Source organism: Carassius auratus, chromosome 22, assembly GCF_003368295.1.
Source record: "Carassius auratus strain Wakin chromosome 22, ASM336829v1, whole genome shotgun sequence".
In the NCBI taxonomy this organism is placed as follows: domain Eukaryota; kingdom Metazoa; phylum Chordata; class Actinopteri; order Cypriniformes; family Cyprinidae; genus Carassius; species Carassius auratus.
The window spans coordinates 3,458,335-3,530,423 of record NC_039264.1 but is presented as its reverse complement, the minus strand read 5'-3'; the positions used below and the strand labels follow the sequence as shown (position 1 = coordinate 3,530,423).

Genomic DNA, 72,089 nt, shown 5'->3' with positions numbered 1-72,089 from the left:
GCCAGTGGTTGATGAAATGTGCAAAAACATCCCAGGAGGAACCGTGCAGAACCAAAATAGAGCCCTTTTCACATTTACCAATGAACAATCATCATAGCAATCACATAGCAATGTGTTAAATCCACTAAAAACACAGCAACAACCTGGCAATCACAAAAACCATTATATTGGATTGTATTAGTGAGTTTTACCTTAACAAACGGCACTCACATGTTCTTCCGAAAATGTAAAAATATTTTTTTTAACAGACTGCTTGCTACAGGATATTGAGATTCAGTTTTTGTTTATGTAACCTTAAAGCGAGTGCAACTGCTTGGTGTGTTTTTCAGACTCAATAATACAAACAGTGACTCATCGCTTTGGAAATATCATGTTTCCTCAGGAATGACAGATAATGGCTTACTGGAATATCGGCGAAGGCAAAAGGGCATCTGGCAAGTTTCAAAAAGGATGCAAACCTCATTTGACACCCACAGCGCTTAGGCCCGATATCAGACGGTATGTTAAATATGACTGAAAAATCCTGAGCAAAAAAACTTTCACAGTCCCGAAGCCTTCCCTAGTGACCTAGCACTATGGTCTTGATACTGTGTTTATATTTAAAAATAAATATGTTTTATACTGTATATGTTTTATGTAATAATATTAGTGCTAATTTAATTTATTATTATATATATTATACCAAATATTTATATAGGACTTGCGTTCACAGATTTAACGTAATTTCACAACGGCTTCAAGTGTGGCTAAATCAGAAAATATTCTTGTATTTTTTTCATTCAAAGCCCATTGTTAAAAGCATAGTTCACCCAAATATTTTGTCATTAATTACTCACCTTCATGACTTTCTGAAGCCGTAAGACCTTCGTTCACCTTCAGAACACAAATGAATATATTTCTGATGAAACCGGAGAGCTTTCTGACCCTCCACTGAGAGCAATGCAACTGAAATGTTCCCAGGCCCAGAAAAGTAGTAAGGACATCGTTCAAATAGTCCATGTGACATCAATTGTTCAACCCTAATTTTACGAAGCTATGACAATTCTTTTTAGGTGCAAAGAAAACTGAAATAACAACTTTGTTCAACAATTTTATTGAGAGTACACAATCTTAAGTTGTGTTCCAAATATTTTTGGGTGAACTATGCCTTTAAGAATTATTAGTGTTAAAATTGCAGTGATATATAACACTCAATATAGTGTAGGTATAATAGGTATAAACACACAATCCATCTTGTTCCTAGCTAATACCCTTGTCGCACCCTTTCCATCTCGAGTTCGTCCAGCAGGTCATCACTTGCTAAAGGCGCAGAGCTTAGCTAATTGGTGAGCATTGATCCCTTAAGAATACTGTTCACAGTGGCTAAGTTCAGTGCCTGAAGTGAACTGAATGACGATATGTGTACCGTGAAGTCCACCCGTCCCATTGTGGACAGGTGATGTCCACCCACTTTTTCTGACATCAAAGTGAGGAAGGGCAGAAACTTGGTGTAATTAAGGGTGGGGTGCCAGATAATGTGAACCTACTTAGGATATGTACACAAGAGAGGGAAAATTAAGCTCTTAGACTTCGTTAGCATCAGCTACCGTAGCATCACATCTGAGAACCATTAGCAGGAGCAGATGATGTAAATGGGTCGGCTTTCATTTTATAGCTCAGGTATGAATCACTTTGTCGTACACAATGGAAGTGCTGACACACAAGTTTCAAGTCCATTTAGACCAGTTATTTTGTGTTAGTAAGTTGTTTACACAATCGTTTGAAAGCCGCAAGGTGTGGATATTCCAAGAATCATTATCTACCATGAATCATTATCCGTCACTTTGATGGACTGAGTTGAACATGTTCTGTCATGCTCTATTTTTAGCATTGACGATAATTTAGACCTATGTCAGCATGATTGTTTTAAAAGTCTTTAAAGGCATGGAGTTGACAAAAATAGTGAAAGTCGTTACAGATTTGCATTAAACCACACAATTAGAAAGTAGAATGCAAATTCTACCAAGTGGGAAATCCCACCAAAGAATGTGTTTGTTTAGTTTGTTTAAGAGTTCATTTGTTCATTAGTTTTATGTTTTATGAATTTGTTCCTAAAAATTTTGTTTAAAAAAAAGTCAAAGTGGTTAGTTATTACATCTATAATAATAATAATACTAAAACTTAGCATTAATGCGACTGGGAATGTTGTAAAGACAATAGGCAATAAGGAAGTGCGTAGAATGATCCTTATTTGCATGTTTTATAATGTGTGAATTATAAAATGCACAAAATGTTCCTTAAATAAATATATTATTTCAAATGTATTAAGCACAATTAATTTTCAATACAGACACAATGTGAACAAGAGCATCAACGAAAACAAATATCCTTTTCAGTTTTTTCTTTTAGGAAATGATTAATATAATTAATAACTGTTATGTATTATCACAAAGCAGTTAAAATGTTACTCATTTATTCATATTATAGTAGTACTACATATTGTTCCTATTTATCTTAACGTTGTTATTATTATTATTTTTTTATATAAAAAGTTTGTAAACATACTCTTCCGTTGGCATCATAGACTGTTTAAAAACATAGACGTTGTGTCAGTGCTGTCCCCTAGATTTCTGAAGAGCATTTTTGAAGCTCAAAGTGGGCGGAGCGGGCCATCGCCATCTTGGCAGCACACCACTGTGCATCAATCCCGGATAATCAAAAAAGAGGTGGGAGCTGGTTGCTGAAACCACACCCACCTAGCTCGACGGCAGTTACAGCAGCGGCAATCCACCTGTCACTCAAGTGGCCACGCCCTTAATTATGCAGAATTTTAAGGCTTACTATAATTTAAATGGATGCCTTATAAATAAATAAAAAAACACCCCCTCATAGGTTAGCTATATAGTTGGTATTTTTAACATGGGGACTCCCTTTTGGAGCCAACCTCTAGTGGCAAGTCGATGAATTGCAGTTTTAGTCACTTCTGTGTTGGTTTCGTGAGAGAGACTGGAAGGTTGCCATTTGGTTGGCATATGTTTTAAAATTTTCAGATTATTTTGTAACTTTATGAAATTAAGGGTTAAATCCAAGTGTGTTTTATACAGTATTTTTGTCTAAATGACGGAAAATTGTAAGAAATAAAGTTTTCAACTTAGCGAAACTTTACAGGCAGAGACATCCAATGTCTATTGTATAAAGAGCTGCCATGTGTTTAAGAACAGCTTTGGCAAATTCACATGACCAACTTGAACCCATTGCGAAATCTGCATGGGCAAATATTTCTAAATACTAAAGTGACTGAATTTCGCCATTGAAAATTTGTTGAACAACCGCACCTAAACTTAAAACATGTTTGAGAACATGATGGATTGTCATTGTAGATGTTTGCTCTTGCCAGCTGCGGTAACTTATGGCTTCCCTGAAATGTGATGTCGTAACCAACCTTTATTTTTCCAGACAAATCCTCTCAGATTATTTGAAGAATTGCGATGGTGTGGTGTTGACAAAACAATAAAGGGCTGTGCCCTCTTGTGCCTGCTAAACTGGTATCAGTTTCTTGAATAAATGCTGGCTCAGTTCAGCAGGAACAGGAGTGAAGCCCACTGCTTCACTCTCCTCCAATCAGAATGCAGCGTGCGTCAGTATCCTCCAATCAGCACGCAGTGTCCTCTACTCTCATCCAGTTAGCATGAAGTGTGTTTCACTTTTTCCCGGTTACATAAACATCTGTCATCACTGAATATAAAACATGTTTTCAAGCGAACCAACCTCGATGAAATATGAATGGTTAACCAATTTTTTGCATACTTATTAAAGCCATATCCATATTTTTAGCACTGCATGTTGTTCTTAGCAAACGCATGACATGTGAATGCACGATATTGGAATCTGAAGATGTATGTTCAGCTGGTTTTACCTCATGTTCGGCGTGCATGAGAAACACTAGCAGTGTCTCTGCGTGTTAAAGATAGTTCGAATGAATCATGGTGGGAGACTTATTTTAGGTGGCGGTGTCATATTCATTTACACATAAAAAATGGAAGACTTCAGGTAGATCATAAATCTAATTCAGACTGTTAACTTTCTGAAGCTAACTTTGGCTTTTCCTTTTCTGTATCTTACCAGAACCATTAGAGGAAAGATTACAACTGGACAAATTTTAAGTTAATTAATCGGATATCATTTAGATATACATATATAAATATAAAATAGCATTTTCATAGTTCTCTTTGTCTAATATGTACCAAAATTCAAAAGGTTCAACTGTAAAGTAGATTGGAAATGTGTGTGGTTTTGGTAAAATACTAATGGCATTAGTATGTCATTGCTAAGGTTTATTGCACATTTTTTAATGTATTATGTGTTAAAAAAAATGATCAAAAACTACTTAGTCCAATATATATATATATATATATATATATATAAACTACTACTCAAAATGCTGCATAATTGGACAGTGTCTCGTTCATTGATCTGTTATCTCTGAAGGACAGTTTCTGAGAGACATACTGCAGATCTCTTGGCCTTACTTGAACCGTTCTCCTCGGTCTGCAGCATTGACAGCTACTTGGAAAGATTTGTGCTGCTCAGAAACAATTATAGGTCATAAATGCATCAGCGGGAAGGAGCTGCAGGGATAAAAGCGAAAAGCCTCTTATTTTAGTTTCACAGCGATTTCAGAGTCCTTTTATCATGCGCTCAGAGACTGACCAGATTTCGTGACGTGGCCTCCTTAAGTTGTTTGATATTGTTTTTTTGGTTCCCTGCGCCACCGTGTAGTCAGTGTGTTCGCGGTCCAGACCAGAGCTGTGCACTTTATAATTGATTTAACTTGAACAAGACCAGCTGTGCAATAAAGGAGCAAAGCTGCGTTGAGAAACCCGTGGCACTGTGTCCGTAGATCCTCCTGGATCACGATTCGGCGCGAAAAGAAAAGGATTTCACATGTGTGCTGAAAGTATAATTTTTCCACATATTTATAAAAATACATTTAAGGACATGTTGACACCACATGAATGCCTGTGAGGTCCATTTGCGACGGACGAACAGTCGTCCAATCAGCATGCAGCATGTTTTCCTCTCCTCCAATCAGCATGCAGACATTACTTAGGCTCGTTTTCTCAGGCAACGACTGGGTTAATTTTATCTTCGACGATCTGGCAAGCATTTCTCAAGTTAAATCATGTAGCAACTGAATAACGATAAACACATGCTTAATTTCTTGTCCTAAATGGAAGAATCCTGTTTATGGTGCCTAGAGCCAAATTTATATCACACAGTGAAATGATATGCAAATCAGCATAATAAGCAGGGAACACGTTTATCTAATCTGTTCTTTGTATCTGATTGATGGAGATGTTTTTTTTCCCAAAGATGCCAAAACAACACTATTATCTTAATTAAATAAGACACTAGACAATGAGAACGTTGTGGCTGTCTTGATTTCTCCTCTGAATTGTCGATTAATGAAATGTTGAATTCATTTGCATGGACTGCATAATGGTTTGTACTGCTGTCAAGTTAACCAGCTACAAATGTGCAGAAACCGCCGAACTACCTTCATCCGAGGACCCACCGAGAACTTCCTCATTATCTGTCTGGAGAACACCTGGAGGCTACGCGGTGTAATCACGCAGGGCGGGACGCTCTGTCTGCACGCAACCGCGGTTAACCCTTTCCTGCCCTCTGTATTGAGAAGAACATATATCCACGGTTCCTTAATGACAACACGCTTTCGTAAACTAAGCTGAATCATCTCAGGAAGGTGTTTTCCGGTGCGTGGTGGCTCTCTGTCTTAAGGCAAGTTCACACCACGAATGATTAATGACACCGCATCAACGGACAATAACGTTCTGTTTATATAAGCGTGCGCTGTTGTTATAACAACTGCAGATTTAAATTTCCGCGCTCTTTAATGTTGAGTGGATTCTGATTGGCTGTTAATATTTTATTGTTCTGCTGGGGTTACATTAAAAATGTAACTACTCTAAATAAGGTGTGAGCCTATAGTTTTGCATTTGGCAGACAGAGAAAGCAAGAACCGTTAAGGGTGAACCCTGAATGCATTGCAATTGCTTTGGATAAAAATAAATGTAAATGTAATGTAAACTGAGACCCTGGATCACAAAACCAGTCATAATGGTACATTTTTTGAAATTGAGATTTATAGATCATCTGAAAGCTGAATAAACACGCTGTAGGGTTTTTTATGATAGGATGACATTTGGCCGAGATTGAAATAGAAAATCTGGAATCTGAGGGTGCAAAAAATAACATAACAATATAATAAAAATGTAAAGTTGTCCAAATTAAGTTCCTAGCAATGCATTACACTTATCATCAATCAAGTTTCGATGTATTTACTGTAGGAAATTTACAAAATATCTTCATGGAATATGATCTTAATGATTTTTGGAATAAAAGAAATTTAGATCATATTGACTCATACAGTATATTGTTGGCCATTGCTACAAATACACCCATGCTGCTTACGACTGGTTTTGTGATTCAGGGTCACAATAGTGTTATTATAATATTAGAATGCTTATTAAATACGGTATCGTTACAGTTATTGCTATTGTTGTAATAATAGCCTACATGTCTTTGCCTAAAGGAAACATTTCGTTGCTTGCATCAGTTAGGATCACTAACGGACACAAGGTGTGTGCTAATCAGGGGCATGCTGAGTCAGTGTTTGTGTATATTTTCCACGTCTAAGTAAATATTACAGCTAATATGCAAATGATAACAGTTCTTCAGGCAACCTTACTTGCATGTGGACATGTAGGCTACATCTTTTAAAATCATCTGTGGTGTGGCTCATAATGCATCCTTCCAATTGCTGTCTGGATCATCCAGGTGGTTTTGAGAAGGGTTGTCATGTTATTTTCGGAGGGCTGTGGTTTCCCATGCACACTTTAGTGAACGCTGAGTGGATTTCAAAATGTGAATTTTTACACTAATCTAAAAGTATTACTTCTTAGTTGTGTCATGTAAAGCTTAACCTGAAACTTGGAATCTTTTGACGAGAGAATATTATTATTTTGTGTATTATTGCATAATATCGTATGCATTATTCATCAGAATTTGATGTGTTTGAAATGAAAAGACCTAATGCCCTTTGAAGTACTGAAGCATTGAAGAAGTCTGTATGTTGTTGTCTCCCTCTTCTGTTCAATGAATGTTGCTGACTCAGAATCCTCAAGAAACCTCACACATTATCATTATGAATCAATGCTTTCTTTATTTCCTTTACAAACTTTTGACAAAGTATACACATAAAATATTTCCCTGAAAACCGTTTCAAAAGTGCATGTTTAAAATATAAAAAATCCCTTTATGTAGAATAAGAAAATATATATTTTTTTAAATTATAATGTTAATATTGTACATTCTCGTTGAAAACAACAGAAGGCAGTTGGCATTTGAGAATTTTACAGTTCTGATTGCTTTCCTTTGCATTCGGCTCACGTTTACAGAAATGCATTCAACTTATCTTTTTTTTTATTTGTTTTTAATTTTTTTTGTTGCACAGCTGCTCACTTTTACAGTCCTTTCTGCATTTGTCCATCAGCATTGAAACTCGCATCTGCTGACTTCTGATCCACAAAGAGTGAAACGTCACTGAACCCACAAAGATGGTGTGATTGAGGAGGTGCAGTTCCTGTGGCGAAGGTGAAACTCACCTGCCCATTCCAGCTCAACCGCTGGATGCAGATAAACAAGAAGTGGTTGAGCTGAGGCGTGGTTTCTTGTAATTCTTGTGTTCGGGCTGAGGGCTGGTGCTCAGGTTTCGCACCTTGCTGAAGCTGTTGCGCAAACTGCTACGTCGACTCCCGGAGGTGCTGGAAGTCTCCTTGGACATGAAAGTCTTGGGATCGCACAGTCCCGCCTTCAGACAGCAGCAGCAGAGGAGCTTCGCAATGGCTTTGCGCAGCTCCAGGCTGCCAAATGAGTAAATTAGCGGGTTCATGGCCGAGTTGATCACAGCCATGGCGATAACCCATTCGGGATTGAAGAGCGTGCTGCAATTACGAGAGTAGCAGAAGAAGTCAACCAACAGGAGGATGAACAAAGGACCCCAGCACACCATGAAGACTCCAACGATAGAGATGACAGCCTTCAGGAGGCGCAGCGAACGCTTGCTGTTGCGTACAGATATGGTATCAGTGCTACTGCGGACGTGACAGTAGATGGAAAAATAGAGAGCGCCGATTGTGAGCAGGATTATGAAAAAGATGACCAGGGCGAACAAGATGTAGCTCTTGGAGTAGAGTGGCAGCAGCGTGGAGCAACTTCTTAGATCGCAAACGCAGTTCCAACCCATCAACGGAAGGAATCCGATTATGAGCGCTGTTACCCAGCAGAGCAACACCATTATGTAGATACGGTAAGTCTTTGTGGCAGTTTTCCGCTGGACGGGCTTCATCATAGTGGCGTAACGCTCCACTGCGATCAACAGCAGGCTGAATATGGATGCCGCCAGGGCAACAAACAAAAGCCCTTCGCGGAATAACCACAGAACTGGGCTTAGCTTGAAGGTGTGGTCACCAGACATGCAGATGTTGACCACATAAGCGGATCCAGTCAGCAAGTCACTCAGCGCGATGTTGGCGATGCAGATGAATATCCAGCGGTGGCGCAGACGGATGCCGAACAGCACGGCCAGCAACACCATGAGGTTCTCCAGGATGATGAAGATGCTGATGCACAGGAACAGGAAGGTGATGGCGCTCATGCCCTTCTTTGAGGGCTTGCGGTGTTGAAGGCGTCCGGTGTAGTTGTAATGCTCCAGGATGAGACTGCTGCTGGTGCTGTTGTTGATGTCGAGACAGGAAGAGGTGGAGCTGAAAGAATGCAGGACCTCCATGGTTTGAGAAGCTGGAACGTGGAGTTGAATCTCACTGGGGTCGTTTCAGTCTTCAATGCAATCCGACTCCAGGCAATCAGACTCCGGCTTCTCAGGAATATCCGTGCCCTCTTTCTGAGTGACCTGATTGGAAAACAGATGATTTGACAAAGTCAGTTAATTATTGTTGGGTTCTGAACTGCATCAAATTCGAAGATTCAAATTTGCCAAACACTCTTAAAATAAAGGTTCCAAAAAGGAGTTTTCACAACAAAGTCGTATAGAAGAACCATTTTGGTTTAGTGACAATTCTTAAAAAAACATATTCTAAAGAACCCATTTTCCTCTTTAAAGACAATGGAAAGATTCAATGAATGTTGAAGGCTCTTTGATGAAACCATCAATGCCAATAAAGAAGCGATGCAATAAACCAATAAAGAACCTATTTTTAGCAGTGTATGCCAAATGAGGGTCGCATTGTTTGTTAAAGTCATCGTCCGAAAGGTGATGGAAGTTAAACGTTCATTTTTACTAAGCTACCCTGCTATCATGTGGTTGTAAAAAACAGTCTTGGTTTAAAATTGATTTCACATCACAGGGAACGTCCCGCTGGCACTAAGTGTCTTGCTTAAGTGCACAATGGTGTCATTTCAGTAGTTTGTGGAGCCCATTTCGGTTACCAGATTTACCACTAGATTACACATCGCTGCCTACAATACACAGAATATAGACAAGAATAGTAAAGAATTATTCAAATATCCTATATATAAAAAAAACATAATATAATATATAAAAACAATATTTTAAAAGTGAACGCATCATATTCGTGATTTAATTTAATCTCTACATGTGTAAAGTACATTTAAATATCTCTAGTTTCACTACTGCACTTGTGGTTAAGAGAGTGCATGTGGCATATTTAAAGAGCCAACACGTGACCACCCAAAACATAGTAAATGCAATAAATCAATCAATTAATGAATAAATAAATAACAAAAAATCTTTTAAATTGAAATACACACATATAGGTTAATTTTTTAAGTTTTTATTAAAGCTCAATAATAAAAATTTATTTTTTTGTTTTTCAAATTACTGTTAAATAGTTCATAATAAACTGAATAAATATATATATTTAAAAAAAATTCAAGCATTTCATTACATTTTTTTTTTTAATAAAAACCAATAACATTTTGCTGGTGGGTCTGAACTCACCTCTTATTTGTGATGCTGGTGTAACTGGTATTGAGCCATGCTCTGATGCAGAAAGCTCGAGCGCTGGCTCACTGAACGATTATATATGCTGCAGTAACAAGGAAGGAAGCCTTCTTGCAGATATTCGACACACCCAATGGAGAAAGCAAAAACTCTCAGTTTCTACACTTTCTAAAATGCACAATTGTGACATCTTCCCAGAAATCATGGATTGCCATGAGAAACATCTTGTTGCATTGCATGCATTTAGATTTGGTAATGGATTGAGTACATTTAGGGAAAGTTCTGGCACCTGTATGCTGTTTGCAAAAACATACAGTGAATTATAATGAAAGTAAAATAAAACTAAACTTAATTGACATACAACACTTCATAAAAAATCATAAAATACAAACTATATTGAACTATTTAAGCTTCAATTTATTAAACAATTTACAGTTTTATATGTGCAACTAATATATTTTACACTGCAGTAAATGGACGATAAAGATTTAATACTACTACAGGAAGTCAACGTGCCAGTTTCTAGCCAGCATGTGTCGCAGTAGTGAAATCATTTCTCAAGACCCTTTAAATATAAGTGATGCTACAAAAAAAAAATTCTTACAACAGTTTTAAAGTTGCTATAACTGATATTTCTGAGAAGCCAGTCAGCAAACAGGAAGACCTGATGACCTAGTAAAGTGGCCTCCTCCCTTACTGTTTTCAGTTCACCTCACCCAGCTGGGTGGAAACACACACACATGTGTGTGTTTCACTATTTAAGTGAAGACATCACACAGACTTTCTATCACCTAACCCAACACCCAAACCTTCTTGTCACATAAACATGTGCAAAACACAAAATTGAAAGAAAAACGATTTATAAGCCTTTTTTTGATTAACAAGGACCAGTAAAGTGTCCTATAGTGCGTTGTCACATTATTTCTGTATATAAGTAGTTAAACAACTAGTTAAACAAGCACACACACACACACACACACACACACACACACTCATCTGCATGTCTGTTTAATATGCATTACATTTTCAATCAATGGATTTTCCCAGCATTGACAAAGAAATGCTTGGAGATCATAAATATATTGCATGTGCAATGATTCACTCAGTTGTTAGTTTCACCTGTAAATCTTATTAAGGTAGAAAGCATTCAGGTTTTTTTTTGCATTTACTTGTGGGCGATCAAGGGTGAAAGCAATCCAGTTTAGTCCCTTTTTGTCTATGCATCAATTCTTCCCTCTCATCCAAAAATGGTTTAAAATAAACCCGAGTGGAATTACCAGGTTTCCTTTCCTAATTTTTGTATTGTTTTATACCATTTAAATGTTGGGGTAAGATAAAGGAGGGGGCCCTTCTGAAACTACCACATCCTGTAAGAAACAACACCCTTCACAGTTACCAACGCCCTGCTGACGCTTGTGCGCGACGAAAAAAAAAAATTAATAAAAAAAAAAGTGTTATCAGAGAAAGTCACAATAAACCAAAACTGTCTCACTATTAAACTCGATCATGCAAGCACCAACTGAACCTGCGTGACAAATGAGTTGTTTACAGACTGCCTTGCTAGAAAAATGCCTTTTATGGCTGTTTCAATCTTTGTGCATGAATCCATTCTTCAGATTTGACTTTAAAAGCAAAGTTTCCGTAAAAAACAAAAAAAAACATAACCATTTGGATGTACTTGAGTGAATTTACACATCTCGTGATCATAAAAATCGTTTTATTTTTAACAACACGCCTAAATGCATGAGTTCCTCCTTCGGCTGTGTTTAAAATCATCCAGGGATGCACCTCATGACACTGGTTGAAGAAACATTAAATGTGCAGAATACACTAATAAAGAGCGAGTAGATGTGGAAAAGTTTCTTAAAAATGTGGGCCATTCTTTTTCACACATCTTTGAATATTTATGTTGCATGCTGCATGCACTGTGCAATTTCCTCAAGGTACCAACTCACACCGTACGAGCAGATCACATGCGATGTAAAGTCAAAGCTTGTGATTTACATGCTCTAGAATCTACAAGGAAACACATGCAGTTATCATTGCTTTGCACAAAAAAAGGGATTCCCATGCAAGGATATTAATGCTGCTAGTAAGATTGCACCTAAATCAATCATTTATTGGATCATCAAGAGCTTCAAGAGGAGAGGTTCAGTTGCTGTGAAGAAGGCTCCAGGGCACACAAGTGCAAGGACCGTCTCCTAAAGTTGATTCAGCTGCGGGATCGTGTCTCCAGCAGTGCAGAGCTTGCTCAGGTCGGTGTGAGAGCATCTGCACTCACAATGAGGACAAGACTTTTGGACAACGGCCTGGTGTCAAGAAGGGCAGCAAAGAAGCCACGTCTCTCCAGGATAAAGGACAGACTGAAATTCTGCAGGAAGTAGAAGATTTGGACAGCAGAAGACTGGTGAAGCTCCCTTCCGACTGTTTGGAAACTCAATTGTTTGGAGAAGAAAAGGTGAAGGCTGCCATGAGTCCTGTGTTGTGCCAACAGTGAAGCATGCTGAGACCATCCATGTGTGTGGTTGCTTGTCAACCAAGGGAGTGGGCTCTCTCATAATTCTGCCCCAAAACACTGCCATGAATAAAGGATGGTATCAAAACGTCCTGCAAGAGTGGCTTCTTCCAAAGATCCATGAGCAATTTGGTGATGATCCGTGCATTTTCCAGCATGATGGAGCACCATGTCACAAAAAGCAAGAGTGATACAGAAGTGGCTCAAAGATCATTACATTGAAATTCCCCGGATCTCAATCCCATAGAGAACCTGTGGTCAGTCCTCAAAAGGCGAGTGGACAAGCAGAAATCCACAGATTGCGATCAACTCTGAGAACTAGACGTGGAAAAGCTGCACTGAGTAGCTGGTTATTTGCGCGCTGTGTTCGGTGCGCGCGCAGAGAGAGAGAGAGCCGCGTCTCACAGACAGCAACACTGAATCCAGCTCTCCTTTAAGAAGTTCTCCTCGAAGTTCCTCCTGAACGAACAAATACAAATCACAGTTTAAACAAACAGAAAAGGATGTGAAAGAGCCCACTTTAGCACCTGCAGTGTTCTGGTGTTCAGGGCTCACGCAGAGAGACGCGTCTCAAAACGCTTGAACATGTCTAATGTCTTAAGTGAAAATAAACATTTGAGAAAATATCAGATGTGTATTATATTGGATGCATTCAGGGGCGGATCTAAAATATATTGATGGGGTGGCGAGAAGGGGGCAGGAATTTTTGAATTTAGTCACAGTTATCACAGTTTGATGATAAATATATGTGCACACTACAAAAGGGCACAGGCTATTTACAAACTTAATCTCATGCAATCAATGTCTTGCATTTGAAACAGTTCATATAAGGAATAAGTGACCATACCCCATAAGCACCTCCAAACTCACTAATACATTATGCATCGACATGTAATTAAGAGCATTGTAAAATATTCAGTGTTATCAATATGTCAATTTATTATAAGAAACACAAGACTTTAACAGCCATTTCCAGCTGGGGAGACTCAACTGATTTTCTACTGTTTAGTGTTAATTACCATCTAACTCAACCAGTCTAGAGCTACATTTAGCCTCAGATGTAATATGAATATGGTCCCTGAAGCATAGGTTTTATTAGCTGACAATAATAATAAATAAATAAGCATTATAGGCCCAAATACAAATGTACTTTTAGAAATTGTTTTTGAAAAAATGGTGTTATTGTTTTGGCAAGCTTGAATTAAAACTTCTATGAAAAAAAAATAATTAATTAAAATAATATTTTAGTATATCTTTTTTTAAGTATATTTTACTAAGCAATTTCTTACATAATTTCTTTGAGTTAGACCAAACTTTTATTTTGGTTGGTTGTAGACAAAGTTTCTGTGTTTTTTATTAACTATTATTATTAGCTATTAGGCCTACTTGACGTATAGCATATTGTACTGTGCATATTCTGACGTATAGCATATTCTAGTCCTCAAATGCTATTGAGCTTCAAATTTGCGTTTGAGCCCATGTGAAAGGGTAGCATATGATTTTCACATTATTTTAATAAATATCAAACATTTAATTCGATTGTGCATTATAGCTGACACATACATGAACAATTACAGTTGTTTTTATGACTATAAGTCATTCTCCTCAAATGCTACTGATGTTAGAAAAGTGTATAACAATATCGCATGTAACTTTAGAGACGGTCCCTAAATTTGAAACTTTCGAACGTTAAACATCAAGCCATGTCTGTTTTTTTCTCTCTCTCTCCGCTGGATTGGATTCATCCATCAATTATGAACATTCAGCAGCAGGGGTTCAGATAAAAAATCGGCAGCTGGCAGCAGGAAGTGGCTGCCATTGACAGCCGGAAGGCAGTTACTGGCAGCCGGATGGTAGGCGGGACCTGCCATTCGGTGGGAGCCAATCAGTATCGACCAACGTGGGCGCAACCAATCAGATATAACTGCACCCAAACGCTTCAGTAATGGTTGCGATTGATCAAACGGTAAGTTCAGAAATTGGTCATCGGAGTAATTAATGTTTTTTTTGCGTTGTAAGTTTGATTTTAATTGTTATCTTTGTGAACGACTTGGTAGACTTGGTGCCTACTTTGGTTTAATTGTTCAATGAAATCTAATTAGTGGTAGCAACGTTGTTTGTGTACCTTGTTAGGGGCCTACCATTAACTTCAAATTACGTTTGACGTACCATTAAATATTAACGTTTGTTAGCGTGTTAACAGTCTATTGAGTAATATAAAAGAATGTTGTTTGACTGGAATGATAGAAGATAAATGTGCAACACCAACCATATATTTTTGCATGTTAAGTCTTTCAGGAGATTGTGTGATATACATTAACTATTGAGGTGTGTTTTCTCTAATAATATGCATGTGCAGAACTGTTCTGTGTACCAGTTGAAGTTGTAAGCATGTGAATGCAAAACAATTTTTAAAAAAATTTTTTTTATTATCTATACAAAATATAATGGACCGGTTCATAATTCCTTATAACTTTTAGGTCTAGTTTCACAGACAGGGCTTGGATTAAGCCAGGATTAGGCTGTAGTTACATTTAGAACATTGAAGTAGCTTTTGTAAACATGCATTTTAGAAAAAAAAAAAAAAAAAACATTACTGATGTGCATCTTGAGACAAAACCATGGCACTGACACCTTTTTTTGTAATACCCAATAGTTGCCAGATGCTGTCCTGTTGGAAATTCTTCTTTACGTGATCCTGGAGGAGGGTGATGCTACATTACTAAGTCCGTCTTTGGTTTGTTCCAAATTCAGAAGTCTGCTGTACTGTATACAGACTCCTTTCGAAAGAGGGCACAATCCAGCTGGCTTGACTGAGTATCTTTTACATATTTGATTAGAGGTTTAAAAAGGTGCCATAACATTACATTTCTCAGTTGCCATGTCTGAATGTTTATCTTTGTAATAATGCTGTTTTCATGCTCCTCATCTCAATATACAGGTGGAACAAAATGGAGAACAAGTCTAAGCCATGTCAGGAATTCAACTAAATGTACACCCTGCAGACACTGCGACAAGGTTTACAACAACTGCTTACCAGGTGTGCAAATTATGCATGAAAATGTAATCACTGCTCTGTACATGATGACAAGATGCAATGGGAATAATCATTAATATGGCTGTGCATGCATGTCTACTGTTAATAAAGCAATTTAGGTATTAAAGTCACCATTTTCTTATGAATAATAAAATGCAGCAGCTAGAGTTCTTCCTAGAATCAGGAAGTATGACCGGATTAGCCCAGTTCTGTAAACCCTGTACTGTCTCCCTATCAAACATTGTATAGATATTAACATCTTCAATTATATTAATCTGTTTCTTTCTTATTCTAAGGTCTCTTTCTTATTCTAAGGTCACTGCAGTCACCCGGATCCAGTACGTATCCAGACCAGATGGTGGATCAGCACCTAGAAAGGACCTCTACAGCCCTGAAAGACAGCGGAGACCAGGACAACTAGAGCCCCAGATACAGATCCCCTGTAAAGATCTTGTTTTTTCTCCATTTTGTCACTGGTGGAGTTTTGGTTCCTTGTCGCCTCTGGCTTGCTTCGTTGTGGTCACTTCATTTACAGTGATATCATTGACATGATTGCAAATGATTCCACAGATACTATTTAAATTGAACCGAGCTGAAGGATGACACCACTTAATTCAATGATAAACTGCCTTTTAAACTGACTACAAACTGAGTTTACTAATGTCCTTCTGCATTTTTGACTGACACACTATTTTCCTATTTAATACTGTAAAGTTGCTTTGATCTGTATTATTAAAAGCACTATATAAATAAACAATGCTTGACTTGTCCATGTTGGAAGAGGAAAATGAGGAGAGATGCACATCCACCCTGGGTTTTACAGTGATTGGTGCAAGATGCTGGAGAAGTAACTCTGTATACCTCATCAGTTCTGATCTAAGAGTCTTGAAAATACCTCCGGATTGTTGTTAGTGATTCTGATTGATATTTTAGTCCGCTTGCTTACTGGATATATTTTATACGGTTTACATTGTAAAGCACTGACTTTGACAACTTACTAACCCAGTTACAAATTTAACAGCTACTTTATACTATATATATATATATATATATATATATATAGTTGTTTCTTGAAATACTACAAATATAACCGCAAATTATGATTTCAAATAAAGGTCTCTGAGACTTCTCTCTTTTCAGTCATTTGTGTATATAGCCTATAATAAATATACAACATACACCCAGTAAGTGCCACTCTCGTATATAAATATAAATTGTTTTATTTCACACAAACAATGATACATGCATGCATAAACATTCAGCTGGAAATTAACGTTTAGCGAAATGATCTTATTTCTTTGTTTATATTTGATCAATATTTTAAATCAAATAATATACAATACTGACCTTTATACTTGTTTAAAAAAGTATTAAACATAATCATAAGTGTATATAATTATTTATTTGTCTTGTTGCCGCCAGCAGCCTCCTCCAATTTCCGGGTATTAGCGACAGCTGCCATCCGGTTTTATTGGCAGCCACTTCCTGCTGCCAGTGACAGCCACTTCCTGCTGACAGCTGCCGATTTTTCGCTGAACCCCCTCTCACATTTAGCCGCGAGCGCGGATGGGAGAATGGAGGAAGTTTTTTTTTTTTTTGGAGCAACTGGGATGGTGCCCCCTCTGGGAGTTGGTGCCCTAGGCAGATTGAGTCAGTTCGGGAGTTCGGAGCGGGATCGCCAATCATTTGAGTCAGATCGCGAGTTCAAAGCCGGTTCGCGAATCATTTGAATCTCTTCGGGAGTACGTTGCGGGATCGCGAATCATTTGAGTCAGTTATGGGGATCGCGAATAATTTGAGTCAGTTTGGGAGTTCGTTGCGGGATCGCGAATCATTTGAGTCAGTTATGGGGATCGCGAATAATTTGAGTCAGTTTGGGAGTTCGGAGCGGGTTCGCAAATCATTTGAATCAGTTCGGGAGTTCGGAGCGGCTTTGCGAATCATTTGAGTCAGTTCGGAAGTTCGGAGCGGGTTCGCGAATCATTTGAGTCAGTTTGGGGATCGCAAATCATTTGAATCGGTTCGGGAGTTCTGAGCGGGTTTGCGAATCATTTGAATCAGTTCGGGAGTTCGGAGCAGGATCACGAATCACGAAAGATTCGCCCTCGTAAATTTTCAAATTGGCCATAACCTTTAAATCGTTGCTTCCAACTGGGGTGGCACCCCCGTAGATCCGCCCCTGGATGCATTCATTGTCTCTTAAAGTGACCTAGCCGAATTTAGCTGCCAGCTGCTGTAAAGGAATTGTAGCTAGATTATTAATTGTATTGCAACGTTATATTGTCCTAAAGTCTATTTCTTACTGTGTACCACTTGCATAAACACTGCATCCATAGGCAATATTAGCTATCCGTAGGGGCTGCCATCGTTGCATTAATGATGGCATTGATCCAAGAAAATGAAAGAAAGAAAATCACTCACTGCTCTTGACCGAATTACTTTGAGGTTTTAACAAAAATTAATGCACAGTCAAACCAACATTTATTTAGACACCATATATATATATATATATATATATATATATATATATATATATATATATATATATATATATATATATATATATATATATATATATATATATATATATATATATTATATAGTGAAGTGAAGAAGTGAAGAATTTAGCTCCCAGCTTAGCTGGCCACGACGGGGAAGTCGTGGCCTAATGGTTAGAGGGTTGGACTCCCAATCGAAGGGTTGTGGGTTCTAGTCTTGGGCCAGACGAAATTGTGGGTGGGGGGAGTGCATATACAGTTCTCTCTCCACCTTCAATACCACGACTTAGGTGCCCTTGAGCAAGGCATCGAACCCCCAACTGCTCCCCGGGCGCCGCAGCATAAATGGCTGCCCACTGCTCCGGGTGTGTGCATTTCGGATTTGTGCTGAGCACAAATTCTGAGTATGGGTCACCATACTTGGCTGAATGTCACTTCACTATATATATATATATATATATATGTATTATTATTATATATATATATATATATATATATATATATATATATATATGTATTATGTATAATAATTTTTTGTTTTGTTTTTTCTATTAGGTGCAGGAGAGTATAATTCATTTATGTAAGTTAGGACAGCAAAATAAAGCGAACTGTGACATATTAGAATGGAAAAAAATCTTCATACAGTGGACTACTATAGTGAAATTGATAGAAACAAAACCAAACAAAAACACCTTGGGGCCAAACCGTATTCAAACACTTTGACCTCACCATGTTTTGTTTACTTTTTTTTTTTCCCCGAATTGCTAATGCAACCTTTTCACACCACAGACTGAACTTAATTAAGCATTGCTTGGAAATTAGTCAACAAAGTATTAATAGTTGTGTGAATATAGTCATACTAAAAGTTGTCTGAAGTTTGGGTTGATAGTAATCCTTTACATACCTTTCCATAAAACTAATCTGACATTATCAAGATGAATTTGTTCTGACACAGTTTAACTCTTGAGTTCTTGTCACATTTTATTACCATTTTCATATAGTATATAAATTGTAATAATGTGAGAAATGTTGATCGTGTCTGAATACATTTTGGTTTGACTGTTTACAGTGAAGACAGTGCAAGTGCTATTTTACATTTAATTATTCGGTTTCTATACCTGGACACCTACAAAAATAAAAAAAATAAAAAAGTCCAAGTCTGACGTGCTTGTCTTTTTCACTTATTGCAAAATGATGGACAGCGGTTCACATTTCCCGTGTTAATAACATTATTTTGTCAAAATATCTTCCTCTTTTTGTTTTCTTGCTTGCTGTATTAAAGATGAAATAGCCTAGGTAAAATTCTATTTCCGCGCATGCGCAGTGAGGGGAAAAGCGCAATCGGTTCGTAGCTCTGCTTCCAGTGTGTTAATACCCTCACCAGGGGCGACCAAAATTTCTGAAATGTCAGAAATACATCCGACTGTCCGATTGCATGTTGGGAGAGACTTATATCGGTTCTCGTTTTGTTCACTGCACCTATGGAAAGCGATTCTAACATTTAACCTATAAGCCTTGCTAGTAGCTATCTATTCCATGGTACTAGATACTAGTATCTTTTACATTAAGTACTGGTGTTTATTCTTTAGGTACTAGTACTTATTCCAAAAGAGACTAGTAGCGTACCCTATTTATAATTATACTTAATAGATACTAGTACTTTTTAAATATTCATTTCAACCCAGTATGGTAATTGTGTGCTGAATATTAATGAGCCAGCGACAAATAGGAGAGAAATTAGACAGGCAACATAGACAAGTGGATGGATGTACTTTTTTGAGGAAACCTCACGGAAAAGGAACAATTGTACACAAGCAAATAGAAAACGTATTTTTGTCAGTTTTGTAAACACTGTAATTTGTAAACATAGTAGCCTAGTGTGTTTGTTGGTCATCGAGTGACCTCTGCTGGCAGTATTGAGATAAGACACCAATTTTATTATCTGTTATTTTCCTATTTTCCCTCCAGTATAAACAATAAATTTCATTCCAGGTTGTATATTAACTTATTATTATTATTTCTTTTGCATATAACACTGGTGCTACATTGAATGTTTTTGAATTAATATTATTTACAGGGTACACTGGTGTTAAAGACACTGGATGTTTTTTTATATTAATGTTCTGTACAGGGCACACAAAATCCAAAACGTATGGTTTACAGACAAATATTTTAACTAAGAATGATTATGTTATTATTTTAAAATACGTTCTTAATTATTTTAGCTATTTTACCCAAATTAGGGTTTTGTGAGCATTACTCAATGATTACTCAATTAATGCAATTATTTTTTCATACTCGTAGCCAGAGGGCGCCCTGTCCCTTATATGGACAAAGACAGTCAACTTTCCTTTAAATGTAGTAGCTGAATAACATGCATTTTACTGAGGAAAAAATGATTGCGACAATATATGGTTTAATCTGTGCTCTTCAAGCCATCTCGGGTATTATTATGAGAATAAAGTATATTTAAAAAGCAATGCTAATCGACATAACCTTTGTCACTGTATATAATAATATAAGGTGGCATGATTTCTGCCTCATTCGGTTTAATAAAACCATGTCAGATCACAAAAATATTTTATTTCAAACACTTGACTGATGTTGTGAAGTGAATTTGGACTAAATCATATCATTAAACCTTTGTTGGATAACAGGTTTGTAATCTTTCCTTGTGTTTTCATGGTAACTAATTAGCAAGATAAGCTAACATACAAAGCCTTTTTTTAATAATATACACTAGTAGTAAATCATTAGGTGCTAGTAATTTTTTATTAGATACTAGTATCTTTTGTTATTATTGCTAGTAACAGACATTTGTCTGGTCTGACAGACTTGTTCAGGATATCTTATTTCGTACCGATATCTAGCTGTAGTTTCATGTCATTGCATTTGAGTTATTTTTTTTAACAAGCTGTATTACTCACATTCATCCACAAGGGTTTGCACTTTGCACACCTTTACCAGACCGACAGCTCTTAAAACTAAGGTCTGCAGACAAGCCATGATACAAACCTCTGCTTAACTCAGAAATAAGAAGTGTGCTTTATTGCATTTAAATGTTTGCAGTTCAATGTCAATAATGCAAAATAAATATGCAAGGGTGAAGATGAGTTTGTTTCTTCATCAGATGTGGAGAAATGTAACATTAAATTACTTGGTCACTAGTGGATCCTCTGCAGTAAATGGGTGCCGTCAGAATAAGAGTCCAAACAGCTGATAAATACATCAAAATAATCCAAACCACTGCAGTTCATCAGTTAACATCTTGTGAAGCCGAAACCTGCCTGTTTGTGAGAAACAAATCTGTCATTGAGGTGTTTTTAACTTTAAACCATCCCTTCTGGTCAAAATATGAGTACATAATTCATAATAACACTTCCTGCAGTGATACAATCCATTTGATGTAGTTTTCTAACATCAGAAAACCAACCAACAGAGCTTTTTTGGACTTCTTTTCACATCACTGCACTCATGTTTGAACTTGAAAGAAAAACACACCTTAATGATAGGCCTATTTTTTTATTACAAACACAAACTTTACACATTTTTCACTTCACAACATGAGCTGAAGTAATGCGAATCACATGTGGATTACTGTGATGTTTTTTATCAGCTGTTGGACTCTCATTCTGATGGCACCCATTCACTGCAAAGGATCCATTAGTGAGCAAGTCATGCAATGCTACATTATTCCAGATCTGTTCTCATAAACGAACTGACTTATCTACATCTTGGAGGATCTGGGGACGAGTATACATTTTCAGCAAATTTCCAATTTTGAGTTAACTAGTCCTTTAAGGAACAGGAAGCCTGCAGCTGCAGTTATCTTTCTGTCCGAGGGGCGTCGCTGTTCGGCATGTGTCCGCACGAGACGAGTTTTCCTCACTGTGTGATTAAACAGACCACCAGCACAAAGCCCCCAGATCGCATTCACCATGTCCGTGTGTCCTCTCCGGACTCACATCACTGTGTTATGTTTTTAAAGTGACCTCAGGGGTGGAAATAAACCTGTCTGGATGAGTTTGATGAAGAGTCGATCTATTGGATGAGAGGCGGAGCTGCATACACGTATGCACAAACACACAGAGACAATCGACCAGCTGCCACATTTATTCACTTATTAACATGAGACGCTTTATTCGGCACAACATTCACACACCACGGTAAGTTTGACGGCTGTTTTTAACATCTCGTTGTTTTTATCTTCGCGGCGGCGAACAGTAACTTTCCGGGTGGCTGGAAGTCAAACGGCTTTTGTTTCAACCACCCAAAAAAATTTCTAATCTAAAAAAAAAATTATGTTATCTAGGAAAAATAGCGGTTTAGCTGAAAGCTAACTCAAAGTCGCGTTAACAAAAGATAAAAGAGAATTTCGCGGCGAAAGCTCTGAAAATAAACAGAACTTCCCGGATCGAGCTTTTGTTAGAATCTTAGAATGTATCCGGCTACAATGTAACTTTTCATCTTTCATTTCCCGCCATGTTCTAATTTGTTCATTCTACATCCGCGCTTCTGGTTTCATAGTTGTGTATGATTTAAGATCTGTAGACAATCTGTGCTCGGTAAATTAATTTATCTGATATAAACGCCGTCGGAATCTATGGTTGAAACTCCTACTTGTTGCATTGTGTTGTCATGTGTCATAATACAATGGGATATCATAATGCCGTTTATGATCGCATTGAAGTTTATGGGCACACAAGGCTTTAAGTGTTCACGTATTAGCATCATAAAGTAAAAACACAATGCACTGCCCTGTGACTCTTTGAAAACCCAATGGGATGGTGGTCACCGCTCTCCTGGACTTCAGGATTGGTCGTTTTCTCCAAATCTGACTGACTTCTGTCCTCCTACTGTCTGTGCTCGACAACCATGGGAAAAACCCCATCATCATCAAGAACAGAAACTTGACAGGAAGCGAGAGAAGTAATTTTGACGTGTCATGAGTTCGTGTTGAATGTTTTTCACAGTTAATATTGTTTGTGAATGCGGCAAGAGAAACCCGAATTGAAGCACCTTTTAACATCAACGTGAAACAAACATTTGCTCTTTCAATCCAAGTTCATGGTTTTACGGTGAACAATTCATCAGTGTATGTCACTCCAAAGAAAGATATATTACAATATCTTCATGGTAATTTCTGATCACATTTGGTCATTTCAACAGGATCTCCTAACTACACATGAAGAGAAAAGCATCTCCTGGGAGTTTAATGTTGGCTTTAATCTTTGTGTGACATGACGGTGAACAGTGAAGAGGGGATGGGTTCACATTGAGAAACTCTTCAGTGACTAGAAGACGTGAACAGGAAGTTGATAGTCACTGATGAATGCAGACAGAGTCATAGGAAATTCAGGAGTGTTAGACAGTTGGGTTTCCCTGCCCTATTTACTCTCTCTCACTCGTTGGTTTTTGTGCCGTCTCTTTTTTAAAGCTTTATTGTGAAGTTGAGAGGGAGGCCCACAAAGCTTTTTTTGTTGCACCATATGTGCACTGACATGCGACTGAAAGGGAACCACTGAGAGAGAGACCTGGAAGTAGAGCCGGGTGATACAGCTCTACAGATATCAGTGTTTTACAGCCTTTCATGAGAGATGAGATGCATCTCAAAAGTAATGTTTGCGCTCTGATTTGGCTTAAATGTGTTGTTTTTGGTCCTCAGCCGGAGGAATGATCAATTCAACAATTCAAACATACAGTCTAAAATAAATCTAAAGTCTTTTCTTTTTTTTTTCTTTTTTTACAAAATTAAGAATTCTTTATAAATTTAATTTACAACTAGTATTTTTATTTATTTTATTTTATTCTTGTTGACATATTTTTAATAAAACTTTACAATGTAGCTTTAAAACAATTATATTGTCTTTCAACTTTCAATTACATTTCATAATTTTTTTCTCATAATTTTAAATAGTTAATTGCAAAATAAAGGCATCTTTCATTTTTATTTATCTATTTATTTTATACTAAATAAAAACTATTTTTAATTTATAAGCACTAATATAACAAATGTAGTATTTTTTTTTCAACATCTTATTTTGTTCAGACTTTCATGATGTTGTCTAATAACTCACAATCTTTTCTAAAATGCCTTCAGTAATATTTGAAATATATAAATGTTTATTTTTTTCCACTGTTTTACTCCACGACCAGAAAAATCGGCCTTGCAAAAATAAATCTAAAGGCATGAAAAAAAAAAATAATAATATTTTTATGTATTGCAAATTAATGAACCATTTTTTTTAATCAAACCTATTTGGGGGTGCATTTACTTAAATAACAAAACATTAAATCTAATGCATTTTTTTGTTATTAAGTTTAAAGAGATGATATTAAAACCATTTTTGATTTCTGTAGGGTTGTGAGACTACGTCTACAACATACTTATCAAATGTGCATTAAATAACCACAATATTAATGCTGTTGCTTTTTTATTACAACCAAATGTTGTGAATATTCAGTGGCTCCTTCCTGTCTTATATTTCGGCCTAGTTCTAGATTTTGATCTGCAGTGGGTGAACATGAAGCCATTGGTTTCATATTCGTCCACTAATGAGTATTGACGAGCAGATGGCAAGAATTAGATCCGTTTTCCCCTGCACGAGCTTCACAGAAGCCGCCTTCCTCTCTCGAAACCTTCCAGATTTGCAGATGGCAATGCTTCCCTGATTTCCTGAACCATCTGCCGTGATCCGGTCACTCATCTGTTTCTCTGCGGTGAAGACAGTCCTTTAATCTAGAAGGTGCCCCGGAGTGGCCTGACAGCAGTGCATTATGGGTGTGTGTTTGCGGTGCGGACCCGGTGTGACGCACGCGCGGTGGGAACGGACAGAAACGGTTAAAGTGGAGCGAGACCTTCTTGGACGCGAGTGCGAGCAGTTTCTCCGTTTCTATGCGCGCGCTCTGTCCAAGTTTATAAATAACTGTAATTACAGAGCGCACAAAGAAACGAGTCTGCTCTGAGTCTGACATGCATTCGGTTGCTGTCTTAGTATTAACCCCTTCTAGACTAGACCGTGTTAGTCTGGTTTGGGGGTGTTTGAGTCATGAATAACGGTGCATTTATTATTTAACGTGTGTGCTGGAGATGGATGGGAGTCTACTGGTTGGTAATGGTGTGGTTTTGATGTCAGTCCACCCACTTGCCCATTGATCTCATGCCGGATGTGGCCTGTCTGGACTGGAGTGGAAAGTGGATGGAGCAGATCGAGTGCCAGGGACTCCATAAACCGCCCCCTCCGTCCTCCAGAGCTGAGCTCATGACGAGCCGCGCAGCTGCATGCGCTCCGAGCGCGCTCTGTTGACTTCTGCTTGATTCGCGACGCCGTTTGTTTAGTGAACGCGCAAACATTGCGTCGTCATCCTCTTCATCTGATGGAAACACGCCGCAGGAGGTTTAAAACTTGACAAATGGGCCTTCGATGCACACGACGATCGGCCGTGTTTCACCTAAATAAAAAGGGGATTTTGATTTTATTTTATCGTGACACTATTTTCATGACAGTTATGCGCATTTCTTCCTCACAAAATACAAATTTCTATAGCATATATATGTGTGTGTGTGTGTGTGTGTGTGTGTATATATAGCCTATATGTATATACAGTGCTTTAAGTGGCCCAAAAGAGGTGCCGGTACTCTATTATAGCCCCCCCCTCCCCCCAAAAAAATTCTGTTTTGTTTTTTTTGATGACTCATCGCCTGAGGTAATAACAACTATATTGAAGGCGTTTTATATACAGCAGTCAACAGGCGACCTTAATAATAAATCATTTTATTAGTTTGTGGATTTGCTTGAGCTAGAAAGAACTGCTGAACATAAATAAAATGTGCAAAAGGATTTTGGAAAAATACCCTTAGAAAGAGCTACTGCATTCAAACTTCCAAACTGACTCAAATGATTCGCGAACCCGCTACGAACTCCCTAACTGATTCAAATGATTTGCGAACCCGCTACGAACTCTCGAATTGATTCAAATGATTCGCGATCCCGCTCCGAACTCCCAAACTGACTCAAATGATTCGCGAACCCGCTGCGAACTCCCGAACTGACTCAAATGATTCGCGAACCCGCAACGAACTCCCGAACTGACTCAAATGATTCGCGAACCCACTACGAACTCTCGAATTGAATCAAATGATTCGCGATCCCGCTCCGAACTCCCAAACTGACTCAAATGATTCGCGAACCCGCTGCGAACTCCCGAACTGACTCAAATGATTCGCGAACCCGCAACGAACTCCCGAACTGACTCAAATGATTCGCGAACCCGCTCCGAACTCCCGATATGACTCAAATGATTCGCGAACACGTTTCGAAATCCCGAACTGGTTCAAATGATTCACGCTCCATACTCCGAGTAGGAAGCGTGCATTGTGAAAGGCGCTCTGAAAAGCGACAGTGCAGGCAAATGATTAAAACCTCAGATGTCCAAATGAACGTACCGGTACGCTAAAAGCACGTTCTGGGCGCATGGAGAGGTGGTGGTATGCTCAAGAGCTATATTTGGAAGTTGCGGTACTGAGTGCGTACCGGCCCACTTAAAGCACTGTGTATATGTGTGTATATATATGTATACGTGTGTATATACATGTATGTATGTGTATATTTGGCAACCCAACTGTTTTCATCAGTGATGAACATCAGAAATGTTTCTTGATCTGCAAATCAACATGATTTCTGAAGGATCGCGTGACACTGAAGACTTATGCTGAAAATTCAGCTTTAAATCATGCTAATAAATAATTTTTTTACATATGATGGTACAGAAAACAGCCATTTAAAAAAGCTAAACTATCTTTACTTTTGACCAAGTAAATGCAGCATTGGTGAGCAGAAGATGCTTCTTTTAAAAGCATTTAAAATGTTACCAACCCTAAAAATTGGGACTGCAGTGCATGCAAAATCTGTTTTCGTTTTCCCAGTATAATCAATCATTAATCAGTCAAGAGAAACATCAACCCTCAACAACAGCTGAGAAAGAGGTCTTGTTTTTGGTCTTCTCCTGTAGCGTTCTCATGCCCAACAGCACACATGCAGAAGTAAGTCACGGAGGTGACATTCCTGCTGGATATGCCAGCTAATCCCAGAGCTCGTGTAATGACCAACCGAAACATTCAGTGATCGGAAAGCGTCTGGAGCCGCAATATCGGGAGATTTAGGAGGAGCAGTTAATGTCTTCAAGATGTCTTCAGAGCGGAGCGGATGACATGATGCAGCTCTGGCTTCTGTTTGATCACTTTTAGAAGTAGAACAGCGTTGGCCTGTTTGATTGTGCATTTAGCTGCGAAATGCATGATTGTGCTCATGTTTTTCTGCAGATTTAAGACTCTAATGCACCAAATCCCAATGCTCCTCCATGGTTTTGCATTTAAGACGCACTTTCTGCTTTCTTTAGATCATAATGAGCAATTCCCCTCGGACAGCGGTGACCTTTGGGGTTGAAATGTAAGGTTATCCTGGTCTGACGTCTCTGTGTATCTGGCTGCTGGTCGCTGTATGTTTTTTGTCAGGATTGTATACCAAGATTCTGCCCCGGAGCGTATATGAGGCCTGTGTTTTCTCTGGCACGTCCAGGATAACCGTTTGCATGCAAATGGCACAGAGCGCATCGATAAAATTGAAAACAGGCACTAGATCAGAGCAGCTAACACTAGGACTCAACACAAAGAGTGGTTTTCGTGATTTACAGCTCGGCAGTGAGATCTCTTTTCTTTTTCAGAGCTGTTTGTTGTATAAAGTTAATGTGTGTTGAACAATGGAAGACTGTTTAAGTGTGTGAGGAATTAGTTTAAAAACAAGCAAGCAAACAAAAAATGCTGTTTTATTTGTTTCTGCAATTTGTTCAAAATAAGCATTCATTGTATTTTTTCTATTATTGTGTTTTGCAATCTATAAAGTTATAGTAGTATTTGTTGTGTTGAATCGTTTAGTGACACATTTGTGAATACAAAAATCAATGCATAGTGTTATTAGAAAAAATAATAAAATTAAACCTGTCAAATGATTAATTGCTTCCAAAATAAAAGGATGCATGTATATATGTATATATATATATATATATATATATATATATATATATATATATATATATATATATATATATATATATATATATATAAAAATGTATATCAAATATTTTATATATAATACATGTACATGTAATTATTTTACGTACACTATATTTTTAAACATACACATTATGCAAAAAAATAATTATTATTTTGGATGATTAATTGCGATTAATCGTTTGACCACACTGAATAAAATACAATGCAATAATGACAAAAAATTTAATATTTCTATGTAATTTCACCATGCAAAGGAGGTATTTAAAAAGCTTTATTATTCTTTTAATTTATGGTTGAAATGAGACCTGTACTTTTGTTGTTATTGAGATTCAAATGCACGATTAAAAATGAAATAAAAGGAAAGAAAAGAACGAATTATTATTATAATTTTTTAGGACATCTCAGCATTGGTAATTTTTATTTGAAAAGTAACAAATCTTTAGTCTGTAGTGTGGACTGCGTCTTTGTCTCCACTCTCTGGATCTGTGTTTGTGCTCTAGTTAGTAGGGTTTCTGGGTCTACAGTGGGAGCTTGTTCCAGTGATGAACTGCTGTAGGATGGTAAAACTAAAGCTGGAGCACATGTGCAGCGCTGCAGGAGGTCTGGGCTGTTGAGAAACTACTGCCAATGTTTTATTGAGCTCCACTCAGGCTGGTGTTGAATTCTCACAGGAGACGGAGGGCTTTCTTCACTCACTTCTGATGCTTTACTTTACACAAGCGTGCTTTGTGAAACCGAAGCATTAGCTGAGCTAAAATGGGCTTTAAGATCTTTATTTCTTAAAGGAATAGTTCACCCAAAAAATGACAATTTGCCTCAAAATGTGCTAATTGTCTGGCCATCGGAGATGTACAGTAGTCAACATTTGAAGTGGATCAAAAAAGTTAATCAGAGTTGTTTTTTTGGTTTTATGACAACTTTTTGCAAGGTTAAGATGAGTTTTTCTTCCTCAGATTTGGAGAAATGTAGCATTGCATCACTTGCTCACCAGTGGATGCACTGAAGTGAATGGGTACCATCAGAACGAGAGTCCCAATAGCTGATAAAAACACCACAATAATTCACACCTCTCCAGTCCATCAGTTAACGTTTTGAGAAGAGAAAAGGTGTGTGTTAGTAAGAAACAAATCCATCATCAAGATGTTTTTAACCATTGAACAAGATGTTGTTGCTTCTCGCCAAAATGCCAGTCCATAAAGTCCGGACAATGCATGTAAACAGTTATCACTGCATTGTTCGTGCTACAGATAAAACAGGTGTAAAATCCCACTGACTTGTGTTGAAGAGTCACATCTAGACACCTGTGGGAGGTTTCGTGACTCTTGCATTGAGCGTAGGCCTAAAACTGCAGGAAAAGTCGTCCGTAGGGAATCCCGTGGAGGTTTGTCTGTCCTCTGCCCACACGTCTGCTAAGGGACTTGGTTCCTAAATGGAGGTGATATTAAATCAAAAGCCCTGTTTCTGTCTCAGCCGCACATTCCTCTTCAATGGGCCTTTCATTCATGATGCTCCATAAAGAAGCTGGGACTGATTTCCCTCATGGGTTTTCTTCTTCTTCTTCTTCTTCTTCTTCTCTCCCCCGGGAGTTCGGCCAGCTCACATGTGTCTGTCTGAGGGAAGTGTTGAAGGAGGCCCCGGCACAGAAACATGAGGATCTGGCTCTCCAGGAGACTCCGAAATCACAAAAGAGGCCGAAATCTTTGTTTCGCTGCCAGTCAGTTGAGCTTCCTCTGAGAAAACCGTCGCGAGGGACGATCCTGGTGATCTTTTGACATGAAGTAACTGTTTTGCTCCAGGTTTTTATGGTTGACTGGTGACTTGGACTTGCTTGTTCTAGTCCATGTCAATGAATTTGAGTCATTTAGCTGAAGACATCTTCAAGACGTTGATTTACTAAATTTAGTTCGAATGCATTGCAACAAACTAATTTCACTGTTAAACATGAACTCTTGATTGCTTATGAAAGAACTTTTGCTCTATTTTTACTTGTTTTCCAGTTAAAATGCCAAAAATATATGAAACGAAGTAGATTTTCTTTGGAAGCGGCACTGCATAAGAAATGAAGTCTTGATTTTCATAGTTTGTATCTTGCATTTGTGTATTTTGTGTTCATCAGATTGTTTTGAGCTTGTTTATAAGTGAAAAATCTGATAGTGTAAGAACACAAAATTAGGGAAGTGTATCCCCTCCACGTATTAAAAAAAGAGATTATCTCATAATTCCTTCTTCTTTTTTAGTTTTGCCATTTTTCCTCAGAATTGCAAAATTTTGAGATTTTTCCTTTTTTTATTATATATTTATATATATTTTTATTAATTATATAACAAAGAAAGTATTAACTCCAATTTTAAAAAGGGCTATACAAATAAACTTGAATAAAAGAATTGCAAAAAAAAGTGAGAAAGGGGGGAAAGGTCAGAATTGTGAACTAAAAAGTCCCAACCTTTATATATAATTTTTTATTATTACGTATACGTGGTTGCAACAAGCTTGATTTTTCTTTATTTTTTCTTTCTTGGAAGTCCAAATCTCACAACTCCGCCTGTCTTCTAAGAATTGCAAGATTAAATATCAGTAAAAAAAAAAAAAGTTATATATATTTTTGTATTATTCTGTGGTGGTGATAACCTTTCATACAATGTACACTTAAAGTAAGAAAGCTACATTATCTAAAAACAATTAATATCTATGCAGGTTGCTTCTCAATTAAAAAATATATATAGTTGGATATATACTACAAATAAATTTTATTACTGTGTGGAAAATTTTTGCTATGACGACTGACAAAGGCATATAGGACTTTTCCCTTCGATACACACACATACTGTAGCTATAAAAAGGTAATAAAATAATCAAAATTATTATTTTTTTTTAAAGGATTTTTAAGGATTATTGGCTATTGTGACTGAAAAACAAGACAAATATCCTTATTAATGATTTTTTTTTTGTTTGTTTTTTGGGTTAAATTTCAAGTCGGTAGACAAAAGTATCAGTTTCAGAAAAGTTAATATAAACACATTTGATTCTCTTTAAACATTGTCTGTTTTACCTGATGTTTAGGTGTTCTGTATATATTTCTGATGTTTTAAAGAGTATTGTGGCAGTAGCTTGGCAACATCCTAATGTTAAACTCTATTGGAATCAGATGTGGAGCACTATTTGTGTCAGTGCCTTTGTAGAATGTTCCAAATAAGTTCCATTTCAGTTAGAATGGAACTTATTTGGAACTTATGCAAGATGCAGATTAGTCTCACTGTTTGTTGTTTAGATGGATGTTTGTTCTAATTCTTCACTCTTGAATTGAATTATTTTCTTTCTCCCAGTGGTGTTTCATGTTTTGTATCCCCCAGTCTTGAGCTCTTCACGGAGAAGAGAAGAGAAGAGTTAACCTATTTCAGGCCAGCTCAAAGTGAGCCGTAATGATGATGCCGTTTTTGTGGTCACTTACTTTTATGCATGCCTTGGGGTTTTATTGTTTCTGGTTATGGTCAACAGCCAAGTAAGGAGGATGGCCTACTTTCACCCATCTGAGAAACCAGGCTGGAAAAGTTGAAAAACTTCCACTGTTCATTTTGAACTCTTTTAATCTTACAGTTCTGCATCGTTTAGCAAATTCACCTGGTATTCTTTTTTCTGCTTTCATTTTTTTTATTGCTAGGCCTATTTAACAAAATATTGTTTTTGATCTTTATTTTTTTGTATTTACTTGTATTCGTAATTTACAAAAGAAGTCATACTTGGTAATATTTTTTCTGGCCCTTGGAATGATTTAATTTTGATTCTGCATAAAAACGCCAGTCTCAATGGAATGGCCAGTTATGTTGAACCATCAGAAAATACGTCCATTCATTGACTAGGACTTTCCAGGGTAACTTAATTTCACTCCTTATAAGCTGACAGCTGTTTAAGACACTTGGTTGTCATCTTCACAGGAAATAACTTGCATCCTCAAATGTACAGTCAAAACAAGCGTACAGTGTTCTGCTTCGTTTGTTCTGCTGGGTATAATGACTCTGCCAAACCAGAATTCGGTAATCTGTTAATGGAATAAACAACGTTGGATAAAATTGGATTGGTAGGTCAGACTTTGGTTCTTCAAGAAACCTTTGGGAGCATTTCCAAGCATTGGACATCTGACTTATTTCTCAATGAAGTTCTGGAATTTGATTTGCTTCTCCATTGGAAATTGACTTGAACATCAAAGCGTATATTGTCTTTTAAAAATATGACCAACGTTTTTAATTTGGAGTGTGCATTGAAATTAAAATGTTAAAGTAATTTTGACGTTAGATAATTTTTATGACTGAATTATTTTAATTGTGGAAAAAACGGTCATTGAAGAGATTGTTTGGTACATTAGATTAATATTATAGCGTCTATTATGTAGTACACTTCAAAAGCATTTAGAAATAATAACCAAAGGCCAGTATTATAAGTGGCGTGTGCTAAATGAGATTCACTCTGTTTGCACGTTGAGCAACTTTGTTTGCAGGGGTTAGCTATTTCCTCTTTCTATACTAAGCGTTTTTTCCTTGTTTTTATTTTTAAATCTTGTTTTATACACTTAATCGTCTTGCATTTTCTACTTGAGTAAATGTATTGTCTTTTCTGTTAAATATTATTTAAATTTTTGTCTTGTTTTAAAGTGAAAACTTGTATTGAACGGCCGTAAACCATGTGATGATATTGCTTTCTATTACTTTTATTTTGCTCTGGTGGGATGCAGTTGCCATGCCGATATTGACACCCTATGATGTAGCAGCTGTGGCTTTGTACTGTATATTTATAGAGACGTGCTGTCTATTCACGGCAGATTCACGCCAAGCACACTGACTAACTGTGACCACAGTTTCCGGTGAGATGTAGCTATACAGATGCAATTGCCACTCGTGATCAGGGTTTATTGCAGGGACATGCTTTAGGCAGATTAAATAAAGGAGCTGTTTAGTCTGAGTCAGATGCCACAAATAATAAGGTCAGATCGGGAGCTGTAGGCCTGAGAAATAAAGGGTAGCGGCGATCGGTTCATCCAAAGAGCACTAGTAATGGCCCCTTATCTGTGTTTTTTAATTAAATCCTGAAGTTCTTGTTTACAAATGATTGATCTAATTGAGATAAATGAGACTGACTTGGACTTGTTCCAAAACTAAAAGGGAAAGATTAATAGTAAGAAACAAAGTAGGCCAGAATGGAATGTAGGACTGTAAAACAATCAATAAAATCAATGAAAATGGTTGTTGACATACGCCATTATTGGCTGGTTGGCTCTATGTGCTGTCAAGGACAACCTTAGTCAGTAAATGTCACTTTGCAGTGCTGAAAATCTGGGCTAGGATCAAAATTGCATTCATAAAATGACACTTCTTTGATGATGAGTTATCTATAGAAAGTGGTTTCTTTTAAAGGCGGCAATTAATGTATTGTTTCATGTGTTTATGATAGCTTTTTATATGATTCTGAGGTGTTTTTATGCCAGTCTGTACCTTATTTTACTGTAATATTCCTATTTGTATGTTTTAAATTAAAGTGAGTCTTTGCAAAAAAGTGATTAATTGAAGAAGTAATCGATTAATCACTCATGTTAGTTGCAATCCTAATTCTTTGCTGGTGTATACTTTATTTTACAGTAATATTCCTGTCTGTATGTTTTATAGACTTTAAGCAAACTGGGTATTTTGTAGAACAGTGATTAATCAAATTTATTGATTAATCACTTGTATTATTTGCATGCCTAGTTCTTTTATTTATTCATTTATATAAATGTATTTTTGGCATTTCTGTCTTTATATTATGATAGGTGTATGTCAACATGTGGCCCGCAAGGCTAAATTTGTACCTTAATAGTATTTTCCAAAATAGAGTGATTAATCGTATTAAATAGTATTTTACAAAAGAGCGATTAAGTTAGCAATTAATCACTCAAGTTAGTTGCACACCTATTTCTTTGCTAGTCTATCTTATTTTACCGTATTTTTCCTATCTGTTGGCCCCTATGTTTTATAAACTCATTAAAAAACAGTCTTAATTTTTTGCATCCTCTTTTCCAGGTGCTAGATGGTGTTTGTGAAGGCAGTGCGTAATGCTGAAGGGGCTCGTCCTGAGTCAGAATGAGTGTCAAAGATGGCGATGGGACGACTAGCCAAGATGGAAAGGCCTACGAACTTCAGATCTACCCCCGACTCTCTCTGGAGACGGCGTCATGCTGTACACTCAGAGTCACCAAGGAGGCCACCACAGCTAGCGTCATACGGGATGCGGCAGCGACCCTTGGACTGGACGCCAGCAAGGTCTATGTCCTGGCCGAGGTGAAGGAGTGCGGCGGGGAGGAGTGGGTGCTTGAATCAACCGACCTTCCAGTGCACAGGGTCCTTCTCTGGCCGAGAAAAGCCCAAGATCAGCATTCTCAGAAAGAGGGATTTTACTTCCTCCTCCAGGAGCGCAACAACGATGGCTCCATCTGCTATGTGCACCTGCCTTCCGTGGGGAACGAGCAGGAGTCCAAGCGACTGGTTGCTCGGGGCTTCCTCCCACCCCAGCAGGAGGACTATGAGGACCTCTGCAACCTTCCTGTCCTCAATGAGGATAGCATCTTGGATAACCTCTGCATTCGTTTTCAGAAGAAGAAAATTTATACATACGCTGGAAGCATCCTCATTGCCATCAATCCCTTTAAGTTCTTACCCATTTACAACCCCAAATATGTCAAAATGTACGAGAACCACCAGTTGGGCAAGCTGGAACCTCATATTTTCGCCATTGCCGATGTAACCTACTACGCCATGTTGCGCAAACGTGTCAACCAGTGTATCGTTATCTCAGGAGAAAGCGGATCAGGCAAAACGCAAAGCACTAACTTCCTCATTCACTGCTTGACGGCTCTCAGCCAGAAGGGTTATGCAAGCGGCGTGGAACGAACCATTTTGGGTGCTGGACCTGTGCTGGAGGTAAGATCATCATCACCATCTTGATGCAAACTTGGTTTGGTTACATTCATTTATAAGTAAGTTCGGGAATAGTAGATTCGTTCAGGGACTTGCTGGAAAATGGGAAAGTACCAATATCCTCTTGGAGAATTCTGAGCTTGAGTCTCCAGAGTTTTGAAACCTTCGAGATGTTTTGTTTTAGTGTATTGAAAGGGTGAAGGTAAAGGAAGTTAACGGATGGGTTTGTTGCTCACATGTCTACCCCAAAAAATGGTAATGATTTGTAAGACCCCTACAATTTGATTGTCAGTGTTGGATGTCTGTGCAATATTCTATTGTTATTGGGATTCTTGCATTAGCTTTGTGTATGACTTTGATCCAATGGAGACTTACTTTTGAAGTTTTTGGTTGGAATTGTAGTTTCTGGTAAAGCACTCTGCTTTAAACATTCACAAGAGAGTCTTAGAGTAATTGAATTCAGAATCAGTGGATTTGTTTGAGGACTTACTGGGATATGGGATAGTTGCAGACTGTGTCTCATAATGCCAAATTGCTCTGTTATTTCATGCTGTAAACATTCTAAGCTCAAGACAGTTTCTCGCTCTCTAGAGTTTTAAAACCCTTCACAGGTTTTGTTGTTTACTGCTATTGTTAAGATAAAGGAAGTCCGTTGATAGGTCTGCGGTTTGCAGTTCCCGACCTTAGAACTTGTTAACCCTAAAAACTAGCCACATACTTGTTGACCTTGCATAGCTCATGTAGCAGTTCCGGCTAACCTACATCTGGAGGTTATGCAGTTCTTGTTGTTTTATGTCTCTTGCTTTAAAACTATAGACTGTTCCCATAAACCTTTTCAGGCACATTCATTCACAGTCATTTTGCAAAAACTCAGCAGAAACCCTTCCCCAACTCTGATCTCATGGCGGTTTATGGTAGTGGTAACTCTCGTGCTCGGAAAAACTAACTTTCGAGACTCAAGAGTGCATTTGGAGAACGGTTGTGGTGGAAGTTGGGATATTTTCACAGCTAGAGGGTAAGCATTTAAAGATTCTTTCAAGTCATTATTCTTGAGATTTCACTCTTGTATACAGTACGAGGGCTGTTATTCAATTTATCAGTCAGACAAAACCAACCCACTCGGCTTCTGAGATTGGTATCTCTTCTCAGTACTTCAGAAGTTTCCTGTACACATGATGTCATTAGAAATCCTTTAGTGTCATTTCTTATCTCAGCCCCCTTTATCAGAATAAAGTTCGCTTGTGTAGCAAGTCCTGAAAGAGATGAAAGGTTTTGTGTTGAAGCTTGCCGCTGTGTTTGTGGTTTCTGAAAACTAGAAGTCATTTCTCCGCAGTCAGCACAGTCATTGTCCTTTGGCAGACATGTCTACAGGCTTCAATATCCCCCGCCTCTCTGCACTTGTGGTGTAAAGGCGGCCTGTGAAACTGGTCAATTGAGCACTGTGACCGGAACGAGCCTCAATCCAGACAATTTCAATGATAGGAGTCAGATCTCCCTGAGGTTTCTCTTCCTTTTATGGTCCCATGAAGTTGATTTGTCTCATCCATCTTCCAAGACTTTCAGTTGGTTCTGATTTTTAAGAAAGGACACAGTATTCCTTTTATCATTCTCTAAGTTGTATTAGAGAGAAATGTTTCCATATGTGAGTCAATGCAAAGTTCCTTCTTGTCCAGCTTTCCACGTGTCTAAATAGTGGTTCTTTTGGTTATTGTGACTGCTTGAGTATTTGTCGGATACATCAGCTGATACCCATTTCTAACTTGGTATGCACCGAATGTTCGGCAACCTAAACTATTTGGCTGAAAATGTAGAGAGAAGGATGGCGAAGCATTTTCGTTGACGTGATCAAGACATGCACTCTTTGTAATGCTGCATACATGTTGGCAGTGTGGAAGCATTTCAAAGTGTCAGAGAAAGACACAAAAATCATTACAAGCACTGACAGCAAAAGACTATTTGGTACAGCATTTCATGTTTTCGAAGGGAAGAGGAAGGGTGTCTGCTGCTGGTTACAATATGATGATTGTAATCACAAAATGGCCTTAAACTGCAGAATGTTACGTTTTCTAATACATGCACGAATTGCTTTGTATGTTAATGTATAGTAAAATATAATTGATTGCTTTGATCAAAGTTGAACTTTTTATGCATCATTACTCCAGTCTTCAATGTCACAGGGCCTTTCAGAAATGTTTCTTATATAATGATTTGCTTCTCAAAGTGTCCATTGCATGCCTTATCCAACAAGGGGGTCTCAAAAAACTGTGTTAATCTAACTGAGACTTGTTGTATTACTTTGCATTAGGGGTGTAACGATACGCGTATTCGTATTGAACCGTTCGGTACGACGCTTTCGGTTCGGTACGCGGTACGCATTATGTATACCGAACGGTTCGTTGGAGTAATTAATTATATTTGAAAAAAAAAGAGAGAGAGAGAGAGAAATATAATGATATGCGTTCAACAAGGTAGCCCAATAACCAAAACAACGTAACAGGCAACGCCCCTGACACTCCCGAAGAAGAAAAAAACACCATCTTATATGTTTATGTTTGGCTACTCAGCAGGCGCTCGCTCACTCAGTACGCGCTGAAGACTCGTTGCAAAATAGCCAATGCGTTTAACAGACTAGAAATGAGAAGATCCTCCAATAACCAACAGGTCTGGTGTTTGGGTGCACTTTGGATTCCCTTTAAGCTATAATGGTGATCGTAAGAGAGTGGTGGATAAAATAACAACGGTATGTCGCATCTGCAACATGACAGGGTACACCAGCGGGAATACAACAAAAAAAAAAAAAAAAAACACCAGCGGGAAAAAAAGGAGAAACATGCACGCAGCAAACTATCCCTGCAGCATTTAGACACCGGTATTATAGCTTACAGGGAATCCAACCCAAACACCAGACCTGTTGGTTATTTTAGGATCTTATATTTCTGGTCTGTTAAATGCTTTAGACATTTTGCAACGAGCCTTCAGCGCGTGCTGAGTGAGCGAGCGCCTCAGGGAAACGCTGAGCGCGTCTTTCTCCTCCTTTCCAAAGCGCTCGGGCAGAAGCGCTCATGAGGCGTCTGTCTTTGCTAAGCAACAATGACGTGCTCTCTCCATGAGACGCGGAAATTTCAGCGAAGGATAAATGGATTTGCAGCTCTAAAAATCGCTTGCAGTAACTCTGCTACTAAATTTATTTCAAAATTGCAATCCATATACAACTATGATCAGCTGTTCCTTCATCTTGGCTGAGCTCTCAACGTTGTTACGGGAAAGGATGAAGCTGATTGGTTGGTTCTTGTCACATGACCCGCGGTGCGCTTGCGGCATTCTGAAAAGTTGAGATGTTTTTACATTTTGCTGTATCTAAAACGTATCGAACCGAACCGAACCGAACCGAACCGTGACATCAGTGTATCGTATCGAACCGAACCGTGAATTTTGTGAACCGTTACACCCCTACTTTGCATAGCATTGCGCTTTCGTTGATTTTGACTGCTTCCATTGTTCTCATTTGTAAAAATGGTCACAAAATATTGTTTTTTCTAACTTATTAATTTTAAGGTAGTTAGTGCTTTGTTGGTATAATGTCTGCCAGAAATGTTAAACAATGTTTAGTAATTTTAAATCGTGGTTTTGTAATTGATTTTTTCTTCGAAAGGCAAGACAAAACAGTAAAAAGGAAATTTTAGCTAGGCCATTTAATGAATGCAATGGTGAAAAAAATTGGCAAAATACGTGCAAAATGGAAAAAACATGTTCGTATTCATATTTCTTTTGGCTCAGTGTTTCGTTTTGTTTGGTTTCAGCCAAGAATTTTCATTTCGGTGCATCCTTACTGGAAACATTTCTAAAAGTTTCTGGAATGTTTACAGAATTTTCTTGAAAATTTCTGCCGCTCTTCAGCCCAAGTCCCAGTTTCTTCTACCAAACTTTTAACTTTGAAAAAGTTAACTGGTTTTAATTGTTGCCTGCCGAGGCACCTCACCCAACCACAAATAGTTTTGACTAGGTTTTGCCTTTAAACTCTATTAAAAGGAAATTCATGGACCGTGACTCAATGTAAACTGTAATTTTACAATCGTTTCTTTTTAAAGCGGCATGTTATTGTCTCCGTTTCAACTTGCATGATGTAAACAGAGATGTTTGGCACCTGTTGTCGTTGATCAACACGTCCGACCGGTTATTCTCTTTCGTAATCCCCCTCCTACAACTGCTCTGCTTTGTTTGAGTGCATATTTGGCCTTCACGTCAAAGCATGCATACTAAATACCAGATAAAGCATGTTCAAGGGTGAGTAAACCGCGCTATTTGACCTATTCATGTGGTAAAGTGGCCTACAGGGAAACAGTTTGGAATCCATAAAGCCAAAAGTGAGCTATTTATTCCAGCTCCAAATGGCTTTGATAGATTACGTCATTGAGTATCAGATGACAGGAGAGTTAGGAGACTCTGCACGGAGATCTGCAAACATCTTTGCCTTCTGTTTTCAGATGTTCCTGTGCAACACTGTGGCTTTTGATTGCACGTAATGCTCTTTTTTATGCATACATGCGAGTCCTCTAAAGCAATGCTTCTGCTGCCTGCAGACAGGAACTTCCCTCTGGCTGATCACTTCAACAGGAAGCAGTTTTTTTGCAACAGGAAGTGGTAGCTGCAGAGCTCCCCATTGGCCGGTCTGCTCACTGGGTGTCGAGAGTCAGAGTATTGTTCCATTTCATGGCCATTGTTTATCTCTCGGCTTTGTGTTAGTCTTGTGTGGTGGACTTTGGCTCCTGAGACGGTCTGAGCTATTTCTGGTGGGACGGCTGTAATGAGACACGTGGGATGTCCGCATGTGGAAAAGTCTACAATAAAATGTCCCAAGAGTCCATTCTGTGATTACAGTCGCGTTGAAGAACTAATAACCTCGATAGTCTCCAGTTTCCAGCAAACTCTCTGTTAATTTAAAGAGCTGAGTGTATTCGAATCCTTTAAACTGCAGTCAAACACTGTAACTTGAAGAGTTCAGATCATGTTTGTGTTCATTAGAGCAATTTATTGCTGCACCCTTTTTAGGACAAATTTTCTTAAGCGCTTCATGAGCCTTTTCATTCCCTAAAAGAAAGACATCACTATCGAATCGGTTTTATTTTTTTATTTTTTTCACAAATTCCATGTTACTGTTTTCTAAATTGTTTTTTGCATTTTTTTATTTATTTATTCTGGATTCTGTTTTTCTAGAATCTATTTGAATGGTTAAATCAAAAAACTATTAATCAAAAGGCATGTTTAATTAATTGAAATCATGAAGTGCAAATTATTAAACAGCAATTTATTAAAAGTTTAACAATAATTCGATTTTAAAGGCACTATGAAATGTTTTGTTGATAAAAAAAAAAAAAAACAATTTTCACCAAAATTCCGTTTTCCATTTAATTTTCTGGATTCCATTTTATTGGTTTCTTTATTAATAATAATCAAAAGCATCTAATAAATTGGTTTTATACATATTTTTATATTATTATTATTAGTAGTATTTTTTTGTATTTTTCTGCTAAATATTCCATTAAAAAAGTTTTTAAAATTATTTGTATTAGTAGTAGTACCATTATTGCATGAAGTAATACATTTCTGTCAAAGTTTCTTCAAGTTAAACCCAACATTTATTTTGACGGGTTGCAGTGAAGTCCATTAGGTTTCTGTTTGTAGCATTTTGACAATAGTTTTAATGGTAAAATGCTCTTGAAGTGACTCGCTGAGCAGTTTGAGAGATTTCTAATGTGTCTGCTTCAGTATCTGTGTAATAAACGAAACCGCGCGTCTGCACCATTCATTCGCACTAACCTATATTTGATTAATCTATCCCAAATTTGGCATATTACGTGATATTCTGCATTATACAGTAAATTCCGGGGATTTATTTGGATTCCGCAATTCCGTCCGTGTTGCAGAAAATCTATACATTTCCACACACTTTATATTTCCGATAATGTGCAAACTGTTGTCATGAGCTCATGAATTGTCGCCTCGTTCTGCTTTAAGGATGTTCGTCGACATGCTATTGTGTCGTGATCTCAACTAGCGCTCGCACACGCTGTCACCAGCGAACCCGATATGATAATGCCGAACCAAACCCACCCCGAGTCTTGCTTTTGTCTTGCTGAATGAAGTCGTGCAGCTCACTTGAGATGGCCTGATCGTCTCTGCTCGGAGGCTGTGAAGAAAAGGAGAAGCAGCTATATTTAACAGTCATGTGAGCATCTCACAGAGTTGTTTGTGAGGAACAGTTTCTCCTGGCCTTTTAATAAAACAGCTTTGAGAATAGGGCCTTTGTTGATTCCTGATGCATTGTATGGATGGCTTGGATTTCAGCAGAGGGGTGAAAGTTCGGTTTAGGCACCTGTGTGTGTGTGTGTGTGTGTGTGTGAAGGAATAGTCTTGCATTGTGTGAACGATATATAATGTTCTTTTGTGATCTAAATATTGAATTTTTTCATTATATATATACATTAGTACATGTGTGCATTACTATAATCATTAGAATGTTTTCTACATTAGTGTTATATGCGATGATTTAGCAATAATTTAATAATTATTTTATGTATCTAACTTACAATAAATAAGTAAATTATTTATTGTTAAGTATTGTATTAATATTTATTAATTAATATTTAAATACACATATATAGTTTGTGTATATATGTAATATGATTTATTGCTAATTATCTATATTTATGTAAACCTATGTACATCAGCACTTTTGAATATTATGTATATAATGTATAGTTAAATATAAATTAACACATCGTCTATTTATTTTTATTTAACGACATTTTTATAAATTTTAGTAGAAATTATTGTATAAATTATGCATTATTAAAAATTTTACAAACATAACATTGCATTTATATGTAAAATAATTTTAGAAATAATAAAAAAATGTTTTATTAAATTTAATCCGTGTGTATATGGTATAATTTAATATTTTATGATAATTTAATACTAATTATACTAAATATCTAAATGATAAATTAATCATTTAAAATAAATAATAGTATATTGATCTATATTAAATACTTATGTAAATATAACATAGTTTCTGTAAATATGTATTAAATAATAAAAATATTTTATTTATATGATAATGTAAGTGATCAACTATAAAATATTTAAGATAAAATATATATAAAACCCCCCTGTAATTATATTAATATTTATGTCATTATTTAGTCCTAGTGTTTCTCAGAGCACAAACTGGAGGATTTCTGATGCCATTAATTTGATAAGTGTTAATGTCATGTTATCTAATTGTTATCAGAGCTGCAGTTTCTTTCCGGAAGCAGAACCTCGTGGTTTGTCGTGGAAAGCTGACTTCCAGATAACAGCAAATAATAAGAGCTAGTCCAGACAGGTCTATTATTATTTAGCTCTGCAGAAGAGGCTTCAGCGTTTGCGTCACTCTGACAGAAAGCGTCCTGGAGTTTCCTCATAGCATCGCGAGCGATCAATCGGTCAGCGAGAGTCTGAAGATGGAGACGTGCTGCGCTGTCTGTCTAGTGATCGACGCACGCTTGTGTCAAAGCGTTTCTGAGCGACTAAAGAAACAGATCTTTCACTTCTCGCTTTTTATCTTTCCCATGAATTTTACTGAATGTGTGTTTCCACGAGTTCAGTCCCAGAATCTGTTTTAAAGTCGAGATAAAAAGCTACATTAGAGTGAAATGCTTCATTTTGTTTACCTTTGAAAAAAAAAATCTGTTTATGTAAAGCTTAAGCTTATTGCTTTTAAATGTTACTTCTATTTATTTTTACTTGCTTGCATATTTTCTTTTTTACTTTTTATTTGTTATTTTTTATTTACAAGTTATTTATGTACTTAATTTTTTATTTCTTTTTTTTACTTTAATTGATTCATTATTTACCTATTATTTAATCATTAATTTATTTTTTGTTTACTGATTTTGTATTTTGTTTGTTTTTTATTTCATCATTACATTTTTAATTTATTTATTTAATCATTACTTATTTAATTAATTTTATTTACTGAGATATATTTTTGCTATTTATTTATTTTAATTTAGCCATTATTTACTTTTTTCATATTATTGTGCTTTTGTTTCTGTGTTTTTATGGTTTTATTTAAATTTACTTAATCTTTTCAATTATTTTAACAGTTTGAAAATAAACAACAACCGATGTTGTAATAATAATAATAGTAATTATTATTAGTATTAGTATTAGAACTATTTTTATTAAATATTATTATAAAGGATGATAATAATAATGTTTTAATAATAAAGAAGCTTTATTATGATTTTTTAAAAATAAAATTCCATTTATGATATTTTGCAGTTCCATTTTTATTTTGTAGTTAATTATTTGTTAATTTTCTGTTAAATTTTATTTAATTATTTTATTGTGCCTTTGTTTCTGTGTATTTATGGTTTTATTTAAATTTACTTATCGTTCATTATTTTTTATATAGTTATCTTTAATCTTAATCTTTTCAATAATTGAAATCGCTATAAAATAAATAACATCTGTTGTTATGTAGTAAAAATAATACTAAAATAATAATAATAATAATAATAAAAAATTATTATTACTACTACTATTTTTTTTATAGTAATATTATTAAGGATAATAATAATGTTTTAATAATAAATTTGTTTTATGACTTTTTTAATTAAATAGTTTATTATCATTTAGAGTTTTTGCTTCCTATTATTATTATTATTATTATTATTATTACTTAATTTAAAATGATAGATTTTGTTAGTTATTTTTATTTATTTATTTATTTATTTATAATTATTTATGTATAGTTATTTTTACTTACTTGGAACAAAAATGTTGGGAACAAAAATAAATGACGACAATGTCATTTGTTTGTGTATTAGGTAGTTTATTTATTCATTCATTCGTTTATTTATTCTGTTCATATTTTCTGTTACTCTGTGAACACAAACGCCGCGTCCTGTAACGTCATGAAGTCATCGGTGACCGAATCGTTGTTTTGGGGTGAACTGTTCAGCAGTCCTGATTGGTTACAGCATCCCCTCAAGCTTTGCCCAATGTTCAGCCGTCTGCTTCAGCAGCGGGTCAAAGGTCGAGCGTGGGGGGGGGGGATCTTAATTAGGTTAGCGCCCTTCCCACTGCTGTTCAGCACAAAGCCTCCTCTTTAGCATGCAGAGCCTCTTTCCCCCGCGGCGGGGCTTCGAACACTGCAGTGCATTGTGGGCCGGACCAGATTGACGCAAACGCAGAGCAGAGTTTGTTTTCTTGACCGTCTGAAACCACAGGAGTGTGATTTAATCTGATTTATCATGCACCTGTTCCTCTCTGCAGTCCGCTCTGCAAAGGATTTCGATTAATGTATGCATTTTGTGTTTTATTTATTTATTTATCTGTATTTATCCACTAATTAAAAACATTAAATAAATGAAATAAAAAAAATATAAGTCATTTCAAATGAAAAATGTATATAAAATTTGTGTATAATATTTTGCATTTGTTTGTTTCATTATCGTATTTCATTATTATTATCATCAATTATAATAATACATTATTATAATAATCATAATAATGTTTTTATTATATTTGTATTAAATTTTTATTATAAATAATTAGTAATAAGCTATTTATTTATATGGATCTTTACATAAAATTAGGATTAAATCTTATTAAATACTGCAATTTTATTAATTTTATTTGTTCTTGTTGCTAATAATAATGAGGATAATTATTATTTACATTAATAAATTAATAATTAATAATAACGTTGCATGTACATTTTGAATTAAATAGTTTAATATTGTTTAGCTATGGTTATATTTTTGTTTCTACATTTAGCGATTTGTTTTTCAATTTATTATTTCTATTACTTGTAATTAAAAGATTATTAAAGTAATAATAATTGTTATTATTATTGTTGTGTAACTTGCAAATAACAATGATTCATATCATAATACATTATTATTATTACTATTATTATTCATTGTTAATAATTGATAGTAATAATGAAGTAGTATGATGCTTATATTGTTGTTATTATTATGATATGTTAATTACAATAATATGATTATTAATTAATATTATTACAATAATATTATTTAATTAATTTAAATTTAATTTTAATTTTAAATGTATAATGATAATAATACAATAACATTTGATCATCATTATGCATCATGATAATATTATAATGATATTATTAATAATGTTTTAATTATTAATAATCAAAATGTTGTTATGTTTTGGATTAAGTGCACACGTTTAAACCAATAAATAAATGTTTGTTTTTAGAATATGTAAGGATTATTTGTCTGCATATCTTGCTGTAAAAAACAAAACCACTTGTCTTTTTACAAAATCTGATTTTACGGAGTCACACATCCTGTTTTTTTTTTCCTTCTGTCTCTCGCAGGCGTTTGGAAACGCAAAGACGGCCCACAACAACAACTCCAGCCGATTCGGGAAGTTCATCCAGGTCAATTACCTGGAGAGCGGCGTGGTGCGCGGGTGAGAGTCACACACACACACACACACACACACACACACCCTGCCCTCTGATGTCACTTCCTCTTCCTCCTCAGAAGAGCTGCTGCCTCTAATCTGAGATCGATTCTGTGGTTTATTGTTCGTTCGTGTCATCTGAACCGCCATCTGCCCAGTTTCTGTTTTCTTCTGCTTGTAGTCGTCCTCTTTGGCTTCTCTCCCTCTGCATGAGAGGTTTGATGTTTACTTGAGCTTCCAGTCAAATGATTCCCAGACCAGTTTGGCCCTGAAAAATCACACTGAACCGAAAGGTTGTGCAGGAAAAAGAAAACACCTGTGAATTTCATTTAAACATTTTCAGATAATGAAGCAATAAGTCATTGAACGATTGAATAGAAATTAAAATTTATTTTTTTAAGTTTGTAAGTAAATAGGTAAATTTAATAACTAGCTAAATAAATTATATAATAAATATAATTTATAATTATATTTATTATAAATATATAATATATATATAAAATGTTAGAAATACATTTAATAAATTAATGTAATATATTTATTATGTGAACATTAATAATAAATGTTTATTTTACATTTAAATAAATTTAAATAATTATGTTTTTGGAGGGGGGTGAGTGCAATTCAAAGAATTTCACCTTAAATAAAAAAAAAAAATTAATAGTACTATGATGAATTAAAAAAAATGAATAACTAAAGAAAAGTCATATCTAAATGAATCAATTTAAATAATAAATAAGTTATTTTAATAATGTAATGAATGAAAATCTAAAGATTAACGGATACATTTTATATATAAATAGGGGTAAATGATTAATATAATATATAAATTAATAAATTAAGAAAAAAAACTTGATTTAAGTCGCCAAAAGTAATTACTTCTGTAAAAAAAATCTATTTTTTAAATAAAGTTTATATTTTTGCGTGATAAATGACAATGCCAGTTCATAAATGTTATATTTAAATAAATTGCATGAATAAATTAATGTTTAATATGTAAATAAATGTAATGTCTGGATAATTTTTTTTATAAATACATAGTTAAAAAAAAATAGATTTCATATGAAAATAAAATCAAATGAATAGATAACTGGAATATAAAAAACTGCATTACAGTGAATATTTTATATGAAATAAACATACATTTTCTTTCAAGAAATACCAAATTCCTAAACATCTGTTTGCACTGTAATGAAACCTGGACATTTCCCGACCAAACCCTGGTGTGTCATTTACCCACAATGCTTTGTGCTTGTGAACAAAGGTCATGAGTGTGTGATGGAGCCGAGAGTCAATAAAGCGGCGGGACGCTCTGAGTCTCTCTATTGTCCCCCGGCCCGAGAGAGTTCAGCTTAAATCACTGAACGAGGCTCATCAAGTCAAACACTGACTCCTGATAACACACACACAACTCTAGAGTAGAAATACATCAATGAGAAACAAATACAAGTAAATAAAATGGAGATTAATATCTTAAATCAGCATTAATGCAATAATTTGATTAATGCATGTAGATGTTAATAAATGCTTGCACACTTTTAATATCTAAATACATGAATAAAAAAATTTAGTTTACCATTATTTTAGGGAAAAACATTACAAATAAAATGTTGTTGTTTTGAAATTTTTATATCAGCATGAATTAATGGTAATACAATTATTAATTATAAAGTATATTAATATGCAATATAAAAGACGATCACGGTTTCATAATAATGACTATGTAATAATAATAACAATGCATTTAATTGTCGTCAAAATGCATGTTTCATGAAAATAATATAATGGGAAAGAGGGTTTTGTTCAGGACATGTGTGCGCAGACTGAGGTTTGTGGTGTTTGTGGTTGTGTTTCAGGGCTGTGGTTGAGAAGTATCTGCTGGAGAAGTCCCGTCTGGTGTCCCGAGAGAAGAACGAGAGGTACGGATAAACGTTGCTCTGGCTGGTTAGATGTTCCCCGGCGTATCTGTCGGCCATCGCTCTCACAGCCGTCACAGTTAACCTCATCATTATCAGCTCGGATCAGATCAACATCGAAACCTGAAAAACATAGCCTAGAAATAAAGACTCAATAGTGTGAAACACACTGTAAAATAGCTTTGGTTCATTAGATGAGCAGCATGTGCTTTTGGGATGTACTCTAGTGAACCGATTCATTCAAATGACTCAGATCGGGGAAACAACTCTTGTAAATTAATTGGTTCAAAAACAAGATATCATCATCTTCGAATTTAACGTGCAACTAAATAAATTTAGTATCTACATAGTTTTAAATGCATTAAAAAAAGACTGTATTAGACTGAATATTTTTATTTTAGTGAGCAGAGATCGAATAGGACCATCACTTACGAATGAACTGATTCATTCAGATGGTTCAATGCAAATGATTCGGTACAGAAACCAGATAATGGCATAAAAAATGAGAATATATAAATACATTTGAATGAATGAATGAAATAAATTTTTGGTTTAATGAAAAACAAAACAATTTAAATCAGCATAATTGAGTAGTACCATCATTAATGAATCGGCTAAATCAGTCAGATGGATTATGTAAATGAATTGATCCAAAATGGCCTATACACACACAAACACACACACACACGTATATATATATATATATATATATATATATATATATATATATATATATATATATATATATATATTGTGTGTGTATATATACCAAATTAGGGATGGGTGATATATTGCATGCTATTGTCACATGCATTTCGTTAGTAAAGCCAGTTCCCTGATTAGTGCTAAATCACCATCACCTGCTTTCAAATGGAGCACCATTTAATAGATCACTGACAAGCTATGCAATATCGCGTTCATTATTCCAGATAAATCGCCTTCAATAATGAACGCGATATTGTGTAGCTTGTCAGTGATCTACGGCTTTACTGACGAAATGCGTGTGACAATCGCATGCAATATATCGCCCATTCCTATACCCAACAAGTTTAGCTGACAAGTGGTAGCTCGACTGTTGTTTACTTTAAACCATGAGGAACATGTGACTTGTCGAAAACTGTCTTTTCCAGCTCAATAAATCATTGTTTTTTACTCCTCGCTCAGGAACTATCACGTGTTTTATTATCTGCTGGTGGGTTCGTCGGAGGAGGAGCGTCGCGAATTCAGACTCCTGCAGCCAGAAGAATACTTCTACCTCAAACAGGTGAACGCGATCATATACACATTTTATATATATATTTATATGTATACCCTTTCGGTTTTCGTGGCAAATGCATCCCAAATTTTCGTTTACTGAATTATAATTTTGGTGCATCCCTAGTGTTTACTACATACTAAAATAGCTTTTGCATCAAAAACTGCATTGATATTGCAACGGTTTTCTGTTTTCGTTTGCAGCAAAACTTTACGATAGAAGATGCGGACGATCTTCGGCACGACTTCGAGCGACTGCAGCAGGCGATGGAGATGGTGGGCTTCCTGCCGGCCACCAAGAGACAGTGAGTCAAACCCTTACCACAAATGTCTTCTGACTGCAAGGAGAAGGAAATCAAGTATCTGAGACGCTATGTTGTCCGTTGCGTTCCTCGTAGGATATTCTCCGTTCTGTCGGCCATCTTGTATCTGGGTAACGTGACGTACAGTCAGAAGTCGTCCGGCCGAGAGGAGGGTCTGGACGTGGGCCCGCCGGAGGTGCTTTCCACACTCTCAGATCTGCTAAAGGTACATGCATTTCCAAAACGTACCACCAGGGGTGGGATTTTTACACATTTATACAGATTTCATCATAACACGGTCGATATAAAAGTTTTTAAACTTACAAAAAGATTTACTCGCATATATTTCAGAATCTGGGAATATCAGATGTTTCATAATATAGTGAGTATTTTATGAATACTAATAATAAATAAAGGAAAAACTAAATATAAGCGATAGATCTGTATGACAATAAAGGGATACATTTTAAAATAATGGTTGTCTAAAAAAAAAAAAAAACTTGTTTAGTGCTTGGATAAATTCCGAAATTTGTAATGATGAAATCTGCCAAAATAAAAGTTGAATATCTGTATTTATTATTGTTGTTGTTGTTATAATTATTACTATATTATAATTTTAATTGCTATAATTATTAAATGCTTTATTTTTTACAAATATTTTATAGTTACTCCAGTGTTCATTTTTCTTTATTGATTATATTTCATAATGTAAATAAAATAGAAATATAATATATTTATTAAAAAATATATATTTTTAATAATTTTAGTAATTATTTTAATGATTTTTCTCTTTCTTTATTTTATCTATATGTTGTTTTCTTTTTTATATGAATGTTTTTATTGTTGTTATTTTTATTATTATTAAATCTTATTTTTATTTTACAGTACAATACTATTATTGCAATAGAAATGTGTTTTGATTTGTTTGAATGTAATAATTTAAATTATAAAATATATAAAATATGAATAATCTTTAAGAATAATAATAAATATTATTTTATATACAGTTTTTTATATTGTTATTGTTTTTTTTTTACTATTGTTTTTTTTTTCTGATATATATTTATGTATTTATTAAAAATTTGTAAAATAAAATAAAAATATTGTTGAATATTTTGAATAGGTATTGTGTTGACCTACTGAATGGGCAAAAACTGATTTTCCTTCATTTTTGTCTTGAGTTGATCACATGATATCTTGATTTTTGCGCATGGTTTTCCTGCTGTAGTTTGTTGGATATTTCGAGTGTCACGTTGATGTTTGTTGTCCAGGTTAAGGAGCAGCTGTTGGTGGAGGCTCTTACCAAGAGGAAAACGGTGACCGTAAACGACAAGCTGATTCTGCCCTACAGCCACAGCGAGGTGCGTTAGTCATCCCCTTTCATACGCCACTTTTAGCCGAGCATCCAGGTGTCTTGTAGCTGAATGAGTGTTGTTTGTGCAGGCGATCACCGCTCGAGACTCCATGGCCAAGTCTCTGTACAGCGCCCTGTTCGACTGGATCGTCCTGCGCATCAATCACGCGCTGCTTAACAAGAGAGACATGGAGGAGTCCGTTTCGGTACGACTGATGAAACCACAACGATCAGAATCTGCGTTAAAGATGTTCAAGGTCCCCTAATCATGTGGTTTCTCCATCATTTCAGTGTTTATCTATCGGCGTGCTTGATATCTTTGGCTTTGAAGACTTCACCACCAACAGCTTTGAGCAGTTCTGCATCAACTACGCCAACGAGCAGCTCCAGTATTACTTCAACCAGCACATCTTTAAACTTGAACAGGTTAGTGGACTGGTTTGCATGGGTGAAACCTCCAGAAGGGTGTATGAACTCTTGTTTTTAGTGGCGATTTGATCCCAATGTGTGTTTGGTCCACCTGCAGGAGGAGTATCAGGCCGAGGGCATCACCTGGCACAACATCGACTACACCGATAACTTCGGCTGTATTCACCTCATCAGCAAGAAGCCCACTGGACTCCTGTATTTACTGGATGAGGAGAGCAAGTAAGAGCAGACCGCTCATCTGACTCATCTCATTGCTCTCTGAACTCTTTATTATTGTTTTTTTAAAGATTAGCACCAATGTATTGTGCTTGTACATCATTTGTTTCCTTGAAGCTTTCCTCACGCCACTGATAAAACCTTGCTGGCCAAGTTCAAACAGCAGCACCAACAGAACAATTACTTTGTGGCGACTCCAGTGTTGGAGCCAGCCTTCGTTATCCTCCATTTTGCAGGGAAGGTCAAATACCAGATTAAGGTAATAGCAACTGAGGAAAAGGAGAAATCTTGATTTATTTTGTTTATTATAAATAAAATTTGTGCTTTTATTTTAATAAAATGTGACACAATTCGTTTTTTTTTTTTTATAATAATTATTATTTAAATTTAAATTTAATTATTATTTTTTTGGCCAGGCTAAATTATATAAATACATTTAGTCTGACCTTTACAAAATTATTGTAATGGCACATAAAGTATTGATTGCTAAGGTCATAAAAAATAACTTATTTTATATGTTAGCTAGTTAGCTAGCTAGCTAGCTTGCTAGCTAGTAAGGTCAAGCCAAATAATTTTGTTGATTTTTTAAAATGTTTTGTTATTGACACAGTTAAATTAGCATCTTAAACTTATAATAAAAATAATTCATTATATATGTTATTATTTTATGCATTAATATTTATTTAATTATTTGTGTGTTATTGATGTTATTGATGTTTACAACATTCCTTTAATGACGCATAAGTAAAAATGATTAAAGGTTGCTCAGATAAAAATCAATGTAAAAATGACACATTTGTATTAAATGCATTTAAAAGAAAAGTTTTGTACAACGACTCTTTTGCATATTGACAGGATTTCCGTGAGAAGAACACGGATCACATGCGTCCGGATATCGTGGCTCTCTTGCGGAGCAGCGACCGAGCTTACGTCCGGCAGCTGATCGGGATGGACCCGGTGGCGATGTTCCGGTGGGGAATCCTGCGCGCCTCCATCCGCGCTTTGGCCGCCTTCAACGAGGCCGGACGCCGCTGGGCAGCCAAGACTGCAGGTAACCTATGCAGCATCATGCACTAGTTTCCAGCTTAGCCCAAAACTTGGTCGTGTTATTTATATCCTGCACGTGAGAAAGCTAGCCCGGTGACGCAAACGGTCAAGGATTTCAGAATGATTAGTCTAAGAAGGGATTATGAAAATAAATGAGTAAGATTGTTTGCGAGATGTTGTGGGTGGGGTGCGCCCGGGATGTTGAAATCATGCCGTCAACGCTGTCTGTGTTTGTGTGTTTTGGATGGACAGGTGTGGTCAGACCAAACTCCAGAGTTCCTCTAGGAGAGCTGCAGAGATCCAACCTGCCCATTGAGAGGATGTACCGGTAAGTTTTGGACTCGGACTGCTGTGGCTAGAAAAGAGATTGATACTGAAGAGAGAGGGCGAGAGAGAGAGAGGGGAAGTATTGTGAGGAACTTGATCTCTTCCTGTCCTTTCGTTGCCTTTGTGTGGCAGGTGATCATGTGACCATGCTTGCTCCACAAAGGCACATTGCAGGCCCATTCTCACAGTAATCTCATGCGCTAAGTCCCATTTCTGGAACTAGCAAATCTGTGATGAAAGCATGTCCAGGTCATATTTCTTTTCAAAATCCAAAGAAGTAAATAGGAAAATATATTTGCATGGAGAAAATGAAACAGAGCTTCAAAGCTTTTCTTGAAAAGTATACAAATGCACTAAAAAAATTACATATTCATTTATTCAGATACGAATCAGTTGAAGGCAAAGAACAAATGCAATTAAAATCATATTATTTTTCTCACATTTCAGTAATGAAAACTGGGCGGGATGTGCTTAGCTGTCACTAAACTATCATAATGCCAACGTATTATGGTCTGTATAATTTTATGCAAAATGTAATTTCTCACTTTCTCATTTCATTTTGCGCTGAAATATGTCCCCGGACATGTTCTTGAGTGAGACTGTGTGGGAATTATCAAGTTAATAAATGTACTTGTTCCTGCAATGTCCCTCTGCGTTTCCTCTGGTGTTTGTCAAGGGTTTCCCCTCAGTTACTGACCTCTGATCAGTTTCATTAAAGTTTAACCCATACGGTCAATAAAGCTGGTCATAGATCAGCACCTGCTGGTGGCGTTCGCCCTCGAGTGACTGTGTGTGTGTGGTGTTTATTTTCTACAGCCACGCTCCTATGCTTGATTTCTCCTTTGATCATGCAGAGGAGCGCCCTCTAGAGGCTTTTGAGGACATCTTTGCTAGTTATGAGAGTAAGAAGTAAGTGGACTTGAGCAGAACATTTGAGGTCAGACGGGGAGAGCTTGGCGGCTTGGGAAGGCTGGGTTTCTGGTATTCTGAGCAAATTCAAATAACGCATTCAGATGTTCGCAGGATCCAGAAGCTAGCGCTGTTTTCTCTTTATGTGATCAAAGGGCAAGCCAGAGTTTGCATTTAACCTGGTTTGCTCAAAGAAATCCACAGCATACACTCATAAATCCCAGTTGGGTCCTTTTGAGGTTTATTACCTGTAACTACTCCCAAGTGGGAAGGAAACCATAAAGCGTCCTTTATAAGGGAAGCGAGTTCACTTCCTGGTTGGTTTGATGCACTATTAGCAGTGCATTCCCAGCCCCCAGTGCCAATCCTACCTGTTTGACCTCCTGTTGTTCTGATCCGAGTGGTAAGTGAACCAGTGCATGAGTCCAGATCTTTGCTGATGGGGGTGCCTACCCCCGTTTTAACACCCCGTCAGGTCAAAACAGCATGGAGTCACCACTGAAGCTTGAAGGAATAGTTCACCAAATGAAGGGCCTTTTCGAATTTAACACACTTGCCTGCATTTGTTCATTGTACGTGATTCCTTTTTATTTTGTGGTGGAGGGTGTATCCTTTCACGAAAGTCGGTTAACAACATTGGTGTTGGGTTCCTGTACTTTCCCTTCCCCTGTTCAACTCACCTCACCTCACTCCTTCTGTCTCCTCCCCGTACCTTTTCACCGGGCTGAATCAGGGACATGCATGTCCAAATCATCAACTCCATTAAGGACTTGCAGTTGGATGGGGAAGATCCACGTAAGCTGCTGCAGTCCTGGGGTCGCCTGCGGTTCCCGCGCCACGTCCTCCAGTGAGTTTGACCGCTGACTCCCCTCTGGCTCAGAATGGATGGGTCCTCCTTGCTGACCCTTCATGCCTTGACATCATCGGTTGGCATCGAAGCCAACGCTTGAGGCCCTTTGCTAAGCTTAGTTCTGAAATGTTCCCTACTCCCAAACTTTCCCAAATATGCACCGTTACTTGTCGGCTTGCCTTGTGACTTACTGTTTAACCGTCCTTAACCCTGCACTAATAACATCCATCTAACAAGTATGCCAATTATTTTTAGATGGCTCCCCAGTGGTGTATGTTAGAGGAATGCATTTTATGCATAGTTTATGAGCCGAAAGCAGTGTGATCTTCATTAGCCCTCGAGCTCGGAATGGTAGCCACATGCTAACATGCTGCATGAACTTATACTAGACCCACCCATCGAGTCTCTACTGTTTTATGAGCTGTGGAAAGCTTCAGAAACGTGGCTTATGTAGACCACAGCCATCGAATACACTTGAATCGTTAACTTGTCCTCCAAATTAGGAATGCCGCAGATTAGTTGTGCATCAATAAAAATGTCCATCATTCCTCACTCCCACCCGCCCCTGTTTTTATCTCCTCCAAAACTATGATCTTTGTTATGGTGAATGCATGCTAGATTTAACCCCAGAGAGCACTGCGAATCCTTGGATTTCAACAGGGATGTTAAACGAATGTGGATCCGGCTTTTTCTACACCATTGCGTAAACAAATCTTGTGCTTTTTTCTTAAAATGCTTCTTAAGTGCGTACGTTCACTTACGTCGTGCAAGCCACGCATGACTCACTCTACTAACACGCAATATCACATCGCTTCTTATCTCAACAAACCAACTTCCTCTTCCTCCTTCCTTACAGGAAAAACAAGAACCCCAAGACAAAGCAACTCATTCCTAAGGTAATGCTCTCGTTTGCTGAAATGATCTAAATGCATATTTAAATGAATTCTGTGTTAGTGTTTGGCTTTCAAGATGCTGTAAGTGGTTTCCGCTGGTTTTGTAACTTCCACTGGTATTGGTGATGTCAGCTTATGTTAAGGGGGGCATAACACACAGTTTTGCCCAATCTTACTTTAACCTCGAGTACCTATGGAGTAGTTTTCATCCTTCACATATCAAAACAGTCTTTAGTTTTATCAGATTTATAAAAGAAAGATACAGCTTTACGATTCTCTCCAAAATCAGTCAATCTCCTGGAGGCATGCCGTGGGCGGAGCTAAAGAGTTACGAGCACTTGCGCACTGATTTGCCAACAAAACACAGAAATTTGATGCTTTTATACTTAACGCTTTGGTTCTGAATGTGACTGGGATCTTTTATTGCATGGACTGCTCCATCTTTCAGTATCAAACGATGTGCAAATCCATCGTTGAACTGGGGTTTGTTTATAAAACTTTCATAACCAAACCGACGGGAACATGCAAACACATTTGAAACTGTGTCCACTTTTCACATAACACCGGGTTTTATGGGGGCTGAACGAGGTTATCTTTTCCCTCACAGCCATAAACATACTTCTTTGGAGACATTGTTTTTGAGCAAGTCCTCTGCAGACCCCTCTTTAACATCTGCACGGTCAAGATTATTGGACTAGAAGATCCAAATCAACCCTGCCATTGAAAAAATGTTGGCATGCAAACTAAAAAACATATCCTACTCTGTATAGTATCTGTATAGTATCCTATCCTGTACTTTAAACTTTATAAAAACTCAAAGATAGTTAATAATAGTAATTAATCATTATTGTGTACTGCTTAGAAACTGTTCAACTGTAGGCCGTTTAAGGTTTCAGTACAAAACTTCAGCTTGGTTTGTAAATATAGGATTGCAACCATAAACACATGTAACCAAGTATTAATCTGAACAACTCAAAAGAATCACTTACAGCACATTTAACTTGTTAGCATTTGCAGCACAGCTGGTACATTTCCATCACCACTGGTAATAAGTGTAAAGTTTAGCCACGATTGTTTATGACTTTCCGTTACATGTGCGGTGCTGGGTAAATGTTTTGATGACTCTACCGCTGTAGCTTAGGCTGGAATGAGATTTTCCATGTCGTCATGTATCCATGGTATTCATGTGGCAAAATAAAGTCTCCTTGTGTGAGAGATTGAATTTCTGTTTTTTGTGTGTTTGGGCAGAACCTGTTGGACTCTCGTTCACTGAAATTTGTAGTGGGCCTCCATGACCGCACCACCAAGTCTTTGCTTCATCTACACAAGAAGAAACGTCCTCCCAGCATCAGTGCCCAGTTTCAAGTAAAAAAAAAAAGAATTTTATTAGATTAGCATTAGCAAAAACAAATGCTAACCTCATGGAGGCCTTGTAATACATCATAATCACAAATTTCATCAAGTATATTTTACTTAGTGCTTAAAGTTGGTACAATAGTTCAGTCTAAATATAAAAATATTATTTTAGCCAGTATTTGTTTAAAGTGCATTTTTACATTTAGAGTTACATGCTGTTAGCTTGGCGACATGCTAAAATCAAACTTATTGTGCCATGTGCTCTGCATGAGAAGAGCTGTTTGTGTATCTGCCTTTATTGCAAGTTGACTGAAAGGAATAACAGAAATCTCACTTGGTTTTGGAACAGTTTAAACTCTATTTTAAGCACTAATATTTCAAATGTTAGCATTAGGGAATGCTATGAATATTATACGCCAGTGGTCTAATTGGCCCAAAGGCATAATTTGTGGTTTTCTACTTTATGATTTTCTCTATCGTGTAGACATCTCTTAGTAAGCTTCTGGAAACGCTGGGAAAGGCGGAACCATTCTTCATCAGATGCCTTCGCTCTAATGCTGAGAAGGTGCAAATGAAACCTCATTGTTCGAGTTGATCTTGATTTTAAGTTCATCAATCTGTTTCTGTTGTGCAAAATCTTTGATATGAGATCTAATTTAGTTTTTTGTTTCCGATGTTCAGAAGGAAATGTGCTTTGATGAAGCTCTCATTGTGCAGCAGCTGAGGTACACAGGCATGTTGGAAACAGTGCGCATCAGACGGTCAGGTTATGGAGCCAAATACACCTTTCAGGTAATGACCCGATGAACCGCTAACCCTAAAAGTTTATGTAAATGTGTAATTTGGTTTTTCGGGAAAAAAACAAAGCTCATTTACTGTATTATAGGAGTTTACTGAGCAGTTTCGTGTGTTGCTGCCAAAGAACGCTACGTCCCTGGAGGACATATCATCTCTATTGCACAGGCTTGGCTTTGACCACACTACCTACCAGATTGGGAAAACCAAGGTCAGCATTTTTCCTAGGAACCGTTTAATCGACAACTTTTCTAGGTTTGGTCTTTTTAGCTGTTATGTCTTGTAATATTGCTTTTCTACAGGTGTATCTCAAAGAGCTGGAAAGGCAAAAGCTTCAGGACATCCTCCACAAGGACGTCATGCGCAAAATCATTTTCTTGCAGCGCTGGTTTAAGGCTAAAATGCAGAGGATGGAGTTTATTAGAATGAGAGAGGCAGCCATCTTAATCCAGGTATGTCAAAATTGGTTTTGTGCTTGGGCTGTACTCTTGCATTTTTGTGTCCGGTATTTGATTTGATTGACTCTGTATGCAGCGCTCATGGCTCAGCTACCGCAAACACAAGTTCTGCCAAGCGGCGCTTCTGATCCAGTCAGCATGGCGAGGCTCCAAACAGAGAGCAGAATATCGAAGAACACAAACATCCGTCAAAAAGATACAGGCACTTGCAAGAGGGCATTCGGCTCGCAAATGGTATAGACATCACACACATTAACAAGAAATCGAAAGCAAATGTATTTACTTTCAAAATGCACATTGTTTGCTTAACTTTTGGATTGGGTCTTGATAGGTACTACTCCCAAAAGGAAGAGAAGAGGAAAAGAGAGGAAGAGGAAGCTCGGAGAAGAAAAGAGGAGGAGGAGAAAGCAGCTCGACGAGCCAAGGAGGCAGAAGAGGCTGCTAGGCGAGCTAAAGAGGCTGAGGAGGCAGCCAGACGAATCCGAGAGGAAGAAGAGGCAGCCAGGAGTGCCAGAGAGGAAGAGGAAGCAGCTAGAAGACAGAAAGAGCTGGAGGAAGAGGCAGCTCGGCTTGCTTTAGAGGCTGAGCGGAAGGCTGCAGAGCAGCAGGAGAAGACGCCTCTACAACAACCAAAGGCACCAGGCAAGAAGTCTGACGATGTGGAGACACTGGTGCTGGAGCACCCTAAGGCTCCTGTGGATGTTGAGAGTGAAAGTAAGGGCAGGGCCCAAGTTGATGTCTCAAAAGACCAAAATCATTCCGAGAAGGTTCCTCAAATTGAGGCAGGTCCTCACCCTGAGGTTAAAGAACACCAGAAGCAAAACGAAAATGGGTCTTCTGCACATCCCAGAGAGGAAGGTACACATGCTAGACCCACGTCTCTTGAAATACCAACCGGACAAAGCCAAAACGAACCTCCTTCGCTCTCCAAACCTCCAGCATCCAGATGCCTGGAGAAACGGGAGCTTAGGAGACAACGTGGCCTAGAGCACAACCAGAGAGAAACTGAGCGAGCCGCTTCGGCTGGAAAAGACGACAAGACTCCAGAGAGTCCAGGAAAAGCAGACGGCAAGTTGAATGAACGGTCCGATAGCAAAGAGTTGGATCAGTATACCTTTGCGGCTTGGAAAGTAGACAAGACGAAGAGGGATGCCAAAGATGTATCATCTGACCCCGTTCGACCTTCCACCTTAGCCTTAGATATCCCTACTTCTGGGCCTGGAAGAAATGGCTACACTGACCCGTCCATTTCCGCTCAACCTGCTCTTGCCAAAGAAGAAGCCAACAGGAAAAAAGAACCAACAAGAAGCAGCACTCAGCCAGAAAACCTCATAGCAGGACCCCGCAGTCTGGAGGACAGGCTCGTCAATACTCTCCAGTATGGTTTCTAGTGTTCTCCTTCTTGTATATCTTTTTTCATCTCCTTGTATGATTCTGACAATAGCCTCTATCTGGTTTTCTCAACCAGGAACCGCGGGATCTCTATGTCACTAGACGACGTGTCCAAAATAGGTTTGGGCGGTTCATCACAGGTAACGTTGACTTGATTTAACTAGTTAACCCAATGGTTAACATGAAAGAATGCATTTATTTTTGTCTCTTGAAGTTTGTTTGACTGGTTCAGTTCCACTGCAGCCATGCAACCAAACAATCTGCTGTTCTCATTACATTTGGTAATTTAGGATTATAAATTAAAAAGTCGCTTGAGTTTTCATGATCATGCTTCTCTGGCCGATTCAGGACAAATCTCATCAAAGACGCAGGCGACGCAGGCTCGCACTTGCACGTATATGTTTACCCATTAAAAGTGTTGAAATGGAGGATGCAGAGTACTGGACTATTCCTTTGCCTCCCATCAGTCCATTCGAGGTGGTGTATTGCAGCCTAAACTTTGATGCTGTCCTGAGATCTGTGGTGTGGGGGCTGCTGGTGGTTTAATCGCTTGGAATCCTGGCAGTGATTGCAGATATTTTTAACTTGTGCTGACTAAAAAGAAATGATACTAAAGCAGAGTGAAGGCCTTTAGTCTGTTTGTTATCCTATATGTACAGTTTAAAGACGCTTGCCAATTTTGTTATTGTCATGCCATCACACTATAGCTTGAGCTGTTTGGCTAAAACTTCATTCACTGTGAATTTTGAAATCTCAGTGGCCTTTAAAACTGGACTTCTGGGATGAAAAACTGTAATATTAAGATTCAGTGGCACACAATTTCAGACTCTGGCTTATTTCTTCTGTCTTTCCAACCATTCTTGATTCTTTTACAAGTAAAAAAAAAAATAATTGTACTTTTTAATAACTCAGTTTGGAACAAGTAAAGGGAGGAACTGACCCACTTCAGCTTCCTTTAAAAAAGTGTTATCTACATAGGAAGAAGGAACTTTTCTCCTTGTCAACTTGACAGGCTACTCATTGCGCCATTGCTATCTAAACAGCAGAAACGGCTATGCTACTTTACACTGTACCGCATAAAATTAAGACATTTGCTGTGTTTATACATTTTGTTGTAGATACAGTCCAGCACTACGGTTGGTCCTGAAAGATTGAAGGCCAGCACATTAAAGGAAAAAGTTAATGACACTCGCAGCCTGCAAGTTACATCACCTGTCCAGCCGTCAACCCCAGAGAGGTACAATCCAACTTACTGGTGTTACCAATTTAACTGTTGCTTAGCCCAAAAAAAAAAAAAGATTGTGAAGAAGGTCATTTTATTTAAATGTACTTTCATATATTTGCACAGAGTATGTTTCAGTCCTTATCTGCAAGACTGTCTATCTTAAAAAGAGAGAGCTTACTGGCTCATCCAACACTTTAAACCCCATCGCACACTCTTATCTGTACTAGAATGTGGTCACACAGGAAATCTGACTCATTGGGACTCATGGGAAAATACAGCCCCTGGCTTACGTCAGCAGTGCATACTCTTTATATCTGACTCCTGGCATAGGTTACAGACTCCCATATATAGATGCAAAACGTCTGCTATGAGAGAAGTAGAGATTCCTGAAATTCCATAGTTTGAGGGAAGGTGTGCAATCTCAGTGTGTTTTGATAGTTAAATCCCTCGCCTAATCAGACCTCCCAGCACACTATGCTTCTGTTTTGCTAGGACATTAATAATAAAATACAAAACTTGCTTCAACTAATTTTATACAATGGTGCATTTTTTTTAATAATAGGACAACAGGGTTTTTCAGAAAGATCCTGAAGAAACGTCCACATAAAGAAGCACATACCCCGGAAGATGGAGACCTGACCCTAGCTTCCTTTTTGGAACAGAAAGAAGGTACATACTGCAAAGACAGCATGGGATTATTTTTGATTATCATACTTTTATCTCCATTTATTGTTCTTTTTTCCCCTGTTTTTGATAGCCATTTCTCCATCACGTTTGCATAATTCAAAGCTTCATGCGAGTCGACCTCCTCAGACCCCCAGCATCAAGATCAGCCACTCAACAACTCGGGCCTCTGAGCAGTGTAACTCCTCTCTGAACCGTGTGATCACCAATGCCAATGAGCTACGCCACCTTGATGAGTTCCTGGGCAATCAGGTCTGAAGAATGGATAGGACTGAAAGATATTCAAGATTTTTGAAGTTGATTGTGTGGCTATGCATAATTGATGCAATATTGATTGATTGAGTGATTGAAGACTGTACGAAAAAACTGTTAAGACTTGTTTACACTGGGATGAATATCGCGTGCGATTATTGCCAAGTTTAACGCCTTGACACAACAAAGGGCATCAATGTGAGTGTGCACACTGACGCGCAACGACTTGGTGGCGCTCAAGCATAAAACAGTCTTGCCGAGTACACTTTATACCTAACTACGAAGAGGAAGTAGACCAAGAAGATGCATTAAGGCAAGATGAATGTAGAAATCAATTTGTTATGGAGAGGAATTGCAGATCAAATAGGATTTGTATAGCGCCATCTAATGTCAGGGAGTGAATTTGCACGTTCACTCAGCACATCAGCAGTGAAAATCGATTGGCTAAGAACACAAAAGACATGTAGAGAAACATTGGCGTTAAGCATGTGCAATTATCGTCCTGGTGTGTACGAGGCTTAAGAGGTGTTAAATCTATAATGTATGCATTTTTGACAAACTTGCCTTCTCTCTTATGCCGTGTAGGTGAACGATCTACGCTCGCGGGGAAAGCAGCTTTCAGGAACAGAGAACATCTTCATTACTGCCACTATGCAGTTTAGAGAAAACATCAAGGGGATGTACTCATTCTCTGTGAGTAGATCTAATGCAGCACTCCCTAAAATTACTATTTTTCCTATCCAGCTGTGGTGGAATGTGAATTTGTTGGTCTGCTATGTCAAGTTTATATTGTGGGCATTGAAAGAAACTTCGGTTCATGTTATTAAATTCTTCTTCAACAACAGAAACCACAAATTGGGTATAAGGCTTTGATGAATAGCTACCACAAAAAAGTGATCAGCCTAGCAGGAGAAAAGCAGAAAGGTGAGGTTCCACTGGTGGTCAATCTTTTCCAGTCAGTTCTGGATGGCTTCATCAGAGCGGAGATCAAAAAAGAAGAGGCCGATCCAGCCAAGGTGAAAGTTCATGCATGCCCTGTTACCCTCTAGACTTAATTATTTGATGAAAATGTCAGTTATTGATAACATGATGAATGCATGTAATCCTTTTGACATAACTTGGGTAAAATCTGTTTCAGCCACCCAAAGGTCGCAAGACGAGAAGGAAGAAGGACAAAAGCGTGAGTATCTCTGTCCAACAGTCCATCCATTCATATCGACTCTGCCTTGAGAATTAAGAAATCTAAACATTTTGTCTGGATTTAGTTGGAGAATCCATTGGACCATGTGTTTACACATTACCAAGTCAACATCATGCAGTCTTGTGATCAGTGCCCCTCCTTTATCTGGGGAATGGAGAAGGCCTACATGTGCAGTTGTAAGTTGATGCGTCTCCTGTTAATTTGCCTTCGTTCGGGCCAAGAACACCGTATGATGTTTTATTTTTGTTACAGATTGCAAAATGGTTTGCCATAAGAAGTGCATTTGTAAAATTGTCATAGGCTGCGCTACGTTCTGCTCCAAGAAGGTAAGCATCCAATCTTCTAAGGATTCTAGAGAAGCAGTCATTTAGAAATCTTGTTCAATTGGTCGATCTTTGTGTGATGTGGGTTTAGAGTGATGATGAGCCTGGATCACAACACTTCGGTGTGCGCGTGTCCCACCTGGTCAACAACAAGACCCCTGTGCCAGTCGTGCTGGAGATAATGCTGGAACACGTGGAAATGAACGGACTGTACACAGAGGGCATTTACAGGAAATCTGGCTCAGCCAATCGCATGAAGGAGCTTCACCAGTTGTTGGAAGCAGGTGAGCCATCATGGATATTTCCAGAGCTCAATGGCACATTGGGAAGACGACCTCTCTGTCTCTTGAGTTTTTTGTAGCTTACCCTGCCCGCTCTGATAACTTTGTTAAATAATCTTGTGTAATGACTGCGTGTTTGTGTAGGCCCAGAGAATGTTTGTCTTGAGGATTACCCCATCCATGCCGTCACTGGTCTTGTCAAACAGTGGCTAAGGGAGTTGCCTGAACCTCTCATGACCTTCACGTACTACAACGACTTCCTCCGTGCAATAGGTCGGTCCCCTCAACACCATTCTCCTGTCGTTTTGGTAGCACTTGGACATGCAGTAACTCTTTTGTTGTTTTTCACAGAACTGCCTGAGAACCAAGAGCAATTGCAAGCCATTTACAAAGTTTTGGAACAGCTTCCACCAGCCAACTTCAACACCCTGGAGAGACTGGTTTTCCATCTTGTCAGGTACAGATGAGTACATGCAGAACAAATGCCGTTAGTGCAAAACCATGTATCTGTCAAGTGAACGATCTGGTTGCATTGCAGGGTTGCGAAGGAGGAGAAGAGCAACCGGATGACGCCAAACTCTCTAGCCATCGTTTTTGCTCCCTGCATTCTCCGTTGTCCGGACAGCGCCGACCCACTCATGAGCATGAAAGACGTCGTCAAAACCACCACGTAAGGACTTCACATCAACACTGCAAGCTCTTTTAAAGTGAATGAAGTGTCAAGACTGAACCTTTACTTTCCTCAGTTGTGTGGAGATGCTAATTAACGAACAAATCCGGAGATACAATGAGAAAATGGAGGAGATCGAGCAGCTGGAATACGCTGAGGCTCTGGCTGTCAATCAGCTCAAGCTAAAAAGACAAAACACGGTACACCTGACCCTCATTGACTTACCTGTCCTTTAGCAGAAAGTCTTTCTAGCATTGTTGTACCATTATTTCAAAGTGGTTGGTTTCCAGATGCCTGTGAAAATTGTCCATGTTTTACCTCCCGAACAATCACTTTCTCCAACAGTCCGCAACCTTTCACAAGGCACCTTCAGAGAGTAATATTCGCAACACTTTTTTTGCTTCTCGTTTTTATGTCTCTGTAGTGCTGGCATTTACCTCTCAGATTTATCACTCCTTACAAAGAAGTGGCGGTACGTATGTCCCTGTGGTGTTGTGAATCCCGGTAGTTTGGCATGTCCATGCATCCAGTGTGCATGCAGTGTACAAGTCATGCCTCATTAATACTAACTCAGTCCACTGCATGTGTTAGTGTTATTTTAGATCTGTATATAAGGGTGTCGGGTGGATGTCGGTGTAGTTGTGTGCTGGTTTTGGGTGGTCATTGCAGTGAATGGCATGAATTTCAAAGCTACGCAAAAGAAATTGCTGAATATTAAACAATAGGGGCATTCTACATTTTTTTTTTTTTTGTATAAAAACCGACAATAATGCAGAAAGATAAGCGGTTTGACTGGTAATCTTTGTTTTTGACTTCTACAAACCTTTGAAACTCATGCCACGGAAACTTACAGACTTTAACTTTATTTGGTTCCACAATGAAATATAGCATCCATCCAAGTGGTGGAAATTCTTTCCCAGTAGACCTCCTCTCTTCTTTCAGACTTGACTCACCTTTGAAACATCTCTAGTATTTTTCACTTCACCATTTTTTATGCCACACTTGAAGATTTACAACTTCATAGACTAACCACGTAGGGGCAGACTTGAGTCCAATGAAAATGTTTAGGACTGTAGTCCCATCTTCCTTTTTTGAGGCAACATTGGTAAAAAGCTAGAATCTGTCAAACTCATTATCTTGAGTTGAAGTTTGTATCTGTTTGGGGTCTAGGTTCGGGTGAAGCCGTCTTCCGACCTTTGCGCCGTACCTGAGAATGAGCCCCTGGATTCAGATACAGAAGCTGAGCGAAGCCTGATGGAGCGCATCAAGTCCATCAAGCAGGAAAAGTATGTAAATGTTGAAGAAGTCTCACAAGTAGTCTCAGGACCACACTCTTGAATGCCGTTTTCTGGTTTATGTTCCAGAGAGGACCTTGCCTGCAGGCTACCAGAACTAGAACAGCCTGGTTCTGACCAGGAGAACGTGGACTCGGAGACGTCTGTCAGCTCCGAGAGCCTGTTGGAAGAGCGAGCGGTCTGTTCGGACACGGAAGGTCAGTATTAAGGTACAGACTCTCTTTGTTTCGGACCAGCCCTTTGTTTTTCTTCTGCGGTAGTCACCCATGTGTGGGTCCTGTCCTTGTTGTGTGTGGCGCAGGTCTGGACGGGATAATCCTGGCGCATTAAAGAGGGTGGCGGTGCCATCCGCTCTGTAGTAGGTTGTGATCTCATCTAACCCAAGTGTTTGTGCATGGTTGCGGTGATGGAATAAGACACTGCATGTTGTCTGTCTTTTATGACTGTTGGTGGCATGGGCTCTGCTTTGGGCTTTCTTTTTGTCTTTGGGGCTTGATTGGTTCTGTCTCTCTATTGTAGGACAAATAATCGTAATTCCAAGATTATCCAAACCAGCTTGGCCTCCCCTGAAGTCTGTCACCCTGTCCCACGGAGGCAGCATGTGGGCTGACAGCGGCTCTCTTACTTCACTGTCTTCTCCTAGGCTTCAGCTCCAGCGTCGCCACCCTATCATCCCCAAAACGGTCAAGCTGCCCCCAGGAATCTTGTGCCATCCAGCTGTACAGTCCCTCCCTCCCCGCAAAGCCCAGTCCCTCACCCTCATCCAGCGGCGAGAGCAACCCGGTCGCCGCAAAGACAGCATCCAGTCTCTCTACATCAGCGCTGGAACAGAGCTCCTCTTCCCAGCCTCACCTACAACCTCAGACACCTCCCAAACACAGGAGCTCCAGACCTCCTCCCGACGTTTCTCGGACCCGGACATTGCTTTCGTGAAGGACGAAGTTTGACGTGCAAAGCTGTCTGCTCTAGAAAGAACAACTCGATTGGTTGTCGTCATGGGTGCTGACTGCTTGCCCCGGCTGTAGTGACTGATTAAGAGAATCGTCTCACCTAGCACTTTCCATACTAATAATATATTGGATTTTAAGAAACTTTTTTTAAGACTCTTGATTTGTGCTGCATATTTGCATTGACATGCATCAATGCTTGATGCTTGATTTTTTTAACTTTTTTTTAGCATCAAGAAAACAGTCTTGCACCTTTTGTGTCTTTATGGAACAGGAACAGACCAATTCAACCATGAGGAGTGATACCTTGATGGAGTTTTGTGGACTGATTTATTTGTACACCCAGTGCTTTGTTCATCTTAAATTGACTTTTAAGCTGCTGATCCTCCCTTAATTACTGTAATTACTCAATGGACAAGTTTTGACTAGAAGGGGGACGGATGCAGCACTAGCCACTTTCCTCTTGGACCAGAATGCCATAACCGAATGCAGTTTTCCATTTTGATGAACGATATGACACTTTGGATCTGCGTGGATGTCTGTTTAGAATAGCTTTGTGTAGGACTAAATACAGTTTAGTGGCCAAGCCATTGTGTTTAATACTAAAGTCAAGAGTTATGAATGCTGTTGAATGTTGAATGAAAATTATGGATGCATACGAATGCCGGCTGGATGTCTATGATGTAAATCACGGTTTGCATCACGAAGACCATGTGTGCCTATCGTTTTCTGGATTTAATGGAGAAATGAAACTAATTATTTTCCTACAATACAGTTTATACTGGCTGCAGATCTGTTAGTTTCCTGTTTTTTCTTAACCCATAATTCCCATAATGCTTCCGTTTTGCTCAAGAGGACCCACCGACATTCTTCTCTTGCTCTTCCTGTTCTACATAATCCTAAACATCACCCTTCAATGACACAACATCAATTAATGAACACAAAACCATTATAGATTTCTTATTGTGTTTTATTTAAAAAAGGTGAGTAGTGCAGCATTTAATTTATAAACAGACAATAGGAAAAGCAGTGTCTCTCCAGCTTAATGGTACAATATTTACATTGATTGGGGGAACAGTGCTGTAGTGTGCTCAGTGCTTCATTGACAATAAGTTCGTCCAGAAAGTCCAGTTCAGATAAAGTGTATTATTAGTGTATTAGGAGTTGCAGAGTCCTGCTCAGCCTTGTTCCTGTACCGTGACTTCGAACTCAAACTAAAATGGCTTCGTATTTGTGTAATGTTCGTTCTGTTAAAGCAAAAAATAAATAAATGAAATTAGAAATGTAAATGCTAATAAACCTATTACTATGCAGTGAGCAAAATATCTGGCATGAAACAACACACAATATTGTAGATCATGTTTGATTATTTAGAACTACACTTTAGATTAACAGCACACAGAAACTTAAAATATATAACATTAGGAGTTATTATAACACACCTTTGACCACCAGCTGTGTGCTGTGAAAAATTCCCAAATCTGGGGCATAACAGATATACGTTCCTTCATCAGAGAGCTGAAGATCGGTGAGTTTGAGAAAGACATGGCCCTTGAGCTCCTCGAGTAAAACATCTGCTCTGTTCTTATACGCTGGATCCTGCTCCTTTATAGAAACTTTTCCATTTACAATATCAAAAACAATTCTGATGTTGTTGTGTCTCCAGTGGACTGTCAGCGGTTTTTCTTCAAGTAAAAGGTTTCTGTCACTGCACTTCAAGATGACAGAGCCTCCTTCAACACCTTCAACAACCTGATGCAGAGAGACTAGAAAACAACTTTTTATTTTAGTTACATAATTTTATTAATTGACTATTACAGTGGGGTTCAAAATTGTAGACAATGAAAATATTTTATTATTGTAATTATTACACTATTTCTGGATTTGTATGTCACTAGCCAAATAATAAATGAGTGGCATTAATGATGTGACATTGTACAGAGTCAGATGCTCATTACAAATGAGTGCTGGTGTAAATACAGGAAAAGAAAATGTCATTCTTGGTTATGTGATATTTAACTTTTAGCCAAAACTGTTTTGTTGATAGTTTGTAATATAAAAAAAAGTAATATACAAATGCAATGTAAAATAATTTCCACTAGTGTCCTCAAATCTAAACCCCAGGCAGTTTACAGACTGAGCTCAGTTCTTACCTGCATCTGTTAACAGTGGCAGAACAAAGATGAAACAGAACCTGTAAACCAGGAAGAAAAAATTAACTGGGAGAAAAACAACGCATATTGAATGCTTTCAACGTGCAGTAAAACTTAAGATTTTCAAACCAAATTTACTTTTGTAAACTTCAATGACTGTGAATGGTCTTTCTGACGACCACACCACGATTATACTCGACACGTCAGTAAGTTCGTTTGGGTGCGCGCGGTAAACATGACGTCATCGCGGTGTTGCAAGAAGAAGTTCGCTTTGAGTGCGCGCGAACTTATTTCGCCTGGCGGCTTGCACACGGCATTTTTTATTTATTTATTTAACGCGCAGCTTCGCGCATACAGGACGCAGGATGAAACCTATTCATTTGAATGGTTTACACCGCGCAAGTGCAGCTAAACAATAGGTTACACAGTTTGCCATTTTTCCTTCTCTATTCTCCTCCACTATTTCGATTAAATAAAGCTCTGTTGTTATCGAAAATGTTATGTTATATATAGTGAATACCTTCATAACAGTGTAATGTGGTGAACTGCAAAATAAGCATGTATTGTACAATCGGACTTACTTCATATAACAACATCGCATGGTAGGAACTATTGTTCCATAGACAGAGAGATTTACTTTCAAACTAGTTTTGAAAACTCCGGCTACTTTGTTCTGGACAGAGAACACTGAGCTCGGCGTCCTGTGTGAAAGGCCGTTAAACACACAGCTCCATCCTCCCCTAACTCTTTAACTTTAATGTGCCATCAAATCTGACAGTTCAGACATCGTCTAAATGACACATGAACTCAATGTCAAAAACCTAAAACTCTTCCAAATCTCACATTTTACACTAAACGTTAAAAATAAAGAGTAATATATTTAACTCGAGGTGAAGTTTAAATGGACAAAGTCTTACCGTGGATACATGTTGTAGTCTGCTGTGTGTGAGGGTTTCTGACAGATTCAACACGAGCTTCTCATTTTTAAAGAACGAGACACATAAAAAAAAAATTCAGGAACTGCAAAGTGAAAGTATCCGCCTCTTAATAGGCGGAGTCTAGACAAAGCAAGTTTAAAGGGGTCATATGATGTTGTTGTTGTTTTTTTTAAGATCATTATTTTGTGTATTTGGTGTAAGAGCAAATGTTGACATGCTTTAATGTTCATAAAACATTTTTCAAATACTGTGCATTACTGTACAATACTGTACCCCTTGGAGGGGTGGTGGTGGGGGGGGGGCCCTCTCATTTTCTACAAAGCCCCTCCTTCTGACAAGTCTGCTCTGATTGGCCAACTGACCCAGTGCATTATGACTGGCTGAACACCGCAAGCACTCGTCAAAGATCACGGTTTGCATCACGAAGACCATGTGTGCCTATGGTTTTCTGGATTTAATGGAGAAATTAAACTAATTAATTTCCTTCAATACAGTTTATACTGGCTGCAGATCTGTGTTATTTTCCTGTTTTTTCTTAACCCATAATTCTTTGCAGCTTCCTCTTTACTCTAGACGTCCCACTGACATTCTCTTCTCTTGCTCTTCCTGATCTACATAATCCTAAACATCAGCTTTCAATGAATGATGACACAACATCAATTAATGAACACAAAACTAAGTCATTATAGATTTCTTATTGTGTTTTATTTTAAAAAAGGTGAGTAGTGCATGCTACGGGGGAAGTCGTGGCCTAATGGTTAGAGGGTTGGACTCCCAATCGAAGGGTTGTGGGTTCTAGTCTCAGGCCGGACGGAATTGTGGGTGGGGGGAGTGCATGTACAGCTCTCTCTCCACCTTCAATACCATGACTTAGGTGCCCTTGAGCAAGGCACTGAACCCCCCACTGCTCCCCGGGCGCCGCAGCATTAATGGCTGCCCACTGCTCTGGGTGTGTGCTCACAGTGTGTGTGTTCACTGCTCTGTGTGTGTGCATTTCGGATGGGTTAAATGCAGAGCACAAATTCTGAGTATGGGTCACCATACTTGGCTGAATGTCACTTCACTTTCACTTTCACTTTCATTTAATTTATAAACAGACAATAGGAAAAGCAGTATCTCTCCAGCTTAATGGTACAATATTTACATTGATTGGGGGAACAGTGCATCATTGACAATAAGTTCGTCCAGAAAGTCCTGTTCAGATAAAGTGCAGAATCACTCCAGACGTGTTCCTGTACCGTGACTTCGAACTTGAACTAGAACGGCTGCGTATTTGTGTAATGTTCGTTCTATTAAAGCAAAAAAAAATCTATTAGAAAATAATGTCTAATTTGTTAAGATTAGTAAATGCATTGGTAACACTTTATAATAACTGCACTCATTAGCTAAGCATTAGTAAATAGTCAGTTCACGCGTTATAAAGCCCTGTCCCAAAATTAATAGTCATTATTAAGCAGCAATACAGATATAAAATAAATTGTTCTTGGCTTATAAGTACATCTATTACAAAGGACAGTAAAGTCTCAGTTGTCTTCCTTAGATAAAAAATAAATAAATAAATAAATAAATAAACACAACACATATTGATGCAGAACTCAGAAATACTTATTTCAAGATGCAATAAAAGGAAACTGTACACTTGAATTATATATATATATAGTAGGAGCCATTTTGGGGATGGTAAAGGTTTTGTCCACTGGGTGGTGCTGCAGAGAAGCTCGTAAGGTGGATTCTAGTTGTATGCAGTCCATAAGGTATGACTTTGTGTGTACATGTGAACAAGGAGAGGACACAAGAAGTTTGAGATCACGTTTAATGGATCTTAAGTAATAAAGAAAGACATCTGTTATGCATCTACATCTGTCTGCATGGACTCTTGTTTGTACGTGTTTTAAACTTGCTAACTCCTATTATCAACGCCATTGGAAAACCAGTACATTATATATACAATTGCATAGGTTTATGTTTCATTTTCGTAAATAACGTAATTTATAAATGATAAAGAGTTCCTTAAAAAGTATGAAAATACTATGATTGAACTTTATAGCTGAAGAACCAAACATTTATAGCTGTATTTATGAACTGCTTAATAATGTCTATTAAAGGAGTGCTATTATGCTTTTTCACGTTTTCAGCTTTAGTTATACTGTAATGTTGCTGTTTCAGCATAAAAAATTCTGCAAAGTAACAAAGCTCAAAGTACAATTCAAAAGGAGATATTTTATAAAAAAAAAAAAACTTTTTTAAAAACTACAACAAACAAATTATTTGTACTACAACAAGCATTTTCCGGGATTTGTAATGTCACAAATATTGACAAATGGGATGAGAATTGGTTGAGCTGCACTAGAGAAGCCAACGAGTGTGATATATACGTAGTTGACCATGAAGACTGGAAGAGAAAAACAAACCTCCTTATATTCAGGTGTGCAGAATTATTAGGCATTATTCCTTTACTGATAAAATGAGCCAAAAAAAAAGACATTTCTCACAGACTGAAAAATAAAAAATGATTAAATCCCCATGAGAAATATTCAACATTAGATCAGTACATTAATTGCAAATTTAAGACATGATCACTGAACAGCAAAATGCTTACTGGGTCAGAAGGGTCAGAAAAAAAAACAGGTGGAGAAGAACAGAAACACATTTACTGCAAAAGAATTCAGAATTAATGTGAAGAATTAGGTGTGACACTATCAGGGAGCATTTAGTCTCCAGTACCACCATTTTCCAGAACTGCAACTTTCCTGGAGTCTCCAGAAACATATTTTCAGATGACATTTCATCTATCTACTGGTACTGTTAATCAAGGGCGTAACTTTGGGTCTACCATTGGGGGGTTAAACTTGCGGCATATTTATTAATTAATTTATTTATTGAATAATTTTCTTGTGTAAATGTAACATGCTAATTTGCATAATTTAATTATGCACCCCCCCCCCCCCCCAAAAAAAAAAAAAAAAAACGGGTGACTCTATTGGAGCAAACATCAACTTAAGTTACAATACAGTGACATTGGTTCTACA

General features: G+C 37.6%; 2 protein-coding genes and 1 long non-coding RNA gene across 5 annotated transcripts in view; 2 read left to right on the top strand and 1 right to left on the bottom strand.

The window, feature by feature from the left end:
* The window catches only part of LOC113039443 (uncharacterized), a 7,665-nt gene extending 7,179 nt beyond the window's left edge, over nucleotides 1-486 (top strand). The window contains exon 3 of the long non-coding RNA XR_003275003.1: nucleotides 383-486. This is a non-coding gene — a long non-coding RNA (uncharacterized LOC113039443). The remainder of the gene's footprint in view (nucleotides 1-382) is intronic.
* Nucleotides 487-7,199: 6,713 nt separating this feature from the next.
* Nucleotides 7,200-10,142, bottom strand: LOC113039419 (sphingosine 1-phosphate receptor 4-like). Its single transcript, XM_026197323.1, has 2 exons — nucleotides 10,040-10,142; nucleotides 7,200-8,971 (listed from the first exon to the last, which is right to left on the bottom strand). The coding sequence occupies exon 2, from the start codon at nucleotides 8,846-8,848 to the stop codon at nucleotides 7,679-7,681; it is 1,170 nt and encodes a 389-aa protein (XP_026053108.1). The 5' UTR covers nucleotides 8,849-8,971; nucleotides 10,040-10,142; the 3' UTR covers nucleotides 7,200-7,678.
* Nucleotides 10,143-22,080: 11,938 nt separating this feature from the next.
* Nucleotides 22,081-66,759, top strand: LOC113039407 (unconventional myosin-IXb-like). 3 transcript variants are annotated; one of them, XM_026197303.1, is made up of 42 exons: nucleotides 22,081-22,258; nucleotides 34,212-35,108; nucleotides 45,505-45,599; nucleotides 47,450-47,512; nucleotides 48,674-48,773; nucleotides 48,968-49,068; nucleotides 49,162-49,291; nucleotides 50,337-50,426; nucleotides 50,509-50,625; nucleotides 50,711-50,845; nucleotides 50,946-51,067; nucleotides 51,182-51,323; nucleotides 51,920-52,115; nucleotides 52,364-52,439; nucleotides 53,255-53,347; nucleotides 54,081-54,194; nucleotides 55,054-55,093; nucleotides 56,339-56,455; nucleotides 56,931-57,011; nucleotides 57,128-57,238; nucleotides 57,333-57,452; nucleotides 57,544-57,693; nucleotides 57,776-57,933; nucleotides 58,031-59,077; nucleotides 59,168-59,231; nucleotides 60,210-60,328; nucleotides 60,879-60,985; nucleotides 61,074-61,252; nucleotides 61,838-61,945; nucleotides 62,098-62,268; nucleotides 62,391-62,432; nucleotides 62,518-62,629; nucleotides 62,706-62,779; nucleotides 62,868-63,060; nucleotides 63,202-63,330; nucleotides 63,409-63,514; nucleotides 63,596-63,727; nucleotides 63,804-63,927; nucleotides 64,152-64,199; nucleotides 64,898-65,013; nucleotides 65,092-65,219; nucleotides 65,542-66,759. In XM_026197303.1, exons 2-42 carry the CDS (start codon nucleotides 34,272-34,274, stop codon nucleotides 65,967-65,969), a joined length of 6,615 nt encoding a protein of 2,204 aa, XP_026053088.1. In that variant the 5' UTR covers nucleotides 22,081-22,258; nucleotides 34,212-34,271; the 3' UTR covers nucleotides 65,970-66,759. The 3 variants fall into 3 exon arrangements, with proteins under 3 accessions (XP_026053088.1, XP_026053089.1, XP_026053090.1); XM_026197304.1 differs by lacking the exon at nucleotides 54,081-54,194 and having other exon boundaries at nucleotides 22,082-22,258; XM_026197305.1 differs by lacking the exons at nucleotides 54,081-54,194; nucleotides 64,152-64,199 and having other exon boundaries at nucleotides 22,082-22,258.
* Nucleotides 66,760-72,089: the final 5,330 nt, after the last annotated feature.

Bases quoted from the DNA above. Each gene is read 5' to 3' on its own strand.
- LOC113039407 (XM_026197303.1), top strand. From the start codon at position 34,272: ATGAGTGTCAAAGATGGCGATGGGACGACTAGCCAAGATGGAAAGGCC. The intron at 54,195-55,053 runs GTGAGTTTGACC...CCTTCCTTACAG, and splicing joins TTCCCGCGCCACGTCCTCCA to GAAAAACAAGAACCCCAAGA. The intron at 63,728-63,803 runs GTAAGGACTTCA...TACTTTCCTCAG, and splicing joins GACGTCGTCAAAACCACCAC to TTGTGTGGAGATGCTAATTA.
- LOC113039419 (XM_026197323.1), bottom strand. From the start codon at position 8,848: ATGGAGGTCCTGCATTCTTTCAGCTCCACCTCTTCCTGTCTCGACATC.